This window comes from Ailuropoda melanoleuca, chromosome 4 (genome assembly GCF_002007445.2).
Source record: "Ailuropoda melanoleuca isolate Jingjing chromosome 4, ASM200744v2, whole genome shotgun sequence".
Lineage (NCBI taxonomy): Eukaryota > Metazoa > Chordata > Mammalia > Carnivora > Ursidae > Ailuropoda > Ailuropoda melanoleuca.
This window is the reverse complement of record NC_048221.1, coordinates 136,989,550-137,060,614: the sequence shown is the minus strand read 5'-3', so window position 1 is coordinate 137,060,614 and position 71,065 is coordinate 136,989,550. Positions and strand designations below refer to the sequence as shown.

Genomic DNA, 71,065 nt, shown 5'->3' with positions numbered 1-71,065 from the left:
GTGTTGTGTTTGTTACAATTGATGAATCAATATTGAAAAATCAATACATTATCGTTAACAACACATGTTTTATTTAATCAAAAAGAGACTATAAAAATTGTGTTTGTTGGATAAGTCTGCCGGCCTAAAATGAAATGCCTTTTGTTGAACATTAGGATTATTTGGGGAGCTTTCAAAACACGCCATTGCCCAATCCCCAACATTGACAATTAAAACAGAGAAGTTTGAGGGGAGTGGGGCCCAAGCGCGACCCATGAAGCCCTGAGGCGGCTCTACCACTCTGCCAGGGACAAGGACCACTGCTCCCCAGCCCTGCCCCTTGGATGGAGGCTGTGGTCCCACAGTCGCACTGGGGGCTTGCTAGAAACGCAGACTCGCAGGCCCCTCCCCAGACCTAGTGACCCAGAACCTGGTTTTTAACAAGACCCAGGTGAGCTGTGGGCATGGAGACGTTGGAGAAGCAAAGCTCTAGAGGGGGCTTCTGGGCGAATAGGATGTGTGCGGTCATGGGCACCCTTCCACAGTTCGGGGCCTTCCCAACCCTGGGAACCCACCCAAAGCACGGGTAATGGGCCTCCGCTCTAGGTCCGCATGTTGCAACATTGAAGAATTGTCCAGGGTCTGCAGGAAAGAGACGACCTGTGCGGTGATACCATCTCTGTTTCCCGCTGCTTGTATGCCTGTGCAGGGGGGGCGGTTTGCTTTACTTTTTATATTTCTGAATTTTAAAAAAATGATGAGAAACTTGTCTTACTTTTATTTAATTATTTATTTATTTACTTATTTATTTTGGTCCTTCTTTTTGAGTTCACCTCGTTTAGATGGGGAGGGGCATCATTCGGAGGGGACAGTGGGTCTAAGCGTTGGCATGATTGTTAACTTTTGTCATCAAGAAAACAGCAACGAGACCCTGGAAGAAACCACACCTCAAAGCCACCTGGCTACACTCTCCCCGTTCACTTAGTTACTTGACATTCACTACTACGTCCGGTTCACAAAATGCTTCCACGGGCTCGGTCGTCTTTAGCTCTCACCACCGTCCAGTAAGGCAACAACCCTGTGGAAGATAAGGAAGCTAAAGCTTAGGGAAATCCTATGCTTCTAGTCAAACAGCGGGATGCGAACCCAGGCCTTCTGTTCCCAGCTAACCGCCAGCAGACACGCTGCCTTAGGTCCGCAGCTGAAGAGCGAGCACACCGTTGATGCCCAGTAAAGATCCTCAGGCTGCACGAACAAATTAAGGGTAAGGAAAGTTGCTCTCGGGTTCCCCAACCCTGAGTTCTGGAAAGTTCTGGTGGTGGCCTCAGCAGAAATGACCAGACACCAAGGCCTCATTTGCCTCCAGTGACACTCAACTTTATCCACCCCCATCAATGAGTGTGGGCCAACTTTCAGATCTGCCTGGAGTCTGCTGGGGTGAGCTGTAAAGGGGCTTCCCCACACTGCCTGCTTCCCCCAGCTCCCCTGAAGGCCATGGGTGAGAGTGGGCCCAGTGGGCTAAGGGCCCCCAAGGTTCAAGATGGTGGTGCCAAGGCAAGGCTGCTCGAGGGCTCCCCCAGGCCATATGCTTGTGGCTCATCCCCCTCAGCTGTCTCGTGCGTAAGCGCCCACAGCAAGGGTCTGCCAGAGAGAGACACAGGACAAGGGATCACTGTTAGGGGCCTGGAGGTCCTGTGTGAGCAGGTCCTGTGGAGTAAGGGCTGCTGAGGTCTTGGGTGCTCTTGTTACTCGAGACCTGCCTGCACTCCGAGGCCAGTGAGGTTAGGACGACCAGGATCTCAGCAGTGTTCTAGGGCCATTAGATTCTAATACTTTTACGAACTAGTGTGTAGCATTTCAAACATAGGAGCTGACTTGATTTTGTGAGCGATTGTGGGCAACTGGTTACTTTTCACAGGAGCGTTACTAGTAACATACACCTTACATGCCAAATAACTAACTTCCACACGAAATCTAAGAACACAGCCCCTTCTTCTAAGGTCCAGAAAGGGGGTTGCTGCAAAGGAGGGAAACGCAGCAGACGGGCTTCTCTTGCTGCAAAGAACACCATCTGTCCTCCGAAAATAGTGACACAGAGCCCATTGCCACCCCACCTAGGTGAAGGACACATCTCCTTAGCAGTGATCTCTGGCCACTCCTGTCCGCGGACTCACACTCTTGCACTGAAGGCCTCTGCACGTCTAACTGGAAGGAAGCCTCTTTGTGGGGAGGACAGGGTCCACCACCATGCCCTCAGCACCTTGCTAAGAAGCCCCTCACCGTGTCATGAAGAAGCGAGTCCTGCGTGGCTGTGGGGGCGGGGCCAGCCCGTGAATGAGGCAATGCTTCTGCCCCAGACGTGCTGCCATCTGGCCAGTGACCTAAGCACAGAGATCACTGCAGCCCAGGGCAGAGAGGGACGAGGATGGAGATGCAAGGACAGAGGACTTTGGCTCCAGCAGCAAGCATGGAGAGAGGCTTTATGAGGAGGGACACCTGGGCCGGGATGCGCACAAAAGTGCCTCCACGGCAACAGCAATAAATATCGCACCTTATCAGGTGCCAAGACACACCCCGCTGACCTGGCAGTAGAGCTGGCAGCAGCAGAAAACTCTGGCTACGCCCTGGGGCAAGGCCCAGTGGCGGGGGAACGTTGGGCAGCCAGAGCCCCAGCGCCGGGCTTTCTGCTGAGGGGACACAGCCATCGCAGGGTGACAGGGCTTTGAAGGAGCTGATCCTTGACCCGAAAGACAGTATTTGAGACCTCTCTGTGACACGCTAAGCCTTCCTTCTATTCTGCCACTGATGAGAATGAGGCCACCTGCGCCACTGCAGGGGCGTGCGTGTGCCCGAGCCAGGAACAAACCTGGGGCCACAGGGACCGTTCCAGTTTGACAGTTAAAAAAAAAAATTGGGGTAAAATTCACATAGCATAACATTTACCTTCTTAAAGTTACGATTCAGCGGCATTCAGGACATTCGCCGTGTTGGGCTACCAGCACCACTATTGTACTTCCAGAACTTTCTCATCTCCCCAAAAGGAAACCTCACAACCACTAGGCAGCCTGGCAGTTTTAATGAGAATTATCTTTGATGACAACGAGAGATGGGTGTGTCCTGGGAGCCCCAAGCACGGCCACGGCTCTGGCTCACCAGCCAGTGGGTGCAAACTGGCTCAGGCCGTGGGAAGTGCTTCCTCGTGAAGGGCAGAGCCCCCACCCTATTTCCGTGGCCTGCCCCCGAAGTCCGACAGGCAGGATGGTTAAACACATGATGGGAGAGGTTTTCGTAGGCTGGAATCCTACACAGTAAGGGAAATGATGTCTTCAAAGAATGCTTCATGACCAGGGAAAATGTTTACAATATGGGGCTTAAGCACAGAAAGCACGATACAGATGAAGGTCATTTGGGTCCAATTTTGTCGAAAAGGTGGGGGTGGGGGAGAAGATGACATTGGAAGGAAAAGCAGAGAATGTAAACTGTTTTGGAGGGGGCTGGGCATGCCCGCCTGCCTGAAGCCCACCACCTAACTCCCCGCCCCCCCGACTCCTATTCACAGGAATGTGTACCCACCAAGCCCAGAGGGCTCAGTAAAAGTTACTTGTGGTCATTTTAATTTTCTTTTCATACTTCTCTGTATTTTCCAAATTTTCTGTAACATTTAAGTTTTAACTTTTACAATCATAAGTACTCAATGTGAGTTTTTTAAAAAGTAATCTTCCCGCCCAACGAGGGGCTCAGACTCACGACCTCGAGATCAAGAGTCACAGACCGAGCCAGCCAGGGGCCAATTTTTAAAGATGAGAGGAAACAGTATTGCTGTTGGGGCTGAGCACGTCGCAGCCAGACCAAGGATGAGCCCGTCTCTCTTCTCACTGCCTTCCTCTGAGAGAAGAGGCCTGGCCCCTGGGCTGGGCTTTTGTGGTTCAGCGTCATATTTGTAATCTGCTTGAATGAGATACTTCACGTGGGATCCCAGGAGCCACACACGGGTGTACACACACACACACACACACATGTGAGCACCATCCACATTCTTTGACAGTTGCACCCTTTGTGATAGTCCAGAAACTTCTAGAAGGACACACTGCAGTAAAAGAAGTCTTATTCCCTTGAATGGAAGGATTGATTACATGATATCAGTGTGGGAGTTCATGAGGCTCTCTAGGCAGAAGGGCTTAGCAAACATTTATTTAATTCTGCTACAATTTAAATAAGAAAGGCAGTCTCAGTGGGCAGATGGCCCAGAGAATGGGAGAAGAGGACCCTTGAAGGCTCGACTTGGCTAGGGTTGGCCAAGGCCAGGTCTTCAGCTTTGCAGCCCAGATCCTCCCCGTTGGTCAAGGGTCAAGGGACTGGCTCAGGCCAACCCGTGCTGGGAGGTCGTGGGGGCAGCAGACCCACCGGGAAGCTGAAGCCCAGAGGCACCTGTGGTTATGCCGCGGTGCAGGGTAGGTGGCCAGCCCTAGCTCCCTGGGCTGGGGGTATCATTTTGTCAGAAGCTGCCTGGGAAACCCACAGGCAAACATGGGGACCAGCATGATAACTGTATTCACTTTTTTCCTCTGAGGGGCTGGTCATCTGGAGACTGGATGCCTCTGCCACTGGGTAGGCCACCCAGGCAAGGTTGGGTGCACAAGGACACACCCTCCAAGCTTTGACCTTGTGTGCCCACTGTCTAGGGAGAGGAACACAAGGGGCAGCAGGACTTGTCCTGTAGGCGGTGGCCCAGGATAGCTAGCCTAGGAAGCTTGCTGGCCCCGCCAGCCTGAGCCTCCGACGCCCCTGGCTGATGTTGTTTCAAGGCAGCGTTTGGTGGCCTGTGCTCCAGCCTCACGTTGGGAGGCCTTCTTCGGGTGCTGACCCAGGACCCCCCTCTGGCAAGGAGGATGTGCTCACCCCTCTCCTCACGGGCCTCCCTGCTCTTGCTGCCAGACCCTCCTCCCCACCCCACCTGGTCCTTCCACCCCCTCAAGGTGCCTTGTAGCCTCAACGCTGCCTTGCCCCTGCCAGCCTCCACAGGGACCCGGCCAAAGGGTCTGGGCACAGGCTGGCTTTGCTCCGTATGGTGGAAGGCCGGCCAGGTCCCCCAGCCTGCTTGTGGCTGGTGCAGAGAAAGGGCAAGTCCAGGAGGAACTTTCAGTAGCAAGCTGACCAAGACCTTGAGTGTGTCGGGGGAAGAGTTTCTAGTGAAAAATTAAGATTCAACAGTTGAGCCTAAAAGAACACAGAGGAGCCCACAGGTAAAGAAGAGAAAGAAAGGTAGGGCTGATATTTTAGAATGTGTTTAAACCTTAAATGTTGTTGTGTGATGATTTTTACTTTTTAAAGAGATAATCCCATTGGAAACTGTGTTAGGGTTTTCTCAGAGTTACCACCCCTGAGAGAAACCTGAGAGTTCAGGCCGTGGGACTGAACCCCAGTGCCTGCCCCACACCAAGGGGCACTGGGGAGGGGCTCCTGGTTTCCCAAGGCTCGGCTTGTGGCTCAAACGTGGTCAGGGCGGAAGGGATCCTGGGGCATCAGGGCCCGAAGGCCTGGAGCTCACTCAATCCAGCACTCCACCTTCGGGAGGAAGGATTTGAGTCTCAGGATCTGAAAGAGGCAAGAGCAGCATCCACCGTGAGTGAGAGGTAGGGCCGGGTGACCCCCAGCCAGTCCCCTGGCCCTGCCAGTGGTCACAGGGGACTGCCGGGAGGGTTCCTGTGACCGCCGGTGGGTGTGGCAATGACCTGGGTGACGTATGCCAGGGCCTCAGAGTCTGAGCCAAGATGTTGGCAAAGCCGACGAGGAAAAGAACTGGGTAGCACCGGTGTGAGTCATTCAACTCTACAATGGTAGCATGTAGGCAATGACCGGGCAAGAAGACGAGGGCAGAGGGGACATTAATGAGCACCTACTGTATGCCAGACCCTGTGCCGTGGGCTTTTGTGCTCATCAACTCATTTAATCCTGGCAACCAATCCCTCTACTGATGAGGAGACTGAGGTGTGCAGAGGTTGGGACTTGCCCAAGATTAACCATAAGTGAGTACAGAACCGGAATTCAAATCCAGGCTTGTCCAACTTCACCAGTAATGCTGGAGGAAAGTGAAGTTTCCTGAGCCATCCCAGAGTCTCAAGCCCCAGGGAAGGAGTTTTGCTGCCCGTGGCGAGAGGCCATTGAGTAAGGAAGATGGGGTGGTGTGGGCAGGTAATAAGAGCCTTCTGCTAGCACCCTTTGGAAAAGGTCTCTGGAGGAACCATGTCCCTTCCTGAAGTCTTGCATATGGCGGCGACACCTTCCTAGGAGAGTTCCCTGTTCATGCGTCCAAAAAGAGAAGCTATGAATTTGACCTGGCTTACAATGACAATAGAAACTCTTTACTCACCTGCTGTTGCCCCTTGGAAAAGCCACAGCTTTCCCTGTGACACAGCCCGACGCCAGTTGTCAGCTGGCCGAGGGACAAGATCACCCCTCTTTGAGCCAGAACCTGGTTGGCATTCTGGTCCTACTGTGTGACCTTGGATGTACCAGTCCACTTTCCGAGCCTCCGGCATCCTCATCTGCAAAGGAGGGATCACGATATCACTCCTCGGAGTGCCCAAAGAATTAATTTAGAGGAGGGGACACAGATAAAGTAGCCTCTATCCCAGTGCCTGGCCCGCAGCAGATGCTTAGCTGAGACCAGATAGGAGGGAAATGGGAGTCTGCTGGTGGAGACAGCTTTGTAGCAGGGGAGTGTTCGGATCTGAGAAGTGGGTCTGCAGGCTTTGCCCAGCTCACCTGAAGATAGGCCAGTACCTGGGGGCAAAACATGAGTCAGCCTCATTAATTCCCCATAACGCCTGTAAGCCCAACAACATGTATTTAACATGGGCGCTGCAATCAATTGAGGCCTCCCCATCAATCATGCCCGGGAGCCCCCGGGGAGACCAGCGGGGCAGCCCCAGCGGGCCAAGTAAGGCCTGAGACAGGCGTTTTGCGGTCTTGTTCAGACTCAGCTACTAAATGCTTTGGGGCCTTCGGCATTACTTAACTTCTCAATGTCTCACTCTCCTTATCTGTAAAATGGGGTTAATAATGCTTACCTACCTCACGGGGCTTGCTGCAAGAATTAATTAAAGTTTATGAAGTGCTTTGAGTTTCCTGGATAAAAGGCCCGACAAAAGTACAAAGTATTATTATCATAATCTAGTAGGCTATGAAAGATAATTTTGCAGGAAAAGGCAAAATTTTAATTTCCATACAAGCAGAAACAAAGGCAGATATAGTCATAGAAAGTTTAAAAAAAAGTCTAGAAGATAATTTATATAATTTTTAAAAATTATACAGTGTTTGCTCCCTGCCAATCATCAATGCAGCATGATAATTACAGATTTCAGTCAGAGGCCAGCAAATCACAGCAGTGTCTCTAAATACGTGTGCCGGGCCTTGGGTTGGGGATTCTCTATGGGTTATCTCCTGGAACCCATATGACAACCCCACGAGACGAACACCATCCCCCCAGGAGAGGACTCCAGGACAAAGCCTAGAATCCTCTCCTGGCCTTGGTCACTGCTCTTGATGCCGGAGCTGGGAGGAGGACTTGGTGACGTGCTGATTCGCTTGGCAGGTGGTCTTTAAGCAGATCTGAGACATAACCACAAAGGGAAATGGAGNTACGCCTACGCCGATCGTTGTCCGATGATGGAATTGTTGGGTATTTTTGCTGTCCAATATGGCAGCCGCTAGCCACATGTGGCTCTTGAAATGAGGCTGGAGTGACTGAGAAATCGAATTTATGATTGTATTTCATTTTGATTCGTTTAAGCTTTTAAATAGCCATGCCGGCTGGTGGTTACCGTGTCGGACCCTGAAGGTCTAGGTGAAAACTAGGCATGTTGATTTCTGACGTACAAATAGCAACATACCCAACTGCATTTGCATTTTGAGGACCACCTAAACCTACTGAGCCCATGATCCCCTTCCAACCTGGCCCTCCAGGAACTGTGTTCTCAGGACGGGACTCCGGCCGAGGACAGAATATTCCTCGGAAAGTCTGTTGACTCAGCGCTTTAGAAGCAAGTGGGAACGGCTCCCTGAACCACAGACTGGGCACCCTCAGCTCTGATCTCCCTTTGGAAGAAAGCACCCCTGTAACTCTCTGCTGAGGTGTGATGCATTGCCGGAGTCTGAGAGCCACCCCATGACATAATTTTAACTTTTAAAACCATTTTTTCATGCTGCTGGACAAAGGCAATTCTTCCTGCTTATAAAACCAAACCCCTTATTACGCTAAATGGACTCTCCTCTAACCATTACTTTCGTGAAGTGCACGCTGGCCGGATGAAGGATCCGGAAGGATGCTGAGTTGCAGATTTGAAGCATAGGGGAAGTGTATGCACCCCTGGCCCACATTTGTGAAGTCACACATGGACAACTCCCAGTTACATCACTGCACACAGCTCACAGAGCAGCCTTGTGGCCCACCGACTGCAGGGGGAGATGGCTCCTTACGGCTTAATTGCCCCTGTGCACTTGGGAGAATTACAGTGCTCTGACCTGCACCCTGCCAAGAGCTTAGCCAGGGTGCCTCCCTGTTCCGAACCTCACTTTTCCGGCCTATAAAATGGGAGGGAGGGACCACTGACCAAGCAGCCCTAGGCCTTTACCGTGCTGACTTCCTCCAGGTGAAGCAGAAGGAGGGAAAAAATCCATCCGATGAAGTGAGTGGCCAAACTGGGAAGAAACTCTAGCCTTCTGCGCACAAACAGAGCTGTACTTTTTGGCACTTTGCCAACGCCAGCTTCATGACCCACCTTCATGGAGAGGTAAACCAGTAAGCTTAGAGTAGGCTAAGGTTGTTGGTGTTTAGTGAGTCTAATGTGGGCTCTCAGGCTTGCCACTGAACAGTCATGTGACCTTGGACGAGTCACGAATTCTGTGTGCCTCCGTTTCCTCGTGTACAAAATGAGGATAACAATATCTATTGTCCAGGCTTGTCATTCCTTGGCGTCCTTCATTTCTGCCTTTAATTCATATACAACAACTGATAATATTAGCATCGGTCAGAGTTGATTTTTGGGTGTCGAGACCACACCAGTGGTTTACATATTGAAATGATTCTGCAGTCCTGAGCCTTCTGACCACCCAGGCCCTCCCTTGGGCCCCCCTTCCCCCACCCTCCCTCCATGATTCAGCAAAGAAAGAGCTGTGGCCCATCCCCCATGGACTCTGTTTGCATCTGACTGGTCGGTGTCTATGTAATGCCAGTTGTTAATTTTTTAAAAAACTAATAAGTCTTATTTTTCAGAACAGTTTTAGTTTTACAGAAACATCGAGCATAAAATACAGAGTTCTCATCTACCCGCCCCTGTGCCTGCCCACATTCTCCCTATTATTAACACCTTGCATGAATGTGTTGTGTTTGTTACAATTGATGAATCAATATTGAAAAATCAATACATTATCGTTAACAACACATGTTTTATTTAATCAAAAAGAGACTATAAAAATTGTGTTTGTTGGATAAGTCTGCCGGCCTAAAATGAAATGCCTTTTGTTGAACATTAGGATTATTTGGGGAGCTTTCAAAACACGCCATTGCCCAATCCCCAACATTGACAATTAAAACAGAGAAGTTTGAGGGGAGTGGGGCCCAAGCGCGACCCATGAAGCCCTGAGGCGGCTCTACCACTCTGCCAGGGACAAGGACCACTGCTCCCCAGCCCTGCCCCTTGGATGGAGGCTGTGGTCCCACAGTCGCACTGGGGGCTTGCTAGAAACGCAGACTCGCAGGCCCCTCCCCAGACCTAGTGACCCAGAACCTGGTTTTTAACAAGACCCAGGTGAGCTGTGGGCATGGAGACGTTGGAGAAGCAAAGCTCTAGAGGGGGCTTCTGGGCGAATAGGATGTGTGCGGTCATGGGCACCCTTCCACAGTTCGGGGCCTTCCCAACCCTGGGAACCCACCCAAAGCACGGGTAATGGGCCTCCGCTCTAGGTCCGCATGTTGCAACATTGAAGAATTGTCCAGGGTCTGCAGGAAAGAGACGACCTGTGCGGTGATACCATCTCTGTTTCCCGCTGCTTGTATGCCTGTGCAGGGGGGGCGGTTTGCTTTACTTTTTATATTTCTGAATTTTAAAAAAATGATGAGAAACTTGTCTTACTTTTATTTAATTATTTATTTATTTACTTATTTATTTTGGTCCTTCTTTTTGAGTTCACCTCGTTTAGATGGGGAGGGGCATCATTCGGAGGGGACAGTGGGTCTAAGCGTTGGCATGATTGTTAACTTTTGTCATCAAGAAAACAGCAACGAGACCCTGGAAGAAACCACACCTCAAAGCCACCTGGCTACACTCTCCCCGTTCACTTAGTTACTTGACATTCACTACTACGTCTGGTTCACAAAATGCTTCCACGGGCTCGGTCGTCTTTAGCTCTCACCACCGTCCAGTAAGGCAACAACCCTGTGGAAGATAAGGAAGCTAAAGCTTAGGGAAATCCTATGCTTCTAGTCAAACAGCGGGATGCGAACCCAGGCCTTCTGTTCCCAGCTAACCGCCAGCAGACACGCTGCCTTAGGTCCGCAGCTGAAGAGCGAGCACACCGTTGATGCCCAGTAAAGATCCTCAGGCTGCACGAACAAATTAAGGGTAAGGAAAGTTGCTCTCGGGTTCCCCAACCCTGAGTTCTGGAAAGTTCTGGTGATGGCCTCAGCAGAAATGACCAGACACCAAGGCCTCATTTGCCTCCAGTGACACTCAACTTTATCCACCCCCATCAATGAGTGTGGGCCAACTTTCAGATCTGCCTGGAGTCTGCTGGGGTGAGCTGTAAAGGGGCTTCCCCGCACTGCCTGCTTCCCCCAGCTCCCCTGAAGGCCATGGGTGAGAGTGGGCCCAGTGGGCTAAGGGCCCCCAAGGTTCAAGATGGTGGTGCCAAGGCAAGGCTGCTCGAGGGCTCCCCCAGGCCATATGCTTGTGGCTCATCCCCCTCAGCTGTCTCGTGCGTAAGCGCCCACAGCAAGGGTCTGCCAGAGAGAGACACAGGACAAGGGATCACTGTTAGGGGCCTGGAGGTCCTGTGTGAGCAGGTCCTGTGGAGTAAGGGCTGCTGAGGTCTTGGGTGCTCTTGTTACTCGAGACCTGCCTGCACTCCGAGGCCAGTGAGGTTAGGACGACCAGGATCTCAGCAGTGTTCTAGGGCCATTAGATTCTAATACTTTTACGAACTAGTGTGTAGCATTTCAAACATAGGAGCTGACTTGATTTTGTGAGCGATTGTGGGCAACTGGTTACTTTTCACAGGAGCGTTACTAGTAACATACACCTTACATGCCAAATAACTAACTTCCACACGAAATCTAAGAACACAGCCCCTTCTTCTAAGGTCCAGAAAGGGGGTTGCTGCAAAGGAGGGAAACGCAGCAGACGGGCTTCTCATGCTGCAAAGAACACCATCTGTCCTCCGAAAATAGTGACACAGAGCCCATTGCCACCCCACCTAGGTGAAGGACACATCTCCTTAGCAGTGATCTCTGGCCACTCCTGTCCGCGGACTCACACTCTTGCACTGAAGGCCTCTGCACGTCTAACTGGAAGGAAGCCTCTTTGTGGGGAGGACAGGGTCCACCACCGTGCCCTCAGCACCTTGCTAAGAAGCCCCTCACCGTGTCATGAAGAAGCGAGTCCTGCGTGGCTGTGGGGGCGGGGCCAGCCCGTGAATGAGGCAATGCTTCTGCCCCAGACGTGCTGCCATCTGGCCAGTGACCTAAGCACAGAGATCACTGCAGCCCAGGGCAGAGAGGGACGAGGATGGAGATGCAAGGACAGAGGACTTTGGCTCCAGCAGCAAGCATGGAGAGAGGCTTTATGAGGAGGGACACCTGGGCCGGGATGCGCACAAAAGTGCCTCCACGGCAACAGCAATAAATATCGCACCTTATCAGGTGCCAAGACACACCCCGCTGACCTGGCAGTAGAGCTGGCAGCAGCAGAAAACTCTGGCTACCCCCTGGGGCAAGGCCCAGTGGCGGGGGAACGTTGGGCAGCCAGAGCCCCAGCGCCGGGCTTTCTGCTGAGGGGACACAGCCATCGCAGGGTGACAGGGCTTTGAAGGAGCTGATCCTTGACCCGAAAGACAGTATTTGAGACCTCTCTGTGACACGCTAAGCCTTCCTTCTATTCTGCCACTGATGAGAATGAGGCCACCTGCGCCACTGCAGGGGCGTGCGTGTGCCCGAGCCAGGAACAAACCTGGGGCCACAGGGACCGTTCCAGTTTGACAGTTAAAAAAAAAAATTGGGGTAAAATTCACATAGCATAACATTTACCTTCTTAAAGTTACGATTCAGCGGCATTCAGGACATTCGCCGTGTTGGGCTACCAGCACCACTATTGTACTTCCAGAACTTTCTCATCTCCCCAAAAGGAAACCTCACAACCACTAGGCAGCCTGGCAGTTTTAATGAGACTTATCTTTGATGACAACGAGAGATGGGTGTGTCCTGGGAGCCCCAAGCACGGCCACGGCTCTGGCTCACCAGCCAGTGGGTGCAAACTGGCTCAGGCCGTGGGAAGTGCTTCCTCGTGAAGGGCAGAGCCCCCACCCTATTTCCGTGGCCTGCCCCCGAAGTCCGACAGGCAGGATGGTTAAACACATGATGGGAGAGGTTTTCGTAGGCTGGAATCCTACACAGTAAGGGAAATGATGTCTTCAAAGAATGCTTCATGACCAGGGAAAATGTTTACAATATGGGGCTTAAGGACAGAAAGCACGATACAGATGAAGGCCATTTGGGTCCAATTTTGTCGAAAAGGTGGGGGTGGGGGAGAAGATGACATTGGAAGGAAAAGCAGAGAATGTAAACTGTTTTGGAGGGGGCTGGGCATGCCCGCCTGCCTGAAGCCCACCACCTAACTCCCCGCCCCCCCGACTCCTATTCACAGGAATGTGTACCCACCAAGCCCAGAGGGCTCAGTAAAAGTTACTTGTGGTCATTTTAATTTTCTCTTCATACTTCTCTGTATTTTCCAAATTTTCTGTAACATTTAAGTTTTAACTTTTACAATCATAAGTACTCAATGTGAGTTTTTTAAAAAGTAATCTTCCCGCCCAACGAGGGGCTCAGACTCACGACCTCGAGATCAAGAGTCACAGACCGAGCCAGCCAGGGGCCAATTTTTAAAGATGAGAGGAAACAGTATTGCTGTTGGGGCTGAGCACGTCGCAGCCAGACCAAGGATGAGCCCGTCTCTCTTCTCACTGCCTTCCTCTGAGTGAAGAGGCCTGGCCCCTGGGCTGGGCTTTTGTGGTTCAGCGTCATATTTGTAATCTGCTTGAATGAGATACTTCACGTGGGATCCCAGGAGCCACACACGGGTGTACAGACACACACACACACACACACACACACACACATGTGAGCACCATCCACATTCTTTGACAGTTGCACCCTTTGTGATAGTCCAGAAACTTCTAGAAGGACACACTGCAGTAAAAGAAGTCTTATTCCCTTGAATGGAAGGATTGATTACATGATATCAGTGTGGGAGTTCATGAGGCTCTCTAGGCAGAAGGGCTTAGCAAACATTTATTTAATTCTGCTACAATTTAAATAAGAAAGGCAGTCTCAGTGGGCAGATGGCCCAGAGAATGGGAGAAGAGGACCCTTGAAGGCTCGACTTGGCTAGGGTTGGCCAAGGCCAGGTCTTCAGCTTTGCAGCCCAGATCCTCCCCGTTGGTCAAGGGTCAAGGGACTGGCTCAGGCCAACCCGTGCTGGGAGGTCGTGGGGGCAGCAGACCCACCGGGAAGCTGAAGCCCAGAGGCACCTGTGGTTATGCCGCGGTGCAGGGTAGGCGGCCAGCCCTAGCTCCCTGGGCTGGGGGTATCATTTTGTCAGAAGCTGCCTGGGAAACCCACAGGCAAACATGGGGACCAGCATGATAACTGTATTCACTTTTTTCCTCTGAGGGGCTGGTCATCTGGAGACTGGATGCTTCTGCCACTGGGTAGGCCACCCAGGCAAGGTTGGGTGCACAAGGACACACCCTCCAAGCTTTGACCTTGTGTGCCCACTGTCTAGGGAGAGGAACACAAGGGGCAGCAGGACTTGTCCTGTAGGCGGTGGCCCAGGATAGCTAGCCTAGGAAGCTTGCTGGCCCCGCCAGCCTGAGCCTCCGACGCCCCTGGCTGATGTTGTTTCAAGGCAGCGTTTGGTGGCCTGTGCTCCAGCCTCACGTTGGGAGGCCTTCTTCGGGTGCTGACCCAGGACCCCCCTCTGGCAAGGAGGATGTGCTCACCCCTCTCCTCACGGGCCTCCCTGCTCTTGCTGCCAGACCCTCCTCCCCACCCCACCTGGTCCTTCCACCCCCTCAAGGTGCCTTGTAGCCTCAACGCTGCCTTGCCCCTGCCAGCCTCCACAGGGACCCGGCCAAAGGGTCTGGGCACAGGCTGGCTTTGCTCCGTATGGTGGAAGGCCGGCCAGGCCCCCCAGCCTGCTTGTGGCTGGTGCAGAGAAAGGGCAAGCCCAAGGAGGAACTTTCAGTAGCAAGCTGACCAAGACCTTGAGTGTGTCGGGGGAAGAGTTTCTAGTGAAAAATTAAGATTCAACAGTTGAGCCTAAAAGAACACAGAGGAGCCCACAGGTAAAGAAGAGAAAGAAAGGTAGGGCTGATATTTTAGAATGTGTTTAAACCTTAAATGTTGTTGTGTGATGATTTTTACTTTTTAAAGAGATAATCCCATTGGAAACTGTGTTAGGGTTTTCTCAGAGTTACCACCCCTGAGAGAAACCTGAGAGTTCAGGCCGTGGGACTGAACCCCAGTGCCTGCCCCACACCAAGGGGCACTGGGGAGGGGCTCCTGGTTTCCCAAGGCTCGGCTTGTGGCTCAAACGTGGTCAGGGCGGAAGGGATCCTGGGGCATCAGGGCCCGAAGGCCTGGAGCTCACTCAATCCAGCACTCCACCTTCGGGAGGAAGGATTTGAGTCTCAGGATCTGAAAGAGGCAAGAGCAGCATCCACCGTGAGTGAGAGGTAGGGCCGGGTGACCCCCAGCCAGTCCCCTGGCCCTGCCAGTGGTCACAGGGGACTGCCGGGAGGGTTCCTGTGACCGCCGGTGGGTGTGGCAATGACCTGGGTGACGTATGCCAGGGCCTCAGAGTCTGAGCCAAGATGTTGGCAAAGCCGACGAGGAAAAGAACTGGGTAGCACCGGTGTGAGTCATTCAACTCTACAATGGTAGCATGTAGGCAATGACCGGGCAAGAAGACGAGGGCAGAGGGGACATTAATGAGCACCTACTGTATGCCAGACCCTGTGCCGTGGGCTTCTGTGCTCATCAACTCATTTAATCCTGGCAACCAATCCCTCTACTGATGAGGAGACTGAGGTGTGCAGAGGTTGGGACTTGCCCAAGATTAACCATAAGTGAGTACAGAACCGGAATTCAAATCCAGGCTTGTCCAACTTCACCAGTAATGCTGGAGGAAAGTGAAGTTTCCTGAGCCATCCCAGAGTCTCAAGCCCCAGGGAAGGAGTTTTGCTGCCCGTGGCGAGAGGCCATTGAGTAAGGAAGATGGGGTGGTGTGGGCAGGTAATAAGAGCCTTCTGCTAGCACCCTTTGGAAAAGGTCTCTGGAGGAACCATGTCCCTTCCTGAAGTCTTGCATATGGCGGCGACACCTTCCTAGGAGAGTTCCCTGTTCATGAGTCCAAAAAGAGAAGCTATGGAATTTGACCTGGCTTACAATGACAATAGAAACTCTTTACTCACCTGCTGTTGCCCCTTGGAAAAGCCACAGCTTTCCCTGTGACACAGCCCGACGCCAGTTGTCAGCTGGCCGAGGGACAAGATCACCCCTCTTTGAGCCAGAACCTGGTTGGCATTCTGGTCCTACTGTGTGACCTTGGATGTACCAGTCCACTTTCCGAGCCTCCGGCATCCTCATCTGCAAAGGAGGGATCACGATATCACTCCTCGGAGTGCCCAAAGAATTAATTTAGAGGAGGGGACACAGATAAAGTAGCCTCTATCCCAGTGCCTGGCCCGCAGCAGATGCTTAGCTGAGACCAGATAGGAGGGAAATGGGAGTCTGCTGGTGGAGACAGCTTTGTAGCAGGGGAGTGTTCGGATCTGAGAAGTGGGTCTGCAGGCTTTGCCCAGCTCACCTGAAGATAGGCCAGTACCTGGGGGCAAAACGTGAGTCAGCCTCATTAATTCCCCATAACGCCTGTAAGCCCAACAACATGTATTTAACATGGGCGCTGCAATCAATTGAGGCCTCCCCATCAATCATGCCCGGGAGCCCCCGGGGAGACCAGCGGGGCAGCCCCAGCGGGCCAAGTAAGGCCTGAGACAGGCGTTTTGCGGTCTTGTTCAGACTCAGCTACTAAATGCTTTGGGGCCTTCGGCATTACTTAACTTCTCAATGTCTCACTCTCCTTATCTGTAAAATGGGGTTAATAATGCTTACCTACCTCACGGGGCTTGCTGCAAGAATTAATTAAAGTTTATGAAGTGCTTTGAGATTCCTGGATAAAAGGCCCGACAAAAGTACAAAGTATTATTATCATAATCTAGTAGGCTATAAAAGATAATTTTGCAGGAAAAGGCAAAATTTTAATTTCCATACAAGCAGAAACAAAGGCAGATATAGTCATAGAAAGTTTAAAAAAAAGTCTAGAAGATAATTTATATAATTTTTAAAAATTATACAGTGTTTGCTCCCTGCCAATCATCAATGCAGCATGATAATTACAGATTTCAGTCAGAGGCCAGCAAATCACAGCAGTGTCTCTAAATACGTGTGCCGGGCCTTGGGTTGGGGATTCTCTATGGGTTATCTCCTGGAACCCATATGACAACCCCACGAGACGAACACCATCCCCCCAGGAGAGGACTCCAGGACAAAGCCTAGAATCCTCTCCTGGCCTTGGTCACTGCTCTTGATGCCAGAGCTGGGAGGAGGACTTGGTGACGTGCTGATTCGCTTGGCAGGTGGTCTTTAAGCAGATCTGAGACATAACCACAAAGGGAAATGGAGACAGGTGGGGGTCAGGTTCTCTGATGGGAAAACAGAGCTGTCGCCATCCTGCCTTCTAGCTCATGTTCAAAAGCCCAGCCAGGGAGAAAGCCGCCCAGCCCGCACCTGTAGGCTTCTCTCTTCATGAGAAAAAAAGGGAAAGACCGTCTCCTGCCTCTGAGCTGTGTTGGGAGAGTCAATTACCTTCTTTTAAAAACATTAATAGATGATAAATAGATAGATAGGGCTTTCAGATGAGAGGCCTGTGTGTGGAAAAGTTCTATATTGCTGGTTCTTTCATCTCAACTTGAAGAATTGCCACGTGTGCAATTAAGGCCCAGGCTGGGGAGGCCTGGAGCAGGTGGGCAGGCAAACCCAGGCCCTCGGGCTGGTTCTCTCTTCGGGGAAGTGGAGGCAGAGTGGGATCGCCACGGGTTTGGGGTCTGAGGAGACCTAGATCGATTCTAGCGCGGCCCCCATTCGCTGTGAGATTTGGGGGTGAAAGCTAAGTCCCTGGTTATATTAGTCAGCGCTTGTAAAACACCCAATCCTGAAAAAGAAAGTCTTATTCTTTTGTAGATTAGATGCACCGAGAAATGAGAGAATGCAAGGTAGGCAGAAGAGTCATAGAAAGAATAGTCATAGAATTTCACAGCTTCTCTGGCAAATTAAAAAATAATACATTGAGACTTGAAAATTATAAAATGAATGGGCATCCATAGAAAAGAAAAGGGCGTATCCGCTTTGCTCATTCCAGGATCCTGAATGTCTGGGGAGAGGTCTCTGCTGGACGGGATGGGGGGAGCTGTCAGAGAAAGGACAAGGCGGGGGTATGGAGAGGCAATCCTGAAAGCAGCAATCAGGGTCAGAGCCCACCCAAGCTGCCCCCTCTGGGCACCAAACGGGGAAGGGCCGATTACTTCCCTTTCTTCAAATTTCAGCTTTAACCACTCATTTTCTGTGACTTTGGGAGCATTTCCACTTCCCTAGGCATTTCCTTATCTGGAAAACAGGGACCTCCTTCCCCATAACAGTGACCGCCCAGCGGGTCAGCGCCTGGGGAAGTGTCCACATGGAGGTGCCCGGTCCTGCGAGGCCCCGCCACGCCCGGGTCTGGGCCAGCTCCTTGCTAAATGTGCTTTTAAAAAATTCTCACTTCATCAGTTCCCTCCAAGGAATCTATGAGGTCAAGCGTTAGCATCTTAATTTTACCTTCGAGAAATAATTTCCTTCGGAAAAAAAGAGGGTAAGATAAAATCTGAGACATCATGAGACAGACAGGAGATCCCTGTCTCGATCTCCAGAGCGCACGCAGCTGGCTTCTGGCGTGGATTTGAGCAGGAAGTGCGGGCTTGGAGAGCACCTGGCAGCCAGAAATGCGGAGACACTCTGTCATCTCCCACAATGCCTGCATTCCTGGGCAGGTGACTAAGAGCCAGGGAGGGTCCAATACCTGGAGATCAGGCCAATGGGGCTGCGATCCCACCAAATATGGGCACCCGGACTCGGCCCGGTCTCTGCCGGCTCAGACCCCCAAGGGAGGGTTGGCACAGAGGAGCCAGACAAAAGAAATCCTTCTCCCTGATTCTTGGAATTTGAGGAGTTAACTAAGCAGTTGAGGGGACTTTTGAGAGAGTCTAATTTACAGATAAGGAAGCTGGGACTGGGGAAAGGCCTGGGGACTTTCCTAAGGTACCAAAGTAGGGGACATGCTCTTCCTGGATAGGGAAGGTCAGGGTCCCTTTGTTGCACTTCTCACAGACTCTATCATTTTGGGGACCTCCTGGACCTTGCTTTCCCCATCTGCAAAGCTGGAATAACAACAGCTCCCGTGCCTGTCCCCCAGGGTTGTGGAGAGGCCAGGGTGGTCATTAGAATAGAAATTATGGCTGGCAAAGCCACCTAGGGGCTGCGAGCACCACGGGGAATGATCTATCAACAGAGAGAGGGGCTGGAGGCCGGCTTTGGGGCTCTGGTACTTTCGGGTCTGCATTTGGAGAAATCGCCCAAGGCTTCTGGGACCTTGTCAGGACCTTGTCACCTTTCTCTCACCTCCTCTGTTGAAGGCTCTCTGTTCATTCCCTGAACTGAATCCAGACGCACACCTAGCCCTGGGCCGACACAGGCCCTGTTCCTGATGGTTCCTGAGGAGGAAGCAGGTCGGGGAGGTCACTCTGCTCCCTGACCCACATCCGCTCCCCTCTGCCCCTCACACCGGCTTTCCATGGGCTGGTGTCCCACCTCTGGGTGGCTTCCTCCGAAAGGCCATGTTGGAAGATGTCGTGCTGCTGTTCGTAGCATGCCTGGCCATGAGTGCGGGAAATGCTCACCCCTGTTCTCAGCCACCTCGCCCCATCCTGCAGTGGAACCTGCGGGGGCCATCCCTATTTGACAGACGAGGGCACTGAAGCTCAGCGCTGTCAGGTGACTCACCTGAGGCCCCACAGCATAGGGAGGCTGGGGTGAGAGCCACCACTGTGCACTGACCTTGCCCGGCCTTGGGCTGCTTGTCCGTGCAGGGGGAGGTGCAGGGGGCTGAGGGTAGCCAAAGCCTTTTCTAGCCCCCATTCTGGGGCCTGTGGTCTGGATGAGGTCTGGATGAGGTCCCCCGAGGGCTCTGGCCCTCTGCCTGAATTACGGCGGAGGGCTGCACACATGCGACCCAGCTTGTCGCCTTGGGAAGCCCTCTCATCTCAGTGGGCCCTGGACACTCGGTCCATCTGTGATGAATGGGTGGAGTTCTGGGCTGGACCTGTGGTCTCCTGCACGTGCTGGGCTGAGCAGACAGACAGGAGTCCCTGCATCTCAGTGTCCTTCCCTGTCAGAACGAAAGGGTTGGAGGTGCTGATTTTAGGAATGAAAAAACCTTTCACATTCTGCTAAGGAAGAGCTCTTCAGGATGTATTGAGAAACAGAAGCGTGGTGCCTATGCAGTGTGCTAATTTAAAAAATGTATGTATAAAAATATTTATATGTGTATACTTGATAGAAAACATATATATACACAATATGATACATTCAATATACAGACTCGAAAGATATATTCGCTTATTTTTCACAAAGAATCAATAAAAAGTGAACAACTCATTTCATTATTTTGAAAAATTTATTTTTTAATTTATTTTTTTAAAGATTTTATATATTGGGGCGCCTGGGTGGCACAGCGGTTAAGCGTCTGCCTTCGGCTCAGGGCGTGATCCCGGCGTTATGGGCGAGCCCCANCAGGGCGTGATCCCGGTGTTATGGGATCGAGCCCCACATCAGGCTCCTCTGCTATGAGCCTGCTTTCTTCCTCTCCCACTCCCCCTGCTTGTGTTCCTTCTCTCACTGGCTGTCTCTATCTCTGTTGAATAAATAAATAAATAATCTTTAAAAAAAAAAAAAGATTTTATATATTTATTTGAGAGAGAGAGATCGAGCCTGAGTGAGGGCGAGGGGCAGACGGAGAGGGAGAAGCAGACTCCCCGCTGAGCAGGGAGCCCCATGTGGGGCTCGATCCCGGGACCTGGGATCATGACCTGCGCCAAAGGCAGCTGCTCAACTAACTGAGCCACCCAGATGCCCTCATTTTAAAGGGTAGCCTGTCAGCGGAGGGTGAGGGCAGGGCCAGAAGGGACACGGGCGTGGAAGCCAGACCTCTCCAGATGTGTCTTGCTTTCCTGTGCTAACTTTGGAAACTGCACATACTTATAAAATTAAAAAACAATGGTAAGTAAAAAAGAACAACAGAACAATCCATAACAAATAAAACACACTAATTAAGTAAACATTTGTCTATCAACTTGGTGACATAAAAGTCCAGGGAAAAGTGATTTCCATTGACACTGCTATGCCGGCCCTAACAATCACCCTCAGGACCCGCCAGGGGTCTAGACTGCATTTGGTGGCCGTCCTCGAGTGGTAAGGTAGGCACTGTTATTCGAGAACAATAGCATATGTGAGCACGTATAGCAGGACCCTTGGTGATGTTGTTGAGAACCAAGGTTCTCAGGGTAAGAGAAAGGGGAAGTGAACTGCACGCCAAAGCTAAGACCGTGAGGTAGGTGCTTCTGGACTCATGTGTCTCTGACCCCGAAGGTCCCCTGGGGAGACTCCAGAGGATTTGACCCCACTCTGCTCCCCACCTGCCCCTAGCTCTTCGGTGTTGTCTTTGCGAGTTGTGTAGTCCCCAGGGGAACCCATGGCTTAGTTTGGAAGAATTAGAAGTTTCTTTCTTAAAGAAAACCATCAGCCTGGAACCCCTGAAGGAGATGACCATGAACTGTCCCCTCGGCACTGACATCTCATGGTTCTAGAACCCATGGGTGCTCAGCCGGTAGACTTTCACTGAGCTCAGGCCTGCTTTAACGGTGCACAGAGCCACGTCTGAGTGAAACCAGCCCAGCACATTCCGGCAGAGAGCTGCCTCGTTGACTCTCCGTGAACAACATTGTTGTCACACTCTGTTCTCTGTCTTCTGCAGCGTGGGCTCGTCATGATGACGGAACCAGACGGGATCATTTACGATGTCGTGAACCTGCTCTTGCCAGGAACTTTTCCATCTGTCTCCCCACTTCCTCCTTGCCGAGACCTTGTGAAGTAGGGATTCTCGACTCCGATTTCTCAGGGGCGGTGGGGGGGGAGTGTGAGGGTGCTCAGTGACCCAGCCCCGGCCCCAGCCAGGCCATGAGCTGCCAGAGACTGAGCGTGGCCCCACTGAGCCCAGGGCCCGTGCTCCTCCCCTGAGCCCCGCCTGTCCCAGAGAGCAGAGCCTCCTGGCTCTTTCTAAATGTATAAGATGGACTGTGAATGTGTTAAGCCGAGAGAGGACTTAGTAGCAAGCAGGGAGTGGTGGGCAGACGGAGAGGGAGAAGCAGGCGCTCCACTGAGCAGGGAGCCCGATGTGGGGCTCCATCCCAGGACCCTGAGATCATGACCTGAGCTGAAGGCAGACGCTTCACCGACTGAGCCACCCAGGCGCCCCTATAATGTCGATCTCTGTCTAAACACTACAGGCATGGAAGAGGATGGCAACCAGCTAGCGGAGGGAACGCTCGCTGACCAAGGAATTCTCCGAGTTGAGGCTACAGGTACTGAATTTTGTTTAGAGCCCAGAGTAGACTCTATGAGTCCAGCCCAGGAGTTCTCAACAGGGGGTGATTGGGCCTCGCAGGGGACATTCAGCCATGTCTGGAGACACCTGGTTGTCACAATGGGGCGGTGTCCCCCTGTCTCTGGGGGAGCAGCCAGGGATGTGACCACCTGTGTCACAAAGCACCTAGCAGCCCCCAGGACAAAGAGTGATTGGGCCCCTAAAGTCAACAGCACCGCTAGGGTTGAGAAACCCGCTGTGGTCCAGACCCCGCTGTGTCCCTTTGCGCTCATTAGTGTTCCAGAACACTTGGTTTTCAGGGGCAGGGAAGCCACTTGCTCTTCAAAGTTTCCAGAGCATCTCCACTGGCAGCGGAGCCCCGTCAGGTACAGAGGACGTGTCTCTTTCATCTCGGCATGAGGGTTGGATGCTGGAAGCCGGTGTTGGCGAGCACCACGTGATGCCAATTATGCAAATGGACTTCTCCTCTGAGAATCCGCTCTCTCTGAACTTCAAACATCTTGACCAATACTAATTTAGCAACAGAGCACCTCAGGAAGATTCTATCAGCTCCCAAACCAATTAGTTTAACTCTGGGCAAGTTTACCAAACATTCTTCTTTGATCAAAGAGTGAATTTTTTTTCCAAAGGGTATGATCTACCCATATGCCTTTCTTTGACATTAATTGATAGACCAAAAGGGAGGAGAAAAAAAAAATCCCAGTTTTGGAGATGGCATTAGTGTTCCAGAGTCAGGTTTAAAATATTGTATTTTTCACTGTTGTTTCTATAAATGGGTACAGAGAGAGGAAGAATCTTGGGGTTTTGACGAATCCAGGAAGCTCTCAGATCAGAATCCCAAGTCTCAGGCTCTGCCAAAGGAGGGAGGATGCCAAGTCCCTGTTGGGCCAGGACAAGATGGAGCCCACCGCAGGGCTAGCTGGGTGATGGCCTTTGTTTGAATCACTCTCTATTCAATGAGTAGCCCCACCTGTATCAAGCCCATTGTGGGGTACTGGGGCTCCCACAAAGGAAGGAAATGCCATCTGTGAGCTAACGTTCACAGTCCAGTGGGCAAGATACACAGCCCAGCAAACGACGATGGTGCTTTTGTGTGTCTACGTGCGGCTGGCCCACCCCGCTGCTGGAGGAGTCTCTTTCCCCTCTTCTGAACACTTGTACCTGCTGGTTCTTTTCCTGGTGAGGTCTACTCATGCTTCCAGACCCAACGGCAGTGTCAGCTCACCTGAGGAAGCCGCCTCTGTCCCGAGTTGAACCAGTGGCCTGCCTATCCACCAAACTGCCCAGGCTCCCAGAGTTTCTCTCTACCAGGGAACTGGTCCTTTGTTTGTATTCCTCCTCTGCCCCCCAAGTGGGAGCCCCTTGAGATGGGACTCTAGGTTCTTTGTGTATCCTCAGATAGGTATGGAATGAAGGATGGAATGAATTCAGTTGGTGTATGCAGGCCCAGGGGCAAGAAGTCATGGTGAAGAAATGCTAAAGTAAATCAAGGAAAGCTTTTCAGCTGATGCTTTGTCATGACTATGTCTGCTGGTGTGGTTCTGGCATTTTCCCTCTAGAACAATGCTGACAGGCATCCAATCAAATAAATTAATATTCCCTTCCACCATGAAAGACTCATTTCGCGGGAACAAGTCCACACAGCAGTGTGTGGGTGTGTGCCCCACACATCAACCCCACCAGAAACCATAATGTGTTTGCCTGTGTCTTCCTGTTACCAAGAGATGAGGAGTGTTTTGCTCTCCTTTCTCATGACGGCCATTGACCCCGGTCTGACCTTGCCACTCCGTAATGGCGCGAAAATGAAGAGGTGGGAAATCAGAGAGGAGAGATGAAAGGGAAGTGTTGCCACTGTGTAAAGGTCATAAACTTTGTGCCTGTGGAATATCCTCCTGGAAGTTTCCATTAAAAAAAAAAACACTACATTTTTTGGTGAATAGACAAATGGAAATTCTCTTCTCTTCAAGATAGTAGAAATTTCTCTGGTTAGATGCGAGTTGGATTTAGAGCTAACAGTGATGGTCACATAAACTCCTTCATACAGAGTTTAAGCCACCTCTTGATTAAAGTTGATATTTGAATTTTTGAAGAACAACAACCATTATTAAGTGGTTCTGGAGCCTGTAACCCCACTCAATTAGCATAGTAGACGCGCTCACTTGAAAATATTTATCAGCAGTTTCAAGATGGTGAAATGATCCACAATTTTTTTAAATTTAATTTAATTTTATTTAAATTCAATTAACATAGAGTGTATTATTAGTTTCAGAGGCAAAGTTCAGTGATTCATCAGTTGTATGTAACACCCAGCGCTCATCACATAACGCGCCCTCCTTAATGCCCATCCCCCAGTTACCCCATCTCCCCTCCCCTCCAGCAACTCTGTTTGTTTCCTATGAGTAAGAGTCTCTTATGGTTTGTCTCCCTCTCTGATTTCATCTTGTTTTATTTTTCCATCCCTTCCCCTGTGCTCCTCTGTTTTGTTTCTTAAAGTCCACATGTGAGTGAAATCATATGATAACTGTCTTTCTCTGACTGACTTATTTTACTTAGCATGATATCCTCTAGTTCCATCCAAGTCATTGCAAATGGCAAGATTTCATTTTTTGATGGTTCTGTAGTATTCCATCGTATATATACACCACATCTTCTTTATCCATTCCTCTGTCGATGGACATCTGGGCTCTTCCCACAGTTTGGCTATTGTGGACATTGCTGCTATAAACATTGGGGTGCAGGTGCCCTTTTGGATCGCTACATTTGTAGCTTTGGGGTAAATACCTAGCAGTGTAATTGCTACATGACCCACAAATTCGCCTGTGACAAATCATGATACCCTTTAGTAGCATAAAGGGACCTAAAGTCTACTAGTTCCTGTGAAGGTTATCGGAGAGCAGAGAAAGAGAGAGAAACACAAATGTGCAGTGTCATGGAAACCAATTCATCACTTTGTTTGGTCAACGGATGAGCACTGACTTGGTTTCTGATACCTACAATGTTCACAGAGTACTTGCTAAGTGCCAGACCCTGTGCTGAGTACCCGAGATTCCTTCCCTCCACAGATCCCGCTGAGGGCTGTGTCACGATCACCAGCTAACAAATGAGAAAGTGAGATGAAGCACCGACTGGGGTTCAGAGCCCATAAAACACCAAGCTGAGCTAGAACCTGGCAGCCCATATCCATGAATGTCGCATTCCAGGGAAAGCGTGGGACACAGGCTGGTGCTGAGTTCAGCACCAGGAGGAATCTGCTCCGAACCGATACTCCTTGAGGAAGGAGACAACAGAGGCACAGGGCCCTTGCTCTTCCAGAACCCACAGGGGCTGGAATCAGGTGCCATCACTCTTGGCAATCCTACGTCCTCAGCCCCAAATGGTGACCCCAACCCCAGCTCAATATGACCTCTCACTGCTAAAGCTTGCAGTCACAAAATGACTGGTCTGGTGTCCTCTCAGCTCCCCCTTTCACCCTGATTCCAACTGGCCTGGCTCAGGGGTCCATGGATAAGCTACCCAAATCAGGCGGTCCTCGTGGGCAGCAGGCATTGTGAGGAACAAAGTTGTTCAAGAAGGGGTTTGGGATGGGGCAAATACTGCGTTTCATCACCCGTGAGGGAGGGACAAGGTGAGATTTTCCATTACTGCTTTATTGCTAAAGAATCTACAATAGGAATATACTGACCAGCTCTGAGTCATATTAAGCACAAGCTGATAAGCTTACGTCTCCCACTTTCCACTTGCTAAATATTAGAGGAAAAGCCTCCATGCTGGGTCTTTATATCGAGATATGGCAAATCTCACTGGACTTCCCTTGGGTCCGGGCCAAGGGAAAAGGTACAGAACACACCATCTCCACCCTCTGATTTGTTTTTCTTTTGGGGTGCTTATTTTTTTCCTTTTCCTTTTTTCTGCCAGCCCTCCATGCCCCTTCCAACTCTACCTGTAACAACTCTCCAGGAGGTCTACGCTAACAGCCTAATATATATTCTCCTTACTCATATAACAATATACGAGCACAGAGAGGGTGTTAATCCTATTGCTTGCAAAAACAAGGTCATACTTTATACAGGTTTTTGCATCTCCATTTTCTCAAAGATGTCAACAGTTATTAGCCCTAATTTATCCTTATTAATGGTTATATTCTATCCTAGGGTGAGAATTGCTATGCTTTATTCAACCTCCCTCATCGACAGGTGTGTATTCACTTTGTTCCCGCAGTTTTCCAGGGCTGCAATTCTTGAATATAAAGCCTTACATACTGATGCTTTTATTTCTATGCACTAGATTCCCAGGCATGGGATTATTGTTGGGCTGAAGAATAAATGTGTATTATTTTAATAGGTGTTACCAGATTGCCTCTCAATTAAGCTGTAACCAGTAACTGAGTACTGGTTTTCCCATACCCCAAGAGTGAAAGGCATTATTGCTGTTTTTAGATTTTGCTAGTTTTATCATTTTGAAGAATTATCTCAGTTAATATAAATTGCATTTCCTATACTATTGGCGTTTTTAGAATCTTTAAAAAATTTGTTAGTCACTTGGATTTGCTCTTCTATAAATTGCTTCTCCATATTTTTGATCCATTTTTTTACTGGGTGATTGTCTCTCATCAATTTCTATGTAATAGATACTGAATTGCAAATATATATAATTGACAACTTGTTTAAGGTCTCTTCTGCCATAAACAATTTTAAGTGGTTTAATATTAACAAACAAGCCTACCTTTTTTCCTTTAAATAGCTTCTGAGTTTCTAGGAAAGGTTTTCTTTTTCCTTTTTCTTTAAAGATTTTATTTATTTATTTATTTGACAGAGAGAGAGAGAAAGCATAAGCAGGGGGACTAGCAGAGGGAGAGGGAGAAGCAGGCTCTCCACTGAACGGGGAGCCCGATGTGGGGCTGGATCCCAGGACCATGACCCAAGCTGAAGACAGACGCCCAACTGACTGAGCCACCCAGGTGCCCCATCTAAGAAAAGGTTATCTTATTGGTAAATTATTAGGTAGCTTCCTAAAAGAAAAGAAATAACATCTTTCTTCTGACATTTTTATTGTTTTTCTTTTTATATTTAAGTCTTTATCTGAAATTGGTCATTGTAAGGTTCTAAGATTGAAGACCAATTTATCTTTTCCCATTAGTAAAAGACCATTTTTTCATGTATTATATTTTTAAACTTACTGCTTTTTGCTTTCTGTTTCCACTTTCTCATTTTGCTCTAGAGGTAAGGTTCTCTTCCAATAAATATGCCAATACCATATTTATTTGAATAGAATGGCTTTTTGGTATTTCGTGGTCCGGAAATGAAAATTTCTCTAATTATTCTTTTTCAAAAAGTTGGTATCCTTTTTTTTTCTTTTTTCTTTTCTTTTGCTTTCTTTCTTTCTTTCTTTTTTTTTGGCGAGAGAGCAAGCACGCACACACATGTGCACACGGGGCAAGGGAGGGGCAGAGGAAGAGGGAGAGAGAGAATCTTAAGCAGGCTCTGCACCCAGCAAAGAGCCTGATGTGGGGCTCAATCTCAACCCTGAGACCACGACCTGAGCCGAAATCAAGAGTCAGAAGCTTAACCGACTGAGCCACCCAGGCGCCCCTCAAAAAGTTGGTATTCTTAAGAATTTATTTTCCCAAATGAACTTTATAATCATTTTGTCCAATTATCTGTCCTAAAACACAGACACACAGACACGGACACACACACACACACACACACACACACAACTCTGTCAGGAGTCTATTTGGAATTGAATTAAATATATGTCGGGCAAATTTAAATATATATTATGTCTTCTCATCTAAGAATAGGATATGGCTTTCCCTTTATTCATGTCTTGGTTTATGTAGTTTGATAATATTTTACTGTTTTTATGCAAAATATTTTTCTTTCTTGTATATTGTATTTCTAAGTATTCAATAGTTTTATTTGCTGTTGTGAATATATCTTCTTCCATTTCTATTTATTTAAGGCTAGAATAGAAACTGTCAATATTTGTATATATATCTTGTATCTACCTATGTTAGCAAATACCTTTTAATTCTAGTCACTTTGCTAATTTGGGGGGTTTCTGAGTACTACATTCTCATATCATCAACAAAAAATAGACAAATTAATTTCTTGTTTTCCAAGGTTCAAATCAGTTTTATAGTATTTTTATCTTATTGCATTTGCTGGAATCACCAAGACCATATTCAATAATAGTAATAATAATAATAATAATAGTGGTAGTATCATCATTGTTTAGTTCCTGATTTCGTGGAACATTGTTCTAAATTTCACCATTTAGAAAACTGTCCTCTGTTGGTTCTTGGTGAATGGTCTTTTCTCTAAAGTTTCCATGATCTATTACTTCGAATTTTGTAGGAAAGAATGCTAAATGTTTCTCAAATGCTTTTTAGGCTCAATTAGTATGCATGTGTGTGTGTGGTTTTTTTTCTTTACATTGCTCAAACTTTGCTCTTCAAGAACAGACTTTCATGTATGGAAATTTACACAGGCATATATCCTGTTTCTCATTCTTTCTGTTTTAATTCATTTCTATGGTTTAACAAAGACAAAAATCAAGGAAAAATTTTGTTTCCAAAGACCAATGTCATGGGGAAAGAACTGTGAAATGAGTTAATGTGGGGAAAAACCTAGGACGCAAAACCTTACACAGCATGATCCCAATTCCTTAAAAAAGAAATACCACCTGTACAAGAAACTTTTCAGGAAGGAAATACACAATGTTAGTAGAAATATGGATGCTTTTTATATTGTTCCCCATAGTTTTCTGGATTTTCAAGATTTTCTACAATAAATTTGTCATGCTGTTATAATCAGGAGGAAAACCACATTTTTGTTTTGAGATGGCAATGGCAAGACTTTTATGTCTCCTTCAGAGGCAAACAGCACCCAGGGTTCTCCTAGTACAGCCTGGTTAGAGCTCAGGGAAGGATTGAGGCTCTCAGATTCTGCATGGCTCAGGGACACGCCATGCCTCACTACCACACAACGGTTTCATTATAGGGACCCACATTACAGTATTTTATTTAATTCAAAGTTCCTGCTCTTTCCAGCATTTGCTGACCCTCCAGCCCAGAGCAGTGTCACCTGATAAGAGGCTCTCTGCAGCCCAGCCTGAGTGGTAGAGGCACGTCTGAAATGGGGTCCCGGAGACCAGCTCGGTCTGGGCTCTGTCCTTTTCCTGCTGTGTGACTTTGGGAAAGTCACTTGGTATCTCTGAGCCATAAAATAGCTCCTTGCTCATAAAATGGGGGAAATCATACCTGGTCTTCTTCATACAGTTGGTTGTGTGGATCAAAACCTGAAAGAGACCATACAGGCGGGGCTGCCTTCTTAACCGCCCCGTGCAGTACAAACCGAAGGGATTGCTCTTGCCTCCGCAGAGAGAGCTCCTTGCCATCCTCGGAACGACTGATTGCAAAATAATTCTATTTAATTGGATTTATCTGAGTAGGTCAAATAATAATAATAATTACTGAGAGTGGTAATCATATCAAGAACAGCTCACCATGCTTCTATTACATAACCCGAGCTTCTCTCCAACGCCCCGATTTGAAAGCCTCTCCCATTCGCCCGCTTGTGACTCAGGAATCATAGATCAATCCTGCGCTTGGAGAAAGGCCCTCGGCCTTGTCATCCTTGCCTTGGTCTCTTCACACCCAACCACAAAGTAAGGATGAGTGGATTGCCCAACCTGCTTTGAAACACATGTTGTCACTGCCTCTCACATGGGTGTGACAACAGATGAAGGGTTTTAAGGAAGCCAAGGTTGGGGAGGGGAGATGGCATGGTATCATCTGTTCTTTCCACCAAAATGCATTGAAAGCACCCCTCCCTCACCCATCATGATTTCACCCTGTGGAGCCTTCAAAGATCCCTTGTTCCTGATGCCCCTGTTCCAGAGACTGGTTCTTTTCTCCAGCTCCCCAGAGAGTCAACAGGTGTTGACAGGTCCAGGAGGCCTGGATGTCTAATGGAGTTCCTGCCCTCAGGCTGGACCTCACTTCCCTTCTGTAAGCTTCTCCACTGATTAGACCCCGCTCCAGTCCAACATCTTCTCCTGTGACACGTGGTTCCAGGGAAAATCTCAGGTGGTTCCCAAGGGGACAAGAAGGGAGCAGGTTTCAAGGAGTGTGGGGGCCCACAGAGCACAGGCCTGGAGCTATGCCTGGGTGGCAGGCGGGCAAAGCCGCCTCACCCACCGGAGCCGGAGCCCTCTCTTCCACATTGTACAACTTTCCAGAGAAATAAAATCAAGCCACCCTCCCAGGAAAGTCTTGGTCTTTGGTCCCTTTACCTCCGCTGTCCTGTAACCCAGTGCCATTCTGGATACTCAGGTTTTTAGTTTGGGAAACTTCTTCTTGAATTGTTTTGTCGGTTACTTCCTCTCCTCTTCTCTTGGCTTCTCTTTCTGGAATGTATTCTATTCTGTTGTAATTGGGCCTCCTGTACTAGACCGGCAGTTTTCTTGTTTCTCTTCTCCTGTACCTTCACTTACCTTTTCGCTTTACTTCCTGGGAGAGAGTTCCTTAACTTCATTTTCTTGTCCTATTAAGCATTTCGATACTGGTTCCTTCATGAGTGGAATTAATATTTCTTTCAGGATTTTAGTAAGAATGATTTTTTTTTTCTTTCCCCTGCTTAGACTATTTCTTCTGGCTTATATGTTTGGGTCTCTGTATTTCCAGCTCCTGGGTCCTTGGTTGTCCGAGGCACTGAAATGGCAATGAGAAGCCCTTGGCGCGTAGACAGGGCTATATGGGGTCGTTGTCCGAGGACCTTTCTTGGGGAGGGGCAACCAGGTGCGTATCCTTAGGTCTTTATTTTGGTGCTGGTGGAAATTCCAAAAGGCAACAATGTATGAAGATACAGTTGGGGTTTTTTCACTAACTTCTTCCATTTTAGAGCATGGCCACAGGGCCGTACTATCTAGTGAGGGGGACACAAGGGGTAGCAGGACTTGTCCTGTAGGCGGTGGCCCAGGATAGCTAGCCTAGGAAGCCTGCCGGCCCGGCCAGCCTGAGCCTCTGACACCCCTGGCTAGTGTTGTTTCAAAGCAGCGTTAGGTGGCCTGTGCTCCAGCCTCACATTGGGAGGCCTTTTTCGGGTGCTGACCCAGGACCCCCCTCTGGCAAGGAGGAAGTGCTCACCCCTCTCCTCACGGGCCTCCCTGCTCTTGCTGCCAGACCCTCCTCCCCACCCCACCTGGTCCTTCCACACCCTCAGGTGCCTTGTAGCCTCAACGCTGCCTTGCTCCTGCCAGCCTCCACGGGGACCTGGCCAAAGGGTCTGGGCACAGGCTGGCTTTGCTCCGTGTGGTGGAAGGCCGGCCAGGCCCCCCAGCCTGCTTGTGGCTGGTGCAGAGAAAGGGCAAGTCCAGGAGGAACATTCAGTAGCAAGCTGACCAAGACCTTGAGTGTGTCGGGGGAAGAGGTTCTCGTGATAAATTAAGATTCAACAGCTGAGCCTAAAAGAACACGGAGGAGCCCACAGGTAAAGAAGAGAGAGGAAGGTAGGGCTGGTATTTTAGAATGTGTTTAAACCTTAAATGTTGTTGTGTGATGATTCTTATTTTTTAAAGAGATAATCCCATTGGAAACTGTGTTAGGGTTTTCTCAGAGTTACCACTCCTGAGAGAAACCTGAGTGTTCAGGCCGTGGGACTGAACCCCAGTGCCTGCCCCTCACCAAGGGGCACTGGGGAGGGGCCCCTGGTTTCCCAAGGCTCGGCTTGTGGCTCAAACATGGTCAGGGTGGAAGGGATCCTGGGGCATCAGGGCCTGAAGGCCTGGAGCTCACTCAATCCAGCACTCCACCTTCGGGAGGAAGGATTTGAGTCTCAGGATCCAAAAAAAGCAAATCAGTACCCACTGTGGGTGAGAGGCAAGGTGGGGTGACCCCCAGCCAATCCGTCAATAAACATTTGAGAGCAGATTCACACAAAATATGTTCAGTTTGTACAATTCGGATTTCTGTGTGCTCTAAGAAAGAAAGATGCTTCCAGAAGGTAGGACCAGACCGAGCAGTGCCAATGGCACCTACTTTGGAATTTCCGTTGGGTGAGTAGAATCACCCCAGCAACTGAAGGTGAGGATCCAGACTCTTCTGTTGGTCAAGAGAGAACATACTGGACCCACCTGGTATCTGGACACCAACAGGGTGTCAGCGACCTGGCCAGTGGGGTTTCTCTAGATAGCCTAACTCCGTGACAGCCTCCCTGGTGAAGAGCGTGGGCAGAATCTCAGACGATTCTCAGCGTGGTTCCCCACGGAATCTCTCACTCATTCAGGCTCTGGATGTGGTTTACAATGTACCCAGTGTTTTCTGTTCTGACTGGCCTTGTCTCTGCCCTAGTGGGGAAACTTCGGATTTTTCTGTCCCGTGAGATGCTGTATTTCAGAAACAGCACTCTTAACATTCTCCCGAGTCTCTCCTGTGACTGAGTCATGGTTCTCACTATTTGCAGTTCCTATCTGAAGGTGTTGCATGTTGCCCGCAGGCGTTGGAAGGCGCCACCCAAACCAAACATTTAATTTAAAGACTTAGCCCCCAGGAGAAGAGAGTATTATTATTATTATTATTATTATTATTATTATTATTTATCGCATTTGAAGTGTTCCATCTCTGAGCCTCTGGGTACTCATAAAGTGAACAATGCTCCTATTTTAGCACCCAAGTTAGAGCGAAATGTCCTGAGTCGTCAGTTTGAAGCAGACTATGGAGTGAGAGAAGAGGGATGGGAATCACCAATAATACTCAGAATGCTTGGTTTCCCGAGAGAGTGATTTTAACTCACAGACATGCTGTAAGATCAATAGCGTCCAGGAGCATCCCCAGGTGTTCTCTTCAGTGGAATTCATAGCTGTCTAGACCCAGAACAAGCAAACTGCTTTGCTCTGCAAACATTTACAGGAGCCCTGGAGTCAGACCCTGGAGACACAACTGACGGAGCCTAGGTTACTGCCTCCAACTAGTTCACAGCGTCCAGGGGGGAGGCAGATAAGTCAGCACTGAGGATCAGCATGCTGGCACCTCGGAGCAGGTGGGTCACTGGAGGTCAGCATGGCATCCTAGGGTGCTGAGGGGATCCCCGAGGAGCAGTCCTCTTCCCCTGCTATGCAGGCCAGACTGGGAGCACTGTGCTTAGTCATTCTTTGGACGAACAGGAACACATTCAGAGGACCAGCCGGGAGGCTGAGGGGCTTATACCCACGTCCTATGTGTAACCTGGAGGGAGTCCAGGTTTTTGGCTGCAAGAAAAGTTTGAGTGGGCTGAGAGAGGGGGAAAACATTATTGAAAGAAATTAAAGCAAAACTGAATAAATACAAAGACATTCCTGGTTTATGGATTGGAAGATTTCATATTGTTAAGAAGGCTACTTCCCCAATTGATCTATAGATTCAATGCAATGGGATAAACTTGAGAATCTAGAAATAAACCCATATACATATGAACAATTATCAACAGTGGTTCCAGGACAATTCAATGGGGGAAAGAATAGTCTTCTCAACAAATGTGCTGAGACAGATGGATAGCTACATGTGAAAGCATGAAGGTGGAGCCCTACCTCACACCATATACAGAAAATCACTCAAAATAGATCGAAGATTTTTAAATGTAAGAGGTAAAACTATAAAATTCTTAGAAAAAAATTCATAACTATAAATCTTCATGAGCTCAGATTAGGCAATGGTTCCTTAAATGTAACACCAGGACAAGAGACAAAAAAAAAAATTGCTAAGTTAAACCTTATCAAAATTAAAATTTTGGGGGCAGCTGGCTGCCTCAGCCAGTGGAGCATGCATCTCTCTAACTCAGGGTCATGATTTGAGCCCCACGTTGGACACAGAGATTACTTAAAAAAAATAAAGCCTTAAAAATTTTAAATTTTTCAAATCATCATGTTGTACACTTTAAATATCTTACATTTACTGTCAATCATACATCAATAGAGCTGGAAAAATAAAGTAAAATTTTTGCGTGCCAAAAGATATTATCAAGAGTGTAAGAAAAAAACCCACACAGAATGACAGAAACTATTTGCAAATCATATATTTTATAAGGGTTGATATCCAGAATATATAAAGAGCTCTTACAACTCAACAACAACAAAAAAAGACAATCCAATTTTAAAAACTGGCCAAACTTTGAATAGACATGATACATGAACGGCCAGTAAGCACATGAAAAGATGCTCAACATCATTAGCCATTAGATAAGTGGAAATCAAAACCACCTCACATCGGCTACAATGGCTCTAATTTAAAAACCAGACAATAACGAGTATTAGAGAGAAATCACAAGAAGGAGAAGCAGCAGCCAACAGGTTTGCGTTTAAATACCTGGAGGGCTGGCAGGTGGAGGAGGGTCCCGTGCCTCCACAGAGTCAGTACAAGACCAATCAGAGCTTCTGGGGTAATTTACTAAATCCTGGGTGATTGCCTAAGGATTTACTAAAATCCTCATAATAAGAAAATCTATCAGTGTAAGGTGCTATAAGACAGCACTGACCACTTCGTAAGACAGTGAGTTCCCTGGCACCGAAGGGTTTAACAAACCAGGGGTTGATCCCTCGTCTGGCTGAGCTGCTAGAGAGATTATTGAAACAGAGGTTGGGAAGGCAGGGTTGGACTAGATGACCGTACAAGTCCTTTCTGACCCTGTAACACTATAATTTCATGACAGGGTAAGAGGAGCTCTCGTGAGCATACAGTAGGTGTTTAGTGGAATGTGTGCTGGATCCAGCTGCTCACAATTACCTTTCGAGGCCCTAAGGCTTGAGCTGCCTTCAAGGTACTGAACCCTTAAACTGCAAGGAAGCAGGTGTCTCATCCTGGAAATGACTCGACTTTGTAGGGTGGGAGGCAGTGTCTGTCTTCCCCCTGGGCTGGCACTTTGAGACCCAAATAACATAAAATAAGGAGAGCTGGCCCTTGGAGAACCTGGGCCAGAACGACCAGTGGCAGTTTCAGGAACCTATGTCCTACCTGCACTGGGCCCTGCATCACCTCTCCCTGGAAGCATCTACCTCGGTAGCTGGTTCTGTTTGCACTCCTCACGGGCATTTTGCGCAACCCAGGCAATGACGCTGGGTCAGGGCACATGCAGCGACAGCAGGCTTTGTATAGATCACATCCTGGAAAGAGGGGAACCCCCAGGAGAGAGGATGATTACTTAACAGGATGTGTGCACTGTCTCTCTGATTCACCCGGAAACCGTTCAGGGAGACGTCGACGCTAAGCGTGTTTACTTTTGCAGCGTGTAGGATGGTGCCGTGGACTCGGCTGAGCTCTGGAGCCACCCCTGTGCCAGACGAGGTCCCCAAAGTTGGTGGTGAGCTATGACCCAAAGAAGGGCACTGCAGCTTTTCACAGTGGGACCATGGAGACTGACCTTCGACACACTAAGATTCATCTGCGGGAGGGAGCACTGAAGAATATCCCTCGGACTGAGGCCAATACCATCTAGCAAGAATCGTGCTCCCCTTATGCAATACCATACGCAGAGAATGTCCACGTGTATGACCTCGCCCAAGCCTGGTAAGGACCCAACATGTTTATGCCCATTTCACTGATGAGAACATTGAGGATTGGTGGAGCTGCGACAGGAATCCAGGTCTTCAGACACTTTCTGTGACCTCCTTCTAGGACCTCTTGCTCCTCCTTTGAGTCACCGGGCATCCGTGGTGTGAACAGCCCAGTGCTGTGTGATTGGGTCCAGGCTGGCGTTGGCCTCATGGGTGTGCCTGTGGTCAGGACAAGAGGCTTAGAGTCCCCTGCAGAAGGGTGAAGCTGTCTCTGAGAAACTTAGCCCCCCCCCCCAATTAACCCTGCTGTGGCCACACCTGCTTCAGCTCCGTCTCCCCTTCCTGCTTCTTTGCAGGATTCACTTATGCCATCAGGACGTCCGTGACCCGGCCTCCTGTGTCCCACTCAGCCCATGGCGTTTTGGCTAGAGTGCCTGCTTCATCCTGGCAGAAGTCTCCAGCAATGGTTGCGTTGTCAATCCAATGAGCAAATGTCATGTCTTGCCGGCCCGCATCTGACATTGAGGGTGCTCCCCGACCCTCTTTCCATCTTGGTTTCCATGACAGCACTCCCTCCTTCCTGCCCTGCTCACGCTTTATGTTGAGGTGCCCTTTTTTTTTTTTTTAAAGATTTTATTTCTTTATTTGACAGAGAGGGAGACAGCCAGCGAGAGAGGGAACACAAGCAGGGGGAGTGGGAGAGGAAGAAGCAGGCTCCTAGCGGAGGAGCCTGATGTGGGCCTCGATCCCAGAACGCCAGGATCACGAAGGCAGACGCTTAACGACTGCGCCACCCAGGCGCCCCTATGTTGAGGTGCCCTTGACTTCATCCCCACCCTTCTCACTTTCGAGGTGTCACTTGAGTGACCCATCAGCTTTGGCTGTCACCTCTCTGCTCACAATGCCAGCCCCCACTTTCCAGCCCTGGCTGAGCTTAGTGCACTCCTGGAAAGTTTTAATAGTGGGTCCCTCAAAAGCAACCTTTGGCATTGGGGTCCCCATCCCACATGCCCTCCTCCCCACTATTCAGATTCCACGGATCATCCCAGCCAGGAATCAAGGTGGGGGCTGCCCAGAGCCCTGCACCCACCTCCATCTGATCAAAGCCTAGCCCTGCTGATTTTTCTCTCCAATGTTACCAGCCCCTTGCAGGAGCTTTCCAGCTGGTCCTTGGCTCCCTCCAATCTTCTCCCCATGGCTGTGAAATGAACTTTTGGAAAAACATTTCTCTGTAAGCCCTTCGCCTACCTGGTGCAAACCCTGGGGCTCTTCCTGTCTCCAGATGAAGGCCCAGGGACACAGGCTGCCCCTGCTATTACCAGCCGCCCGCCACCTTCTTGGCTTTGTTATCTGCCACGCATGGTGTCACAGGTCACCCTCCCCCAGAACTGCTCGGGGCCCACCCTGCACCCTGCATGTTCGTTCAGGCTGTTCTCACTGCTGACATGCTCTTCCCTGCCTTGAGCTCAGCTGCAGACCTAGAGCAGACCTCATTTCATTAGGAAGATATGTTCATCCCTGATAGACGACCTGTTGATGGGTCTCTCTTCTACTCACTGGAAGCACTGGGAGAGGGCCCTCCATTCCTCATCTTCGACGCCCCAGCCTGCCATAGCATCAGCCCTCAGTAAAAATTATTAAATCTGTCCCGTCAGTCAGTGTGAGTGTCCTGAACCAACCCAAGTCTCAGCCTGACTCACAGACTACGATTTTCATTTAACTGTTTTATTTTGAAAACTATCAGACATACACAAAGGCGACAGAATGGCATAAGGACCCCGTGCGCCTCTCGCCCTGCTTGAACAGGTGTCATCTTTGTCCCATCCTTCCACCACCCACGGCCCCCCACCTTGAGGACTTTTTTTATAATTCAAAATCACGAGGGTTTTTTTTTTTCCTTTCTGTTCTCCACGCAACCATGTGTCATTGAAAGGAGCATCTGCATTTGGCCGTCTGACCAATAATAGAGGAAAAGAAGAGTCGAGCGTCATTCCGGCTACGCCAGCTGTGGCCGTCTCACGAAGAAGCTTTGATTCTGCGTCGGGCACGGGGTGCGCAGGGCTCCACGGCGTTACCTCGTGTAACTTAAGACGCCGTGCGAAGTAGGCACCATCATCACCCCAGCTTTACAACTAGGAGCAGCTCAGAGACGCCAGGAACGCACCCAGAGTTCCAGCTGGCCAGTGGCCGCGCTGACTCCCAACCTGACATGCAGCCCCGGCCCGGTGCATTTGCATCATCTAAACCGATGGCCGCCTGAAGCTGTGCCCTGGGCCGCGGGTGGCTGGTCACAGAGGCCTGTTGCGAGAGAGCCCCAGATCCCAAGGAGCCCTGTGCAAGCATTCTGAGCCACCGCGCCCCAGGAGACAGAGAGGCTGCTCACGCCACACTCCCCATAATGATCAAGAACAGGAGCCAGGGGTGCCAAGGCAAGACGGGGCCCGCCAGCTGTTCAGGGAGGCAGCAGGGAGTTACCGGCATGATGCATCACGGGCCGGGGCCGGGGCGTTGTCCAGCGTGCTGGGTGGGTGACAGGCGGCCGGGCGTGCGGGGTGTGATGTAACAGGCTGTTCGCTGCCGGCTGGCAGGGCCACTGACTAACTTTCCTCCTCTGTCAACGGCCTGTAATCGCCTCCACTGAGAGGGAGGGTGGGTGTGGCAGGCCCGTCGCCAAGACAGCCAGCCAGGCACGGAGCATCCGCCAGGCCACCGAGCAGCGTCCGTGTGCCGCGGTGGCTCCCCTTAGCCCTGGACCAGACGCACTGCCAGGTCGGTCCCGGCACAGAGCACGGAGCGGAAAGAGAGCGAAGTGCGAGGCAGACCCCCAAGGAGGGGCACCCGTGTGTTAAGGAGTGGATACGTAGTGGCGTGTTCTTTGACCTAGAGAAGGAGAAGTGAGGAAATCATGTTACATCGAGTACTTACTGGTACCAAGTCTTTACACCTGCCCAGTAGGACGGGTTTCCTTCACTCGTTCACGCATTCACTCAAATATATCTGAGCACCTCCTAGCTGTCAGAAATCACATGGTTTTACAGATAAGGAAACTGAGGCTCCGAGACGCACTCACTCCCCAGGCAAGGCTGGAGCTGGTGCTGAGAGCTGCGCTCCTAGAAAGGGGAACGTCTCTAGGAAGATACGGCCCCTACCAGGCCCTGGGCTTGCCAAGTAGACCCCCTAGTCAGGAACCCCCAGTTCTGCCCCTAAGATCCTATGGCCAGTGGGCAGTACAGCCTGGGCGCGCGAGATCCCACCATGCTCTCTCCTGGGCCACACCACCTCGCTCTGCCATCAAGGACTCACGGTGGTGGTCACCTTTAGGGACTCTCTGGCAAACTCTACAAGCTAAAATAGATGTTTCTGGTCTTAAAAAGGAGACGGAGGAGCTGTTGTGGAACAGTGAGCAGGCCATGAGCCCTGGAAGGCTGGGGGCTGGAGCGAGGGGCTGGGCCTGCTCTGTGGAACGGACAGGAGTCGATGCCAGGTCCTGCACCCGTGCAGGTGGGGGCGCAAGTGGTACCCCATGCAGACGTGACTACAGCTCTGGCTGGCCCACGTGAGTCCTGTTTTCTAGCAGCTGAAATGTTCTGTGGAAAAGGGTAAATGTTGGCCTGGGCTGCGTACGTATGTATGTGTGTGAACCACTAAGGGGAAAGTTCAACACATTTCTAGTAAGAACCATTGAGAAGAGGAAGGGGCTGCTTTAAACGTAGCAAGGTCCCCGTCATGGAAGGTGTTCAAGCAAGGACAGGCTAGCCACCTGTCCAGGCCACATTAGTGTGGATTGCATGATGTCATGGGGACTTTCCAATGGCGAAACTCAAGGATTCTGATTTGTTTGACAAACCCATTTATTTAGGTGACTGCATCGACTCATTGTGTCAGAATTCCTCGCTGTGCAAGTGAGAATCCCGGAGATCTGGGCCAGGCCCCTGAAGAAGGAAGTGAAGGACGGCTGGAGGGAGGTGTGTCTGCACGTGCATCTGAGGAAGCCAGTGTTCTGGGAGAGCCCCTCCCAGCTGTCACCCCAAGCTGGCTTGTTTGTGTGCTTGGGAGCCGGGCAGGTTCTCGTGCTGCCAGCCTATCTCCCAGTGGCTTCCCCGATGCCTCGGCCTGGGAAATGGGGGCAGAAGCAGCAGATCGGGGTGCCCGAGGGAGGCCCAAGCGCCCCAGCCTGTCTACACTGGCCATTTCAATAAGGACGCTCTGCTACACCAAGGTGTTGCCACCCTGGCCCCCAGGGTTCTGAGCACACAACCCGGCTGGACAGAAAGCACCCAGTATATGTGGGTTGAATTCATATGCAGAAATAACACAAATGAATGAAAAACACGCACAGCGCTGCTCTGCCCTTGGGCTCCTCAGTCCCACAGGGGCTCCAAATGGCCAGGCCCACCCCTGAAGTCTCGTGCGCCAGTGGGGGTGGGAGCTGGGCCCCAGGGACTTCACGGAAAGAACCATAGATTAACATTTGTCCAATATGCTACTGGAGGTTTTTCCCTATAAAATAGCTTTGGTTTCCATTCACGTGTTGGGAGAGGCTGCAAAATGCTAAGTTCACAAATCACCATGTCATGATTATTTACTTTGTGTATCTTTATATTGCAAATAGTTAATTTTTGTGCTGGAGCGATTCCTAGTTAGTGTATATGGGGGGATCGCTTACGTACAACTCTATATGGCATCGCTTTTTCTTTCTGATCAGTATCTGCTCTTCATGTGTGAAGGGGGTGGTATTTAGGGATGTTACAGATGTCTCAGCAAGAGCCGGGGTCTGGGGGGTCGAAGGCTGGCCACGCTCAGGGGTCCTTCCGGGTATCTGGGGCCAGCCAGGGGGCTGGGAGAGAAGTCGAGTCAGCTGCGCTCCACCTGGAAACTCTCTCTCTTCTTAATCTGTTTTAGATCTTGGCGATCTCATGTAAGATTGCCATTGAGTAAGAGCTTGTGGTTAAATGGAATACTTCTGGTCCAAAGTGTTCATCTTGCCAGTGAAGAAGCCCATGCCTGCGGGAGGAGGAAGTTGTCTGTCCACAAGCTACACACACCCACACCATACACACACACACACACACACACCCCACACATGCCGCGCTTACAGACATGCACGCGCACACCCACACACCCTGCACCCCGCGCACACACCAGATCCTCCGGGCATCCCCAGCCTGGGTACCCCGTCTGCCTCCGTGGACCACAGCACCCAAGAGCAACACGGGCCGGGGGGCCGCACAGCACAGAGCTCGGCTCTGGCTTTGCTCCCGCTGCTGTGGCTTCACACGCTGCTGCCCTGCAGTCTGCCTCAGTTTCCCCATCTGTGAAGCAGGGACACCAGGGTGACACGGCTCCCCTGGGGCTGTGTGAACCTTCACCGAGGTAGTTCGTGTGAAGAGCTACAGGGAGCGCCAAGCACAGCCCTCAATAAAAGCTAATCATTATTGTTTGGCACGGGGCCTGTTACCTATTAGCTGTTCAATTAACTTTCCTCTCCTTCCCAGCCCCGAGGACTCGCAAACCCAGGAGGCTGCTGGGCCTGGGCTCTGACCACCCCCTTAGTCAGAAGCCCGAGTGGAGACTAAGAACCGGCGCGCCCCTCCCTCCCTCCGGGGCAACAACGTCTCTGGGCTGCCACAGGCCTGGCAGAGCCCCAGCCCGCAGAAGTCAGCACCGCCTCCTTCCCGGCCTCGTTTTGTTGTTGGGGAAGCCAATCAGACGATCAGACGATCAGACGGAGACACTGGGGCACTGGCCCGGCCTTTGCCCCTTCTCCCCCCCTTCCCCCGGGCACCTCTCCTCTCCTTCTGCACCCTCCTGCCCTTGTCTTCCCACGGCCTGGACGTCCCTGGTCGCGAGCACAGCGGGGCTGCCTCTGCGGATGCTCTGGCCTCTAGCTCCTGGGCCCTGCTGTCCAAACGGCCCTCACGCTCCTCTGCTCTCTCCCTGGTCCTCTTGGATTAGAGGTCTGCTTCAGGTGGGGGTGCATCCAGCTGCGGGGGCATCGTGGAGAGTGGGAAGGAGCGTCTGAGGCTCGGCACCCCTTCAGGCCCACAGATACGTGTTTCAAGCCTCATCTCCGACTCTTGTGCTGGAAGTTGGATGGAGATTTGAGAATAAGGGCAGGCCACCTGACCCCTGTTGCTTGCCACACCCGAAGAGCTGACCAAGTGGAGGGCTGAGTCCACTTCCCTCAAAGACTCCCGATGGAGCAGGCCCTGGCACTGGGCCAGGCTGGGATGGAGCGGGAGCAAACAGCTGGGCCCCATCCTCACGGGAGCCTCTGGGGACGGCGAGGAGGCACAGGCAGACCCCTGGAGCCTCCATGGGCACGGCCAGTCCCCAAGATGTAGACCACAGAGCTGCCCACCATCCTGATGGCCCCTGAGCTCCAACCAGCTCTGCAGGCCCAGGACCGGGACAGGTCCAGGACTGGGTCACAGCCTCGGATACCAGGGTCTGGTCTCGTCCTGCCCCGTGGAAAGATTTGTCTCCTCCTCCACCGACACAACCAGCATGCACAGGCAGGAAACCCCCTCGACTCCTGCCAGCCCACCTGACGTACGTCCTCACACACCCCACCAAGGTGAAGACAGACACCCCTCTGGGCTCTCCCCCACTTCAGCCAGTCACCTTGCTCTTTTCTGGAGACATTCCTAAGTTTCTCGTTTGCTCTTTCTCCCATCAGCCACTGCCCAGCCACGCTTCCCTCTGCACCCCCAGCACAGACAGCAGCCCACCCTCCCCCTCCTGCACACTCTGCCCTCCTGGCACAGTGCTCCCCCAGTTCTCCGGGCCTTCTTTCCTGGCCTTGCCTCGCCGCTGCTGTCCTGAAATCCTCCCCTCTGGCTTCGGGGGCACTGCCCTGTCCCTCTGACCTTGCCCCGCTCTGCCCGCCTCGCCTCGGCTGCCTATGCCGGCCCCTCTCCTCGATCCACCCCGAACAGACCAATGTCCCCAGAGAGCCCAGACACTCCCAGGTCTCAGATGCCACCTGCATCCCAGTGACTTCCAAGCCCGGCTTCTTCCAGACCTCTCTCCAAATCTCCTCTAAGCCCTAGACCCACAGATTGACCACAGCCAGCCTCTCCGTAGCTACACTGGGAGGAAGTCTGCAGGCACCCCCTTCCGGGACCCCCCCCTCAACGAGCTGGACCCTCAGGCGGCCCCACGGCCACGTGGTCCTCCACTTCCACCTAACTGGTTACCTGTCCTGTTCCTCTTCCCCTGTATCCCTCCTGGGTTTGTCTTTCTCTCCATCTGCCCAGTTTGGGCCTCTCCATTTTGCTCCTGTTCTGGACTCAGCCTCCCTGCTACCCGCGGAATAACCTGGAAAGAGCAGATCCACACTGACAGCTCATGGCCTGTGCATAAGACCACAGCCCTTCTGCCCCTGGCCTCCAAGCCCGTCTGCCCCTCCCTTCCTGCGACAGCATTAAACTCCTGCTTCTCAACGCCACCTCTTTGCGCAGGCTGTTCCCTCTGCCTCGGATGCCATTCCTGCCTCCCCTGCAGGGAGGTCTCTTTGTCAGTCCTCAAATCTCCATCCTTCCAGGAGCCTCGCTCTGCGAGGCACAGTGGGGCATTTTGTCCTTTGTGCCCCCTCCAGGTGTCTCTTGGTTCTCTCCCCTCCAGCATCAACCCCAGCCCTGGGGTCATCTGCACGCAGTCTGTTTCCCTCCGTGCACGGGGGCTCCCAGAGGCGCAGCCTGTCTGCCCTGGCTCCATGTCCCCAGCCAGGGCCTGGCCAGCACAGCGGCCGAGCTGTGAGCAATGGCCCAGAATCTCGGCTGCAGGTGGAAATGGGGGTCCAGAGAGGGGAACCGGGGGTTGGGCAGCAGGAGGAATTACACCCCTCACAATTAGGAGCCCGAGAACTTGGTCAAACCTGCCCAGGGCAGCAGTTAGCGTTCTGATTAATTAGTGAACTCCATAAAGCACTTTGAACATGAAACACACTATATAAATGCTAAGTATTATTATTAAAAAGTAAGAAGTTCTCTAATACGCCAGGCAGGAGAGCCCCAGGCTAGTCTAAATAAATGAACGAATGCAGAAAATTAAGCAATTAGAAGGCGATATTTCAGGATTTGCAAAAAGCTGAAAGAACCAGATGGCTGTGTGTGCGCCGGGCTCTGCGGACACCCTCCCTGCCGCCTCGGGTTCCAGTTGCAGCTGCTGCAGGCCGGGTATCCGGTTGGGCTGGCGGGCAGGCTCCCCCAACGGCATCAGACCTGGCCTGTCCGCAACTGGTCTGGGAAGAGCTGGGGAAAGTCGAGAATGAGACTGGAAAGGGGTCCCAGGTCTAGGAAGGACCACTGGGCTGGTTGGGAGCCTCTTGTGTGTGATGAGAACTTTGGCAGGTTGGCATGCCCCTCTGAGCCTCAGTTTCCCTGCCTGTAAAGTGGAAGGGCACGGGCAGCTCCAACACTGGCACTACCCTCACCCCTACCCTACTGAGAAGGTTCTGGATGGAGTCAGTGGAGGTGGGGTCAGACAGCACCAGGTTCCAGCTCTGCCTCCAACCTTGCCAGCTAGATGCCCCCACACGGGGCATGTGCTTCCCTGAGCCTCGGTGTCCTCATCCGCCACATGGGGAGAGTCACGTCCCCCTCACAGGATTGTTGTAGCCAAGACATGAAAATCAGAATCAGACGTGCAAGCAAAGCTGGGGTGCAGTGGGGTTGCTTGCGGTCTCGTCCTTCAAGCTTGAAATCGTGACACCGTTCAAGAGTTCTCTCTTCTTCCTAGAGCTCAGTCCTGGAGTCAAAGGGCCAAGGTTCACCTCTGCACTGACAGTTCTGAGACTCTGGGCTCTTCCACCATTGTGAGGAAGACACGAAAATTCCTACCCTGCCCCCGCCTTGCTGTCCCCAGCGAGCAGCCCTCAGTCCAAAGTCGGCCTCGCGGTGGATTAACAGGTGTATCTTGTTTGTTTTCCTTCCTTCAAGGCCAGCCAAGGTCAGGGGCTAAGCTGAGGGCCAGGAGAGACAAGAGAAGTCCCTTTCATATCCCATCACCGCCGAAGCTCCTTCAGGGAGGTCGGGACTCACCATGCACTTCTTAAGGAGAATGCCCAGGGGGATCCAGCCCTGCGTCAGCCCAGGAAGGTGTGACAGGCGGCAGACGACAGCTGAGCAGAACGGTTCTCTGACCGGGGAAGCTGGAGCCCGTGCTCAGCTCATTCGCCTCAGTTTGCTTATCTGCAAAATGGACGTGATGGACTAGCTGATGCTCAGGCCCCCCCAGGGCTCCGACCTCATTTGCAGTTTGCACGAACCTGTGGCTGAGACAGACGAAGCTAGCCAGAGTCGGGGGTTGGCCGGGCCTGTTCTGAGCGCCCTTTCCGGCCAGTATAGGCTTTCTGAGGTGTGGCATTCCCAGGTGGGTCCCTAGATTCTCCATGGCTGCAGAAGAAGGAGGAAACCTAGCCCCAAGGAGCGGCCACCCTGGGGGGGGTCCCTGGGCCTCCAGCAGCCCGGAGGGGGGCGGGCAGGCAGCATCACCCAGGGCCAGGCGTCAGGGCCGGGCACGGAAGGCCGCCGCTCTCTGCCCCATTCCTGCATGCCTGCCACTTGGACTGGCTCCCGGCTCAGGCCTTTGCCTGACGACTCCCTGGGGATCCAGCCTCTGCTTGTCCCCATCTGCGTCCTGCCCCTGTTCCTCTCGCCGTTCTCCCTGTAGCCTCGGCACCGTGGCTGATGTGGTGGATTGCTCCCCACTAGGGGAACCCTGGCAGCACCTATGAGGCAGGGGCCCATGGCGCAGGAGAGGAAGGAGAGGCTCAGTGAGGTGACAGACCCTCTTGCAGGCCAGGTTCGGTGGCTCGCCGTCGTTCACCCCTGCAGGGTACCTGTGGCTAGTGGCTTGCTCAGAGAGCAGAGGGCCCCCTGCAAAAGGGATTCCCAGGCTGGGACTCTGGGGACAGCAGGACTCTGAGGCCACTAAGTCTCGTGGAAGCAGAGGGCTGCACACAGCTTCCAGCAGCCTGGCTCCCCCAAACTTGGGCAAGCCTGTCGCCTGCCCAGCCCAGCAGTGGGCCCTGTCTTCAAAGGAAGAAAAACAACAGAAATCCTAAGGAGCGGATTTAATTAGAGACTTCCACAGAACTTCCGGGTTGAGTTACCGAATTTAGATCCACGGGACTCAGGAAGCTGTGGAGACCTCACAGTTCACCTTGTCCAGTCTTTCCCAAGCCAAGAATGGCCAGTCATCAAAGCCACCGATTCCTGGGCCCTGCCACAGCCCCCTGGATCAGAGCCTCTGGGGCTTGAACCAGGAACCTGACCTGTATCAAAATTCCCAGAGGAGGGACCGTTGGCGTCACTACTTTCTGGGGACCCCCCACTAGCCAAACCCTTTGTCTTACAGAGCAGCACCCCAGAGCCCCACGAGGACGCATTGCCTTCCAGAGGCATACGGCTGGTGGCCGGTGAGGCTTCTGCCATCCCACACCAGCCCCTGTGACCTGCCTACCTGCACCCCTCCTGCTGGGCACCCTGAGACAGTGACGAGGCACCAAGGATAGGGGACGATCAAAGCAGCCCTGCATTCAGGAGATCACGGCACTACTGGGCCCTGGCCCCCATCCCGGCACTCTTGAATTCAATAAACATTACTAATGGCCTAGTGTAAGCAAAGGACTGGGCGCGGGCAGAGCTGGGACGGCTGCTCTTAAGGAGCTCCCTCTGACGGGCGTTGCCGGGCGGGCAGAGCTTTATAACCAGGCCGCAGCAGACCTTCTAGCAAGACGGGCAGAACTGTGGCGAGGGAACGCCTCTCGGTGTTCTGTAGGAGCCGGGAGCTGGCGTGGTGACAGTGCAGGTGTGCGGGGAGAGCCGGGTGCTGGGAGACCCACGCGCACCGGGAGCTCGCTGAAGGCAGGCCTCCTGTGGTCACTACAGCTGGGTCCCCGGACTTAGTGCCTGGCAGACAGTAGGTACTCCCCATCTGTTGCATACATGAATGGAAAAATGAACAAAGCCGGGAAATTAAGTTGGGCCAGTCTCTGGAAAGTTGTGGAACACGGAGCTAAAGAACTTGTACTCCACTCCCCGCAGACCGATGACGAGTTTCTGGGTATGGGGTGAGCCAACCTCATTGTGCTCAAATCGTTCTGGGGGCCGATGTGTGGTGCTTAACAAAGTGTGTGCAGGACTGAATGGCTGACACAGGCCCCTTGACCCTGAGGGAGACACATGGCTCTTAGGGGACCATGAACCAGCCTCCAGGATCCCATCGCAGAGGCTGAGGTAGCCAATCTCGGGCCTCGAAGTGCGGAATCGCAGTTGCCAGCAAGCACCGGCCTGCAGGCGCTGAGACCAGAGCTGGGAGAGGACGTCTTTTGTTTTCTCTCTGCTCACCCTCAACCTAACACAGGTCGAGGAACCTATGCTCGGGTTCAGCCCTGCTGCAGCCCTCAGGGTCCCCACTGTCACCGAGCCCCAGGAAGCCTGCGCCAGGACTCCTCCTTTAACATTTATAATGGAAGTGCAGTCAAATAAATGCTCTCGTCCCAGCCGAGAGAGCATAAGAAGACCTTCCAGAGAGGAATTAGCATTCACCTGCTTTGACGCAGGAAACTTGTTTCTGAGAAACTACTCTCAAGAAATAATTAGATGTAAGCAGAAAGATGTTCATCTAGGCATTGCTCACGATCATGAGAAACTAGAAAACCTTTCAAATGTTCAGCAATAGGGAATCACTAACTAGCACGATGTCATATTAAGCACCCACAAAAACTGAGTTTCAAGGAATGTTTTAATGATGAGAAAAGATTTATGACAATTTTAAGAAAAAAACAGGAGATAAAGCTGTATGAATCAAATTTCATTAAAAAATATATACATTGGGGGTGTCTGGGTGGCTCAGTCAGTTAAGCATCCAACTGTTGATCTCAGATCTCGGGTCTTGATCTCGGGGTCGTGGGTTCAGAACCTGCATTGGGCTCCATGCTGGGCGTGGGGACTGCTTAAAAAAAAAAAAAATATATATATATATATATACACACACACACACACAGAGATATGTATATATATATACATCAAATAAAGATGAAAGTGGGATGCCTGGGTGGCTCAGTAGGTTAAGCATCTGCCTTCAGCTCAGGTCATGATCCCAGGGTCCTGAGATCAAGTCCTGCATCGGGCTCCTTGCTCAGCGGGGAGCCTGCTTCTCCCTTTGCTTGCTGCTCCCCTTGCTTGTGCTCTCTCTCTCTCTCTCTGACAAATAAATAAAATCTTAAAAAAAAAATAAAAGTAAAGAAAATAAAGATGAAAGTGGACTCTATAAAATAAAAACAAAAAGGAAACCAATGAAACCAACACTTGATCTTTGAAACAATCAACAACAGTGACCAAGCTTTAATTGGACTGACCAAGAAGAAAGGAAAGATGTCACCACTTACCAAATCAGGAATGAAAGAGCGGACATCACTGCTGACTCAACCAAAATTAAAGGATTGTAAGAGAATCCCACGGAAAACTTCATGCCAAAAGACAACTAAGATGAAAAGGACAAATGTCTAGAAGCACAAATGACCAAAACTGACTCAAAAAGAAAGAGATCATCTAAATAGTCTTTTAACATGTAAAGAATGTGAAGTTGTAATTTAGAAACCTCCCTGAAGAAAAGTCCAGGCCCAGATGACTTCACCTTTAAAGAAGAAATAACACCAATCTGCCACAAACTCTTCCAGAAAATAGAAGAGGAGGGAACACTTAACAACACTGTGAGGCCAAAATCACCCCGATGCCAAAACCAGACTAGGACATCATAAGAAAAAAAAACTACAGACCAATATTTCTTATGAGTACAGATACAAAAATTCTCAAAAAAATACTAGTCAACCGAACCCAACAACACATAAAGAGAATTAGACACCATGACCGATTGGGACTTATTGCAGGAATGCAAGAAAAATGAATTAATGTAACACATCATATCAAAAGGCTGTACATACGGTGAGGTCCTTTCAAAATCCCAGCAGGCATTTTTGCAGAAATTGACAAGCTAATCCTAAAATTTATATGGAAATGCGAAGAGCCCAGACAAGCCAAAACAATTTTGAAAAAGAAAAATAAAGTTGTAGGACTCATGCTTCCTGATTTTAAAACTTATCACAAATAAGTTATAATAATTAAGACAGTATAGCACTGATGTAAGACACACACACACACACACACACACGTACACACACATAGATCGAGGGAACAGAAGCAGGAGCCCAGAAATAAACTCTTACACTGTGGTCAATTGATTTTCAACAAAGATGTCAAAGGAATTCAAGGGTGGAAAAGAATGGTTTTTCAACAAATGGCGCTCAATAATTATATACCCACATGTGAAAAGATGAATTTAGAACCTTAATTCACACTGTACGCAGAAATCAACTCAAAATAAATCCTAGACATAAGCATAAGAGCTTAAACTGTAAAATTTTGGGGAATAAACACAGAATAAGACCTTTGTGATCTTGGGCTGGGCAGATAGTTCTCAGATACACCACCAAAAAACGGAAGCAGTAAAAGGGAAAAAAAAAAGGATAAATTGACTTCATCAAAATTAAGAATGTGCTTCAACAGACACTATTAGGAAAATGAAAAGACAAGCCACAGACTGGGAGAAAACATTTGTCAATCATATATCTGACAGAGGACGCATACCCAGAATATATAAAGAACTCTTACAACTCAATAAAAAGACAAAACAACCCAATTTTAAATTAGGCAAAATATTTGAAAAGACTGTTCACCAAAAAGGGTACACAAATGGCTCATTAGTCATTAGGGAAATGCAAATTAAAACCACTCCACACTGACCAGAATGGCTACAATTTTAAAAACTTGCAGTAATACAAGTCTCCATGGCTGCTGGGAAGGGAAAATGGAGGCCACCTCAAGAGAAGAGTTTGTCAGTTTCTTAAAAATTACGCGTCAGTTTACCACACACCCTAGGATTTCCCATGAGCAGTACCCAAGAGAAATGAAGAAAGGGCGGAACAAAAGATCGTACACAAATTTTCTCAGCAGCCTTACTCAGAATGGCCAAAATGGAGAAAATCCAAATGCTCTTCAATTGATAAACGCATGAACAAAACACATTATCTCCATACACGGGGCTGATACTAAACAAAAAAGGGGAACAAACTGCCGATTCGTGCCACAGCATGGACGCACCTCAAAGAAATTATGGTGAAGTGCAAAAACCAGATGAAGAAGACTGCATATTGTGTGATCCCGTTTATATGAAATGTCCAAGGGGCGCCTGGGTGGCACAGCGGTTAAGAATCTGCCTTCGGCTCAGGGCGTGATCCCGGCATTCTGGGATCGAGCCCCACGTCAGGCTCCTCCGCTGGGAGCCTGCTTCTTCCTCTCGCCTCCCCCTGCTTGTGTTCCCTCTCTCGCTGGCTGTCTCTATCTCTGTTGAATAAATAAATAAATAAAATCTTTAAAAAAAAAAAAAAAAGAAATGTCCAGAAAGGATCAACTTACCACAAGCAGATCTCGGCTGCCTGGGGTTGGGGTGGGGGGTTGGGGAGTGAGAGCAAACGGGCACGAGGGATCCTTCGAGGTGAGGGATACGCCCCACAACTGGGTCGTGGTCGTGGTTGCACAACTCTGTAACTTTACTGGAAAGTAGTGAATTGTGCACTTGAAACAGGTGACTTTTGCTGTGTGTAAATTATACCTCAGCAAAGCTGTTTAAAAACACATCCATGAAATATACAGAAAGACCGAAAGAAAACATGCCCAAATGAGAAGTTCTTTTGTGTTTGGGCAGTAGGATCATGGATGACTTTTCTTTTCTCTTTATTCTTTTCTGTGTTTTCTAAATATTCTACAAGGGGCCTGCAGCTCTTGCATAATCAGAAAAACGGCAGGAGTGTGTGTGTGTGCGTGTAGCAGGATGTGAGGCAAACTTACTTGTTTGCTTTGGTGAGGGAAGCTGTCATTTCACAGTTCCAGAGGCTTCTCCAGCAGGAAAAGCAAAGCTCGTGCCTGCATTCTGGGCAGGGGCCCCACAGCTGGCCTGCACAGTTACACACATGGAAGAATCGCAGCCCCTTCCTGGACATAATCCTTGAAACACAGAGTTCAAGGGTCATGGCGGAGGTGGGCAAATTCATCAACAGTGGCAGACACTTCCTGGAGGAAAAGAGTTAGACACCTGGACCCCTTTCCTTTCCCATTTTCTTTTTTCTTTCTTTCTTTTTTTTTTAAACTCATAGTTTTTTTTTTTTTAAGATTTTATTTTTATTTATTTGACAGAGAGAGAGACAGCCAGCGAGAGAGGGAACACAAGCAGGGGGAGTGGGAGAGGAAGAAGCAGGCTCCCAGCAGAGGAGCCTGATGTGGGGCTCGATCCCAGAACGCCGGGATCACGCCCTGAGCTGAAGGCAGACACTTAACCACTGAGCCACCCAGGCGCCCCTCCTTTCCCATTTTCAAAGAAAAATTTTCACTGACTAGAACCTACAACAGGAAAGCACACACAACCTAGGTGAACAACTCGGTGAACTCACAAGCTGAGCCCGGTGCCCAGAGCAAGACACAGAATATTCCAGGTGCCACCTTGTGCCCCTTGCAATTACAAACGCCCTGCAAGGGGAACCTCTCTTCTGACGTCTTCCATCGCAGACTCTCCTCTCTCCTGTTTCGAAGTTCATGGACGAAAGCCTGGGGCGTGCTCTCCACGGCTCAGCTGTCGGCCCACGGCTCGCACACAGAGAGCCAGCACTTTGGCCGTGGCCGTGTCCTATCCCATGGTGTGACTCTCCCTCAGTTCTGGTAGACTGGTGGATCCCTGTGGGTATTCTTTCACACACTTCTGTACCCGTGTGTATACCAGGCCGTTGGCGGGTCCGGGACTAGCTGTCAGCTTCTGTTCGGCTCCATTCCAGGGGCTGAAAGCTTCCCGAAGTGACTGCCCCCCTTTCCACCTCCCAGCAGTGATGACGGTTCCGGGCACCCTGCGCTGCCGCCGCCACCAGACAACGTGTGTCTTTTCCGCGGAGCCACTACAGCGGGCATGCGGCTTTTCCGCGTTGTGGTTTCACCACACGTCCCCAGTAGCGGATGAAGGAGAGCCCAATTCCATTAGCTTCATTTGCTTCCTGGCCATTGGATTTCATCTTTGGTGAAGAGCCTGTTCAAGCCCTTTGCCCATTTTTCTATTGGCTTGTCTATTAGTGGTGCGTGAGAATTTTTAAAAATTATACTCCCAGTACACATCCTTTGTCAGAAATACGTACGGCAGGTAACGGCTACTCTGTGGCTGCCCTTTCCACTCTCTTCATGGCGATGGCATCTTAACTGATGACCAGCAGTTCTTAGGTTTAGTCAAGTCTGACTCTAGTCTCTTCCCTTTATGGCTGGTGCTTTCTGTGTTTTGTTTAAGAACGCTTTGCTAATCCCAAGACCATGAGGATGGGCTCCTGCTTTCTCTTCTAGAGGCTTTGTTGTTTCTCCTGCCACAGTCAGGCCTGCAGTCCACCTGGAATTGACTTCTGCAAGTGTGTAGAGTGAGGAAGGGTCAGCATCGTCAGAACCTCCGAGGGTGGGAGAGACGAGGCCCCACTAGGAGGGAGGGGACTTTGCGGGGTGTGACCGGGCAGGAGCTGGTTGAGCTCTCCATAGGCCTCCGACCAGAACACACACACTGCGGTCCTGGCCACTGCCCCCCAGGACAGAGGCTCTGCAGTGCTAAGGGCTGGGACCCGGGGAGCACAGGTGAACCTGGGCGCACCCACTCTTGGTCTGGCACACGGCTGAGCGGTTGCAAGCAGAGACCACCCCTCCTTGCTGGTACCCTGAGGAGCCTCCGCCAGGCCAGCTGGGATGTTCTTGAGCCCGACGTGGGGAAGAGCACCGAGATGGACCTGTGTGTGGCAACGATCTTTCAAGTCCGCAATGAAACCACTGCAGAGGGAAATCGAGTCAGCCTCTCTACAGCTGGAGGCAGAGGGTCTGGCCCTTTTGAACTGAGTCCCTGAGGCTTTGGGAGCAATGGTTCAGCTGACTAATTTGAATACTAAAAGGAGAAGTGGCCGAGACCGTGGGTCACACCAGTAATGTATATAAATAAGTGAATCACTCTTCAGGCCATCAAAATAGCGTGTTTACAGGTGCTCAGCTGGAACTTCCTGCGGAAGAGGCATTCTCCACGCCCAGCCTAGCAAGGGAACAGCTGCTTTGGAAAATGTTATTCTGGGTGAGTTTCCACTATGCAGTATGGGCCAGTGCTCCTCGTTAGTGTTGAGTAAAAGGTTGCCTTCTAGAACTTTCCACATGGTCTACCAAAGGGTAACAGAGAAATTTAAGCCTTGCTCTCCACTGAACAAAAAGACCTCTTCCAAGAGCTGTGCTTACCTTCCTTGACCCACTTCATTTCAACTCTTACAATCTACTAGAAAGGGGGAGGTCATACCTACTGCATGGTCACTGTGGGCACCAGGAGAGGGGGGCCCTCTCCATTCACTCTCTCCTCTCCTCCTCATGACAGCCACCACCTGGATGTCTGCCTTTCTCTTAGCTTACAAAAGCCTAGAGGTCTTCTATTCTGCTACAAAGTGGGTAGGATGGATTTTCCTGGGATGATTCTTGCCTCTGTCATTTCCTGCTAACTGTGAGACTCTGGACATGTTCTTAATCCTCCTTAGCCTCAGCTCTCTCATCTGTGAAATGGGGACAGTGCCGATCTCATAGAGCTGTAACGAGGATGAATCCATATAATGAATTTCAGGAGTCCAAGTGTCTTTCTGGAACACGGTAGGCACTCAATAATACCAGTTATTATTCCATTTTAAGCTGTCATCTCTGCTGGGTGTAGGCGCAGAGCCCACCCATTAGAACAGTCAAGAGACAACGTGTGGGGCTTTGGCCCAGCCTTCTTTAGAAATTCACATCACTTGCAAATCTCCATTGTGAAATATCGAAACATTGATGTGGAAGAAAGGAAGACAAAGCCCAGACTCTGAATCAACCGGTAGGTGTAGCGTTTCGGAGACTCAACGGGAGGGTGGGCCCAGTGACTCACCGCGGTGCTCCTTTTACTTTTCCTAGTGACCAATCTGATTTTTCCATTACACGGCAATGATTCACCATTTACTGTCGCGGTTATGTAACCGGGCTGTTCGGAGTTGGGGTGTCCATATCTATACTTCCATGTCACCCTTGGGGAGCTTTAGGAATCTTCTTTTTCACACGCTCTGTTACATGCTGCCATGACCACTTGTTGAACGCCATCCCTGAGAATGAAATAGCCTGCCTCCATGTTCTTCAAGAAATGGGCAGGCAAATAGCAGAGAGTAGCCTCAACCGGGCATCAGGAGTCCCTGGCCCACGTTCACCTGACTGCAGACCTCCTTCGTGTGTTCCTGACCTCCTCTGGCCTCAGTTTTTCCACCTGAAAATGAGATGTAAGCTTTGATATTCCAAAAGTTACAAGATTGAACTTTTCTCCACGAGTTTTGCTAGACAAGAGATCCCAGAGTGTTTGCTATCAAATCCCAAGTGCACGGCACTACAAAGGTGGGCATGGAGACTAAGGTAACGGGCCAGGTGGGGTCAACAAGGAATTTGTGCTAGACGCTCAATAATAAATTAATCCAACCTTGGCGGAATGGGGTTTCCATCTTCTCCTCCATCTCTCTGGTGTTGCACATAAAAAGCAGGAGGGTCAGGATGTTCTGGCCCCTTGGCTATCATTCCGATCATGGCCCTCTGCAGATCTAGGCCAGGAAAGAAGGAGTGGACTTTGCAGACGCAGTTATCACACTTGTACTTGCTTTGTTCATGCCCCTGCAGGAGCGCCGCGTTCTGGGATGGGCTGAGTAACATCTGCCCTTGGGACATGTCACTGGTCTACCCTGCCCATAAGAGACAGGGCTGTGATAAGCACTCAGAGTCTGAAGATCCTTTTCACTTTTGATTTTTCATCCTTGGCATTTGTTGGGCTCCTTAAATCTATGCATTGACACCTTTCATCAGTTCTGAAAAATTCTGAGACATTATCTCTTCAAATAATCGTCTGGCCCCATTCTCTCTTGCTTTTCCTTTTGGAATTGCAACTGAATGTATTTGGACATCCTCACTCTCTCCTGCCCATCCCTGAACCTCTTTTTCATGATTTTCATCTTTTGGTTTCTCTGTGCTGTCATTTGATGATTTCTTCTGACCTGTATTCCAGTTCACTGATTCTCTCTTTGTCTATATTTAATCTGTTAAATCCATTTACTGAATTTCAAATTCCAGTTATTGTAGTTTACATTTCTATAAAAAAACTACCTGATTTTTATAGTTCTGTTTCCTGCAGATATTTTTAAGTTTATATTTTATTTCTTTTAACATACTAACAGCTTTATGGTTTGCTTCCTATTATGCCAATAGATGAAGCATTTGGGGCTCAGCTTAGCTATCTATTTTTTTTTCTGCTTATTCTTGCTCTTCTTGCCTTAATTCCCTTTGTGCTTATTATATTTTACTGAGTGTGCTTACTGTCCTTGAAAAATTACTTAGAGGGAGTTTTTTGAGGATGGGATGAAATGTGGCTTCTTCCAAAAAGGATCTGCCCTTGCTTCTGCCATGCACCGGGAGCACTTCCTCTCCAGAATTGCTGTGATGTACCCCTGCTTCTTGAAGTTTTTTAGACGCCTCAGGTAAAGTATATTTGGGCCATCTGTCTGTACAAGGGTTAGTATGTGGTCACAACTTCCCAGAGCTGAGCTTTTCCCCCTGATCTCCTCGGTGCCAAGAAACTGTTCTTTGTAGTCTCTATAGGGGGAGAAGAAGGGATGATGGACTTCTGGTTCACACTCATCCTGGGTGTGTGGCCCTTTAGAGTTCTAGCATAATGGGATCAAGATCTTCGAGTACAGTCCCCCTCTTACATGGGTCTTGGGATTTGAATTTTGAATCCTAGGTTCATTTTCCTCTTCTATGCATAGTGACGAGTCTACTGGTAGCATGCTAAATCTCAGAAAAGTATGGAAAGACTCAAGGCTCCTTGAAATGAAACTGATGGCGTTCTTCCTGCTACACCAGACATGGTACTTGCTGGTGTTAAAGATCTTGGAAGTATAAATGTTACAGGACCAACTTTAGAGCATTTTAGGGGAATGAGACATACAAGGTGAATTAGTTAGGAATGCTTTCAACTACAAATAGTAGAGACCTAAGAGGTAGGGGCTTACTCTTCTCATATAATAGAAGTCTAGGGGTAGACAACTGGGGATGTTGAGTCTTCTGCTCAAGAATGTCTTTGGGGTGGAAGGCAGTCCAGTTTCTTTCTCTATGTCCCCTCCCGTGTGTTGACTTTTCTTCATATTGGTCATCTTATTGTTATAAAATGGCCGCCATAACTCTAGACATCACACCCTTGTTTGAGGCAAGAAAAGAGGAAAGAGATAAAGTCCCATCTGTCTGTTTTATCAGGGAGACCAAAGCTTCCCCAGCAGACCCTTCCCTGTGCATCTCACTGTCCAGGGTGTGGTCACATGACTAGCCCTAGCTATGAGGAACCCTAAGAAAGCAAGTATCCAGCAAGTGGAATCAGATGGTCATGATCACATGAACCCATCTTGGTTCTCCCCTTGGACCGAGCACACTCCTGCTCTGAAGACAACCAAGACCATGTTACAGAGGCAATGCGGGGCTTGTCCTTCTTGTAGCTCTCTGCACTCACGGCCCACCCCCCAGCAAAGCAGCACAAAGCCAACCCACTGAGCAGAGAGCCTGCTGTGTAGGGGATTTTCCAGAAGTGGGCTTCTCAGCTACAGGACAGCTCTCCTATCACAGTTGTTGTTGTTGTCGTTGTTTTTAAATCCCCAAAATGTCTGAGAGAGATGACTGCCCTTGAAGAAGCTTCCACTTGGATGCGGAGGAAGGCGGAGGAGTCGGATGTTGTCAAGGTAGAGAAAGCATGCAGTTTCCAGGCCAGGTCTCTGGGTGACGAAACCCATGAGGGTTTGCCCTTTCGGTGCCAGAAAGAGGTGTAGACAGTGAAACTGGAACCTGAGGAACTTTCTGCCTTTTCACAATCCCTCTGGCAAGTCACACCCAAGCATTTCTCTTCTCACGTGAGCATCAGGTAGGGCTCACCGCTGTGCTTTGAAAGCGAGGTCAGATAGGCATCGGTAGCTGTCGTCCTCTTCTGGGTGGATACCTGGCCTGTCTTTTATAGCATTTCTAGCTAGGCCTATCCTTGGAGACCTAAATCTGGAGCCTGCTGGGAAAATATACAACAATGTCCTCCCATTTCCATATTCCCAACATGGCAGCCAGTCCTAGGAGGCCGGTGAGTGACAGACAGGGCTCCCTGTGGTGGTGAGTTGCAGGGGGAGGGTATGGAAAGGCAAAAATCCATCCCTGCAGGGATATTCTGGGAAGGAAAGAGCAGGCTTTTTCTGTGCTAGCCACATTTTTCTTTTTATTTCTCTTATGTGTCACATACTTCCCAGACCCAGGACCTTTGCACATGCTACTCTGTCTAAAACACTACCTCCCAGTCACAGCCTGATTTAGATACTTCCACAAAGTCTTCAGATCTCAGTTTTGACATGAGTTCCTCATAGAATCTCCACATCAGGTGGATGTTCCCATGATTTGGAAAGAGCCGCCTGGCAGTCCAGAGAAGGGAGGGCTGGAGAAGGGGAGGCTGGAGGCCAGGACACCCATGAGCAGTCTTGGGATTGTAGGGGTTACCCCGCTCTTTGGGCTGTTCTGCATGTCTGTCTCCTAGTGAATATTTGAACCCAGCACCCCACAATTCCTGGCCTGCCGTGAGTGCTCAGCAGAGCTGAGAGCAAGGTCCACCTAGGCCCCTCTTGTGTAGAGCCACAGGGGCCTGCCCCAGTCAAGGCCCCAGGTCGAGGCTGCCCTACACCCCGCTTCCTGTTCAAAGGGCACACCTTGGCACCACCTGGGTAGCTCGGGCCCTGAGGGAGGGCCACGCCCGGTCCAGGTCTTACAAGCTGTGCCAGTGTCAGCTGAGCAAGGGGAGGAGGTGAAGAACCTGGCACCGAGGGGCTGCTTGAACCAAGACCAAGGTCAAGAACCGTGTGATGGAGAGGGGCAGCCAGGAGCAAGTGTTCTTGCTGGAGGGAGGCCAGACCAAGACTGAAGGATGGACAGGGTTCCCCCGGGCAGCTGTGCACACCCCCGAGAAGGAGTGGGAGCTTTGTCTCGGTGGTGTTGGGGCTCTGGGACTGAGGGGTCCACGATGATGGGTTTGCGTGTGGAGGCAGAACAGAGGCAGGAAGCCTGAGCCTACAGTGACCTGGGTAGGAGGAGCTGGAGGTGAGAAGGGGTAGGAAAGATCCTCTCACCCCCCAGATTTCGGAGCAACACTGGGAGGAGCGGGGATGACCCAAGACGGAGCATGGGGGGGGGCGTGTCCAGTAGCTGCTGCCATCTGCGCGCCCTCTGCTCCCTGGAGGGACGGTGATGGTCGCATTGGGGGCCTCCCACCTTCTCCAGAGCCTCCACCCCGTCACATCCGCAGGGCCCCCTGGGCCACATAAGTCTCTGGGAATTAGGGCCACAGGCCTTCAGGGGGCCACTATTCAGCGGACCTCATCTTCCGTCTGAAACATGGGGGAAGTCAATATCCTGGGTTGTCGTGAGGCTCCCGGGAATCACAAACAGGGTATTTAGAACTAGTGGCACAGGATGGACCCGGTGACCAGCGACCCTGCCCTCGCGCTGCCCTGGGCTTCCTGCCCTTGGGTCTCCAGCAGCAAGTGGCCTCGAGGACCAAGGACGCCCAGCGCAGCCGTGCTGATGGCCCCTCCCTGCAGTGCCTCCCGGCACCCTGAGACTGCAGCCCATCACCGCGCACGGGGGTGCAGGGATAGGCAGGGCTGCTCAGACCGGCCCGAGGTGCTGCGGGATGGGTGCGAGGAACCCCAGAGCCGGGGAGGCTCCAGTGCCCAGGCTGAGTTACATTTGTTCCAATCCCCACAGGCTGGCCTCGGGGGTTGCCAGACAGACCCCTACCCCAAGGGGGTGTTTGTGTCAGGAGTTGGGGGACCAGGGTGAAGCTGAGGTCCATTCCTAGAGGGCTTCACTGCCAAGTCGAGGGATTGAAATTGAGAGGTTTAGAACAACTGAGGCTTTTAAAAAAAAAAAGTAATAGGGTTTTTTTTTTAATTTTTTATTGGAGTGTTCTTAGGTGCACAGAAAACAGTGTGCAAAGATGACAGAGTTCCCCTACTCGCCCTCGTCTCCCACCAGTTCCTCCTCATATTAATATAGGCCATTGGTGTGCCGCATTTGTTAAATCGACGAACTCACGCGGACGCATTATTAACCGAAGTGCACAGTTTACTTTGGAGTCACTCTTGCGGTCGTACATTCTAGGGGTCTGGACGACCGTATGATGTCTTGTATCCCCTACGCTAGCATCATACAGAGAATTCACTTCCATGAAAGCCCTCTGTGCTGCATGCGTCCCTCCCCTTGGCACCCACTGAACTTTTTACCGCCTCCATAGTTCTGCCTTTTCCAGAATGTCATGTACTTGGAATCATACAGTGATACCATTGAGGACTTCTGAATGGAGAGGCTTTAGGAGGGCAGCTTAGGCAGTGGGCCGTAGAAGGGACGGGAAAGGGAGAGGCTGGGGGCAGAGAGACCGATGAGGAACTTGCTGGACAAAGTGAGTGGTGAGAGCCCTGATGAGGAGGGGTGGGTGTAGCCAGCCTGGTGGGAGGGGTGCAAGGGGGCGAGCTGCAGGGTTCTGCCCTGGCCCCAGATGCTTGGACCATGGGTGTGTTAGATGATGGGGTGGGACCGGGTGGTCACCCGGGTCCTGGAAGGCTCCAGACTCACCACTTCTGCCCCATTTGTGGAAAGCCTGCTGCATGCTGGGCCCCACACAGCCGCGGAGTGCACTGCCCGTTTAAACCTGACCACAGCCCTACCACGTATGCACTGTTACCCTGTTTTGCAGATGAGGAAACTGAGGCCCAGGAAGCTGCCCCAGCCAGCAAGTGAGTGGAGCTAGCGTTCAGCCTGCTGAGCCCGGGGCCCACGCTCTGTGTACAACGGTACAGTTACTTGGGGTCGGGCTTCAGTGTGTGGGAGCGACGGTCACATGGAGAGATGCCCCATTGCAGGGGTACGGGGCCAGAGGGGGAGCCAAGAGTGAGTTCCCTGTTCCCACAGCCACCCTGCATCTTGGCCACATGAAGGAGCCCTTCCCAGACATTTACTTAGCCCTTCCACCAGGGGCACCCCCTTTTCCCTGTCCCTGCACACCCCTTGAATCAAGGCTGGCTCTGTCTCGCCCCAGGAAGTCATCCGAGGCCGACTGGGGATGAGCCGCAGGAATACAGCAGGTGAGGCCGGCAGAGGTGAGGGCCGAGGGTCCCCGTGGGGAATCCCCAGGCCGAGGTCTCCAGGTGAGCTCCCCCAAAGCCACCCTTCACGAGCAGTCACCGGGGTTGGCGAAATGTTGCATGAGAAGACGGCCGGCCGGCTCCCCTCCACTCACCAGTTTCTCTGAATCGTGCAGGTTTACCCACGGTTAATAACAATAGCTCTGCTGTGCGGAGGGCCGACCTGTGCCGGCCTGTACCTCACACAATTATTACCTGCATTTTATGTCAGTGAAAACCAGGGGCTCGGAGAAGCAGAGTGACTTGCCTAGAGTCACCTGGAGAGTAAGTGGAGCGGGCAGGATTGGAACCCAGGGCCGGGCAAGGAACGCACCCTTCCCTTCCGCCGTGCAGGAGCCCCTCTGCGACCCGTGAGCCTGTCCACCTGAGGGGGCACACTGCAACTCTCGCTGGCCTGACACACAGGCAGAACTGACCTGAGTCTGAGTCTCACTCGTCCGGAAAACCAACCTGTCCAAGCTTCCTCTTAGGAGAGAAATCAACTGGTGTCCTGGGGGGCCGTAATAGAGATTCACATCGATCTAGCACTTTCCGTAACTGCTTTCCACATTGGATCTCATTTGAGCCTCATGGTAACTATTATCCACTTTGAAGATGAAGCGTTCAAAAGACCAAGCACCTTGCCCAAGACCACAGGACAGCAAGCAGGACCCTGACCCAGGTCTGACTTCTCATCCCGGCTTCCTTCCACCATATCCCAAAACCCCTGGGGGGGTCCCCTGGGGAGTTGTTTCGCAGTGACATGAGCAGCCAGAATCCCAGCTGGAGCCCAGCCTCGGCCAGGCTGTGGCCCCACTGCCACCCGACAAGCCCAGGGACCCGTCCCAACAGGACCCAGGTCCGTGTGGAGATAAATGTGCCATGACTGGTCACCCAGAGGAACCTGCTAGCACCATCCGAGGCACAGAGGGTTGGCTCCGGGGCTGGGGGCTGGGCTGTCTTCCGTCTTGTGGCGCCTGGGTTCCCCATCTGGCTGTTAACGCCAAATTTCAGCTCCAGGTAAAGATGTGTCTGAGTTATAAACCTTTGAAGATGCAGGTTCTTAATGAAAACGCCGAGAGAAGCCAATTAGAGTGGCATGAACAGTCATCACTGTAATAAGTGTAATTGAGTTGGATTTATTATAGCTGACGACGGGCTTTTTTCCCCCCTTAAGTGAAGAAAATAATTTACTGATATTAAAACATGATTTAAGTTTTCCTTCACACCCCTGGGAAATGGTATTGTTTCTGGAACTTCAGTTCAGATGTGAGGCTGGTGGAAAACAAGACAAGCTACCTTTAGCCACTTCACTTTCTCTGGCGGGAGCTCATCTTGACGGAAAGCGCAAGCGAATGAACCCAGAAGAGTTTGGAAGGCAGGGAGGGAAAGTGGGAAGGACAGAAATTGGGTAGTCGCACTCTATCATTTACTAGCCGTGTGACTTAACAAGTTCCTCAGCCTCTTTGAGCCTTAGTTTCTTCATCTGTAGGATGGGATAATAATACTAACACTGCAGGGGTGTTGGGGAAATTAAATTAAGCTAAATTATATTAAATTTAATTAAATAAGGTATATAATATGTCTGGCATGTGGTAGGCACTCAATAAATGTTAACAATCTTCCCTAATAGTAGTAAGCTATCTATGGAAAGAGCCCAGGGCTCTAAAAGTCCTGCCATGGCCTTTTTATTTTTTTTTAACAAGATAAAACTTAATTTTTCTGTCATGTGAAGTTCTACAGGTAAGTAGTTTTGAGGTGACAGGGTGATTTCCCAATCTGCAGGCATATAGATATACAGGGATATAGTCCCCCTTTTTCTCACTGTTCTGCCACCCTTGCATGAAGCTCTCATCTCCTGGCCCAATATGGCTGCCAAGTTCCAGTCATTACATCTTATTTCCAGCTAGCAAAAAGGAGTAAGGGGCACAGTGGGGTTCTCTGGCTCTCTTTAAAGGGCACTTTTTGGAGTCACACACAACACGTTAGCTTATAGGTCTTTAGACAGAATTTGTCATGTGGCTCCTCCCAGCAACCAGGAATTCTGAGGAGTATAGTTTTTATTCCAGCATCCGTGTGTCCCAATACAATTGGGGTCCTTATGCTAAGGAAGAAGGGGAAGGAACACTGGGGGAAAATAGGCTGTCTCTGCCCAATTGTGCCGTCCGACAGATTGTCGTGTAAGTTCATAGAATAATGTACGTAAAACTTCAAACAGTGTCTGCACCATATCAGGGCAGAACCAAGTCTCACCCCCTCTCTGTGCTAGAAAACAGGCCTGTCTTCTGGAAGGGTCTCTTCTCCACTATACATCAGTGCCTCCAAATCTCTTGGGCCTGACTTGCTTGGCCCAAGTCAGACCGTGAGGCCGGCCAGCTCAGAGGCGGAAGTGGTGGAATGCAGGGACAAAGTGGCATTTTGTTTTTAGATATTTATTTGGCAGTGGGGATTTACCATGTGTTGGGCACTGTGGATAATTTAACCTCTCTAAACATTTAGGCTTAATAGGCTTAAATAAAGTGAATTCATAATTTTGCTTTTGGGTAATGTATATAGATGTGGGAGATTCCACGGAAGATTATATTCAGTTAAAAAAAAAGAGCATATGAAACAGCAGGTGGTGTGACCCCAGTTATGACGACTTTTGCAAGTGACTTTTATACATTGAAAAAAGCCTAGGAAAAAACAGACCACCAAACATCTCCTATGATGGCTGAGATGTGTGATTATGAGTGATTTCCGTCTTCTTCGTTGACTTTTCTCTATTTTCCCAGTTTCTCACAAGCGTGGATTACTTTCGTAATCATAAAAAGCAATTCACATGATAAACAAATATTAGCTAATGGTATCCGGGCCATGGTCAGGTGGGGCTGCTGGGGCAGGAGGAGGGGGAGGGGGAGGAGTACTTCTTTTTCCTGGGCTGACTTTCAGGTTTGGGACAAACCCCAGGGGACCAAACTATGCCTTGTGCCAGTGGGACAATGAACACAGCGGCTCTGGGTCCCGGGAGGCCACGCACAGGGAGATCACCCCTCTGCCAGGTTCTCGTGAAAGAGCCCTATGCTTGGGCTGTGCACCTGTGAGCCAACTGAAATCTCAAGCATCTTAGATTAAACCCCTAGCAAGCGCAACGTGTTGGTGAGTGATTTCTCCATTTTTCGAGACTGCGGGGCTGGCGCATTCGCTCCCAAGGGCTGTGCTCTGCTCTCTCCCCAAGCTGTGTGTGCATGGGTTCTCATTTCCTCTTGGCACAGGGCCTCGGGGGCAGCATTTAGGGGGCCCCGCTGGGCAGCTTGACGCCGGGGGCAGGGATGGTGCCCAGAGATGCTGGGTTCTGGTTCCCGCTCCAGGCCTCAGTCTCCCCACCTGTATAACGGAAGGGTGGGGCTATGCTTCCCCGGTTCTGGCCTGTCCCGGAATCCGAGTCACTAGATTCAGAGACAGATCCCCTGGCCAGTTCGCTCCGGGTGGGCCCCGTGCCTTCCTTTAATTAGAAGAGCTACTTGGTCACCCTTCTGGGCCACTTCTTACCGACCTTTCTCCAACTGCGAAGGACACGTTTCCTTCCCCACAGCCTATTCCCAGGGCCTGAGTCTCTGCACACCCTGCACCCACTGGCTCCCCCTCCTCCCTCCTCTCTACTCTTCTGCCCCTCCCCGTGCCCCCTCTCTCCCCTCTCCTCCTGTAGATTCCTGGATACCCCACCAGTCCCCTCAGGTCAAATTGCCTTCTCCGCTCTCTTCCCAGCCCAGAACCCCCGGGGCCACTGCAGGCCAGGCTCCTCCCAGGATATGGTATATAAAGCCTGCATTATGCAGCCTCTACCTGCCCTCACCTCCTCCCCGCTGTGCCGCCAGAACATCTCTCTCCAACTCCCAGCCTCACCGTGTCTGTTCCCTTTAATTTACTCAAGATGTTCCTGCCAGACTCATTTTCTCCTGTGCTCACCCGCTGGCTGGCTCCGCCAGACACGGGCCCCCAGATCCAGGCTTTCCTGGCCCAGCCCCTCCTGCCTGTGCTGCCCCGCACTCTGGGCCCCATCCTGCCCTCTCTGCAGCCCCCAGTCTGGCTCCTTTCACTAAGGCCTTGCCCTTGTCCTGGGTCCCCAGATGCCCCAGCATGACTCCCACAGTCTCTGGCTGCCCGGAGCCCTGCTGGTGGGTCCTGTATGTGCCTGCGGGGTCTGTGTCCTCCCCGTGTTTCTCCCCTTTCCGGACAGCCCCGACCCCGTCATATTCCAGGAAGCCTACAAAGCCCGCAATTTTATACTCATGATCGTGTGCTCTTTTTCTTAAACGGGGCTCCACAAACTTGAGGAAGCTCCAGGCACCACATCACCCAGATCTGCCCATCTCCTGCGCGGGCAGCTTTCGAGAAGCATTGCCTGGGGAAGTTTCTGTTGACCAATATTCCAACTGGATTTCAGTGCCCTGGGTGACAGAGCCGGCGCCGAGCTTCAGAGAGAGCTTCCGAGAACAAGCCTGCTCTAAGGGTGTGTTTTTTCCTCCCTCTCTCCCCCTCCTTCCCTCCCTACCTCCAAATAGAGGGCTTGGTGGGAAGAAGAGGACCAAGGCACAAACCAGCTCCCAGAGGGCTGTCCCTTGGGCCCCTCTCCTTTGCCTGCCCCCCGACACCCCTTCCTCCCCACATCATTTCCCCTGGGAAGCTTGCTGTTGGCCTGTTTACTGCTCTTGTCTAATCACACTCGAGCCTTCGTGCTGTGTGTGGCACCGACACCGCCCCTTCTTGCTGGTTTAAACAGAAAGATCTTTATTGCAGGGCATTGGCGAGTTTACCCAGTTTCCGGGTGGCCGGGGAGCCCAGCTTGGCTGGATCTAGCCTCGCACTGTGGATGAGAGCTGCCAGGCCTGCTGCTTGGGATTTCCCTCTCGCCGCCTTGGGGCGAGGCCCCCATGGGTCAGCAGGGCCGGAGGCGTCCTTGGGGGCAGGTCATGCACAGCCATTATGAAACAAGGCTCAGACTTTTCATCCTCAGTCCACTGGGGCTGTGGGCTGAATTGTGTCCCCCACCCACCCCCCAAAAGATACATGGACGTCCTAACTTCCAGCGCTTCCGAATGTGACCTTATTTGGGAACATGGTCATTCCCGAAGGAGTTCATTAAGATGAGGTCATACTGGAGTAGGTAGGCCCATAATCCAACATGATCGGTGTTCTTATAAGAGGACAAGAGACATGGACACACAAGGTGAGAACATCATGTGACAACGGGCAGAGATTGGAGTGATGGATGCGTCTAGAAGCCGAGGAATGCCAAGGATCGCCAGCGACCACCGGGAGCTGGTAGAGGCAAGGGAGGACTCCTCCAACAGGCTTCAGAGGGAACAGGGCTCCGGAGCACCTTGCTTTCTGACTTCTGCCCTGCAGAACCGTGAGTCACCTCATTGGAGGCACTCGGTACAGCAGCCCTAGGACGCTACCCAATTGGCCACAGGGCCTCCCCAGAAGGACCCGGAGCCAGGGGCAGCAGGAGCTGGAGCACTGGAAGCTGAGCCACCCGCTCCTTCCATTTACCTGTGCCTTTGGGAACCTTCTTCCCAGGGCTGGTCTCACCCCTACCAGCTCTCCTGGTGATTATCTGCTGGACACCCCCAGCCTGTGGCTGATGGCTCAGACCACACATCCGAGATGTCTAGCTCAAGCATCACTCGGTGGCGTCTGTGGCTGACACTCAGCCTCGGAGCTGTTCCTCAACTGGAGGACCGTCACCTGCTGTTCAAAGTGTGGCTTTGCTCCTGGAGCAGCATCTGCCCTGTGACCCCTTCATCGGGGCTGACCAGGGTCCTCCGGCCCACCACCTTCTGGTCTGGCACAGACACGGAGGGCACCCTGGCTCAGCACACACTGCCATCAGGGCCCAGCTCCCCACACGGAGGCCTGAATCAGCTAGAAAGACTTCACTTGCTCTCACCATGGCTCTTTAATATGTGGGACTGAGCAGCCCATGGAGATGGAATACCTGTTGTCCCCCAAATCCACGGGGACTCACCATGCTTTGTACCCCAGTGCAGACTGCAAAGTTCATGTCACAGGGGCAGTGCCCAGCAGTCCCAGGAAACTTGCTTGGGCAGGAGGGGTTCTCACACCCTCGAACACACATGGCTCTTGCAGATGCATTGAGACAATACCTGGTACTTTCCGTTTGTCAGGTGCCAACAGCGCCATGTTATCCGTGTTATGGCCCAGGCCGAGGCAACAAGGAGGGGGTCAATTCCCTGTGGACGACATTATAGCAGCCCTGCAGACCCAGAACCCCACAGACCCGGCCCGGGCACAAGCCATCTCCGGTGCCATCTGCGTGGTAGCCTGCAGAGCGGCCGTTCCCACACCCATCCCTGCCCCAACCGGGGATCATTGCCCATATTGGCTCCAGCAAAGGGGCCCCGGAGAGCGGCAGCTGCAGGTTAAGTCCCCATCCCACTAAGCGCAATGACTCCACTGCCATTCTCCAGGCCGCTTAAGTCCCTGCAAAGCCCAAACTGATAGGATTTCAATCACGGTCTCTCCATCTTTTTCGGCTTGATGGTAAAAACAGTATCTCTGATGTCAGCAGGGATATGGTAGTGCTTTTTTTATATATATATAAGGAGAAGGAGCTTTGGAGAGCTCCGTGTCGCTGGTTTCTACTGTGACGGTCCTTGTTCTGCGAGCCGGGAGGCCCGTGTGGGTGGGGATTCCAGCCACACCGTCTAGAAATTCCCCGTGGCACAGGGTCTTGGAGCCACAAGGCTTATATGTGCTGGAAGCATTCAAAGTTTATCACTGAGTCCCATAAACCAATGTCGGGACTGGCGGGCTACAGTCCTGAGACCCTACTAACTCGTCCTTGGTCATTAGAGCTCAGGATTAGTGTCAGATAATCCCCTCAACATCTCGCTACTTCTTTGCCCATCCCATAGTTCCCTGTGAAGGCCACAGGCCGCTCGGGAGGCGTTTGGCCGCTTTGCAGCCTTGACCCGTGGTGTCATTTACCTGTCGTGTTATCTCGGGGAACTTCCTCTCAGGAATTCCAGGGGCTCTGAGCTCTGCGGGGTGGATGAAGCACCGTGACGCTCCACGGTGATGAATCAAGCCAGTTCTCTGCTTGTGGGCCTGGAAGTTTCTTTGGTCACACAAATCAAGGAGGACTTTAGCAGCCGTTCAGTTTTTAGGCCCCAGGAATCCTGTGATCAGTGGAAGACTTCTGCAGGCCAGCCCCTTTGATGGCCATTGATGGCCACTTGGGTGCTGCTACCCATCTCAGGAACACCCCCACCCCCCCCACCCCGCCCGGCCCCTCAGGGATCCCATGGTTCCCTCTGAAATCAGAGAGCTGGTCTCAGCAAATCCTAGGCGGTCTCAGCAGCCCCAGGGGTGGGTGGAGGGGAGGAGATATTCCCTTCATCTCTCTTCAAAGACGCTGCACTAACCTTGACAACTAGTCTCAGGCAGGTAAAGGGACTGAGTCCGCAGGGAGTCAGCCGGGGTGGGGGAGGGGCTGCACCAATCTGTCCACCCTTTATTTTCCGGACGTGTGTGGCTTCTTTGCTCCCCGTTGATGCAAGGAACCTCGGCAAGCTTCCCTTTAGCTTCGGCCGCAGAGTCCGGGGTCCAGTCCGTGACTGACCAGCACCAGTCCCAGCGCACCCGGGGACTCCAGATTCTGGTCAGTGAAGCTACTTTAATAAAATCAGCCCAGTCTAATATTTGATTTCTTTCTTCCCAGTCTAATATTCTCAAATCCATTCTCACATGTATTCCCTGGGTTTGGGATTAAATAAATCGACAAATATGGGGGTTTTGGTAGGGGAGGTGCACGCCCTTCGTCTTTCCTGAGGATTGTGCTGATCTCCCTCATCTTTCGTGGTTGGTGACGCATCTACAGGCAGCAAGGGCTGGCGGGTGAGAAGGAAGCAAAGGTCGAGCTTCATCAGCTGGGAGGGCCGGGGTGCTTTTGCCAGGGGTGCTTTGTGGGCTCCAGGGGCTTGGGAATCCCAGCAAAACAAACATTCCCAAAGTGCCCCAACAATTCCCAAGCTTCTGGCACTTTCCCTTAAGAGGCCCAGAGAGGCTACAAATTCACTTGGTGTTAAATTCAGACTCTGCTCAGTTTTTGTTTTGTTTTGCTTTTTAAACAATGAAACGGCAAGTGAATTTTCTGTTTCTTAAAGATTGATTTGTTCATTTAGAGAGCGCACACGTGAGCAGGGGGAGGGGCAGAGGGAGAAGCAGAGAAGCAGACTCCCTGCTGAGTGCAGAGCCCCATGCAGGGCTCCATCCTGGAACCCTGAGATCATGACCTGAGCTGAAGGCAGACACTTCACCGACTGAGCCACCCAGACGCCCCTCTGCTCCGCTGCGAGTCCCGTTACCCAAAGCTGCAAAGACACGCTCTGTGATTCTGCTGGCGCGTCTCGAGCCTGTCATTTCTCTCTTCAAACTCTACGTAATTAAGAGCAGCACCTCGCACAGCTCACACCCTTCGCAGTGGTTCACCCCCAGGGAGCCTGGGGGGCTCAGTCGGTTAAGTGTGTGCCTTCCAACCAGGTCGTGATGCCGGGGTCCTGGGATCGAGTCCCGCGTCGGACTCCCTGCTCAGCCGGGAGTCTGCGTCTCCCTCTCCCTGTGCCCACGGCTCATGCGCGAACTCTCTCTCTCTCTCTCTCAAATGAATAAATAAAATCTACAAAGCATTTCACCCCAGCAGCCACGCAGCCGGCGCCCCCCCCACCCCGGGGCTCCCCAGGCCTTCACTCCAGGTGAGCACAGACTGTGACCTAGGTGACCGCTTCTCCACGGTGGGCCTCACGGCCCCTTCTAGGGCTAGCGGGGCTGCTCTGCCTGCCGCTCTAGGCAAGGCCAGATCCCCACCTCTGAGGGTCTACTCTCGGGACGCGGACCACAGAGCCCACTGCAGCCAGGCCTGTGAAGCCGTGAGCTTCTGAGAGCAGCAGAGGCTGGGCCAGAAGCCGCTAACCAGGAGTGGGAGAGACCCTGCAGGGTTTCCAGAAGAAACCCCTCTGCCGGCCTGCCTGTCACCCCCGTTCCTCATGTAGGCATAGGACGGAGCACCCTCCCAGTGCCGGAGTCCCAGGCCCGGCACCACGCTGCTCTCTCGTGTTCCTCGAGCTGCCTTTCCGCTCTGGTCGGCAGAGAGCCAAGACGTTCCCGTGGAAGGTCGTGGATACGGGCAGGACGGCCGTGCCGCACTGGACGGCAGAGCCCATCCAGCTGGGGTCCCAGGGAAGGATGTGAGCCGGCCGTGGGGAGCCGTACTTGACACAGAGACAGAGGACGTCCAGCGGAGGGCTCAGCCCTACACAGGCCGGGGGCCCGGGCCCCACGCAGGCGTGAGTGCTGGAGGCTCCTGGGGCCTCTCCGAGGCGGAAAGCACCCAGCCGTCCCAGGGCCCAGGTCCTCCTCACCCTGCTGTCTGTTGCAATCTTTTGCATCTTTCCCAGTGCCTGGACACAGGGCCTGGCCGTTATGTTGTCTGTCACAGATAGGAGATGATCTCCAGGAGAGCCCGCCAAGTGTGAGGATTCAGGATTCAGCAAATGCGTTTGAGCACAAAATAGGAGCTCAGGAGACCCCAGAGCCTCATCCCCAGCGGCTACTCCCCCTGCACCCCCACATGTCCCCGGTGCTCCTCTCTGGGGGACCCAGAGGCTTCTGTCGGGCAAGCGGCCCCCAGCCTGCCCCCAGCTGCCTGGGGCCCTCCCTCCTTCCCATTTACAAACAGCTCGTAGGCACTGCTCTCTCGGACAAGGCCAGGCCCCTGAGGACAGCAATCTCCCGGGTTAGGCAGACGTGGGTTCAAATTCTGGCTCTGTCTCCATGCGTGGGCTCTGTCACCTCAGGCGAGTGACTCAGACTGAGTCCCAGTTGTCCCCCTAAGAGAAGCGGGGAGGACAGGACCGCCAGCAGGACTGTTGTGTGGAAGAAACGAGCTGTACCCACACAGTGCCTGTAGTCAGCCCACCGCGGCAGTGGTGACGGTCGTGACAGCACAACGTCGAACGCAAGCACCTGGTCTGGATGGCCTCGTTTCATCCTCAGAGTGGCTCAGGCCCTTTGTACTGATGGAGACACTGAGGCTTCATCACCTTCTCCAGGACAGGCGTGGGATGCTCACACAGACAGTGTGGCCCCGGGATCTCCATTCACTCCTGCACTGTAACTTCTCTCTCCAAACCTCCCATTGGAGAAGCTCTGTGGGCCCTCCTGGCATCATGCCGCTGATGTCTGCCCATCTTCCCTCTCCCTGCCCTGTCCCACCCGGCCCCGCTCTTGCTCACAGCAGAAGCCCTTGGAAAGAATGCCCCCACCTCCTGCCGGCAGATCCCCTGCACAGCTGTGGAGCCCACCAGAGGGTGCATCCAACTGGTCTTGCACCGTACTTGGTGTCTCCAGCCAGATGGGCCTGTGTCCTTCCCACAGGGACAGACTCACGCCCCGAGGCGCCACCTGGAAGAGGCACAGCATTTCCCGGGTGTGGCCTGCATTTGGCCCACCCTTTACATTGTTTGATGTTCCCCACGGTCCTGGGGAGACATAGAAGGCAGGGATGCCATCCCGACTCACACGTGAGGAAACCAAGGCCCGGGGTCTCGGGGCCTTCGCCAAAGTCACACAACTGGTAAGAACCATGGACCCTTCCTGCCTCTGGCTGGCCGGCTGGCGTCTGTGCAGCACTGCCCCGCGAGCTCCCCTGGAATCGTGGGTCCTGCCCAGGCCTCGTGCTCGAGTCCCTGGGGAGCAGATTCTCTCCCACTAAATCCGGGTCTCTGGGGTGGGCCCCGGGTGTCGGTGTTGCTTTTCAATCCCCGGGGGATTGTGCGTGTGGAGGACGTCTCTGGAAGGACTGGGGATCAATCGGTGCCCGAGATCATTTTGAGATTCTGAGTTCAGCTGGGGACACAGGACTCTGTCTAACCAGCTCAGAAACAGCCGAGCAAGACAAGACACAGAAGCACGTAGGGCTTTGATGAAGACAAAAGAACTGTAATATTTACACAAGAAACAACAACCAAAAAAAAAAAAAAAAAAAGAACAAAGAACAAAGCATCCTGGACGGAGCTGCTGAGTGTGCATTTGCTCCAACGGCAGC

The 71,065-nt window shown here is 51.4% G+C and overlaps 2 long non-coding RNA genes across 4 annotated transcripts; both read left to right on the top strand.

Moving 5' to 3' along the window:
* Positions 1-35,290: 35,290 nt before the first annotated feature.
* Positions 35,291-41,067, top strand: LOC117802058. The gene is made up of 3 exons (XR_004625093.1): positions 35,291-35,601; positions 37,522-39,144; positions 39,448-41,067. It is a non-coding gene; the product is annotated as an uncharacterized LOC117802058 (long non-coding RNA).
* Positions 41,068-50,942: 9,875 nt separating this feature from the next.
* On the top strand, positions 50,943-62,849 carry LOC117802057. Of its 3 annotated transcripts, none has more exons than XR_004625091.1 (4): positions 50,943-52,790; positions 53,387-53,564; positions 55,143-56,487; positions 59,529-62,849. It is a non-coding gene; the product is annotated as an uncharacterized LOC117802057 (long non-coding RNA). The 3 variants fall into 3 exon arrangements; XR_004625092.1 differs by having other exon boundaries at positions 55,143-55,236; positions 59,529-62,848; XR_004625090.1 differs by lacking the exon at positions 55,143-56,487 and having other exon boundaries at positions 59,529-62,848.
* Positions 62,850-71,065: the final 8,216 nt, after the last annotated feature.